General features: G+C 46.2%; 2 protein-coding genes across 2 annotated transcripts; both read right to left on the reverse strand.

Moving 5' to 3' along the window:
- Positions 1 to 17,858: 17,858 nt before the first annotated feature.
- Positions 17,859 to 49,262, reverse strand: LOC119433871 (uncharacterized). The gene is made up of 5 exons (XM_037701152.2): positions 48,817 to 49,262; positions 29,495 to 29,962; positions 29,006 to 29,432; positions 28,666 to 28,946; positions 17,859 to 18,651 (listed from the first exon to the last, which is right to left on the reverse strand). Exons 1-5 carry the CDS (start codon positions 48,881 to 48,883, stop codon positions 18,365 to 18,367), a joined length of 1,530 nt encoding a protein of 509 aa, XP_037557080.1. The 5' UTR covers positions 48,884 to 49,262; the 3' UTR covers positions 17,859 to 18,364.
- Positions 49,263 to 52,630: 3,368 nt separating this feature from the next.
- Positions 52,631 to 53,581, reverse strand: LOC119432863 (uncharacterized protein K02A2.6-like). Its single transcript, XM_037700013.1, has one exon. It carries the CDS (start codon positions 53,579 to 53,581, stop codon positions 52,631 to 52,633), a length of 951 nt encoding a protein of 316 aa, XP_037555941.1.
- Between the last annotated feature and the right edge of the window lie 7,367 nt (positions 53,582 to 60,948).

A 60,948-nucleotide genomic window follows, 5' to 3' on the forward strand; every position in this document is an offset into this window, starting at 1 on the left:
AGGTGAGGCATATGGTGACCTCGACTTGTGGATGATGCCCTTTTTCAGCCAGTCCTCGGTTTCTTCCCTTATGAACTTGCTCTTCACATCACTCGTCGTATATGGTTGCATACGAACTGGTTTCTCGTCGTTGAGGTCAATCGTTGAGGTTGAGGTGTGCTCGGCATGCGTGCATAGACCTAGTTCGTTGCCGGGATTTGTAAAAACATGAATGTTTGCATTCAGCACTGACCTCATCCTTCCCGTTTCATCCATGGTGAAGTCAGCCGGTTGCACTTGTGAGGTCGCGCGTCGCACTTCCTCCGGTGAAGGAAGCTTGGGACTCCTTTGCTTGTGGCAATTGTTCGCGGTGACAGTTCCGCACACTGCTGCTGCATCTTCTTCATTTTGATTCTTGAGCAGCGGATGTTGTGGGATGTCGTTTTTCTCGCATTGCATTTCTGGCTCTTGTGAACCGTTTTTCGCTATCCATTCAAGCGTATATGTTCCGTTCGTGTATCGTTCAATGTAATCAAATGTGATGCACTGTCGCCAGTCAGCCCCTATGACGGCATCGTGTGGCAAGTTGTTGACCACTTTTACATCGACGGTTACACTTGCATTCTCGATGGCGATGTGCCCTTGTGTTGCTCCAACGGGAGCTGTTGAGTGTCCGAATGGTCGCTTGAGTATGCACTCCGTGTCTGGCACAACATCGAAGTTATGCTGTTTTGCAAGCGCTGATGATATTAGAGTCGCTGTTGATCCCATGCCCCATAGTGCTAGCGTCTCTACGCCATTGATCTTCGTGGGTACGAGGATTACGTTATCCTCCAAGCGCGCCGTCACGATGTGGTTGGTGCGCTGCTTGCTCTTCCTTTTGTCGCGCGGCGGCTACCTTCTTTTCCTCGGTGTGTGTCGGGTCTCAGGCAATCCTTCGCGTGGTGGCCCCGCTGCAGGCAGCGAGTGCAAATGTCCGCGGGAAGTCTCGTGGGCTTGCCTTGCTGGTGATCATCTCTCACATCTTTTTTTTGTGGCTCGTTCCGTGGGGATGTTTTCGCGTATGTGCCGTCGCTTCTCATCGAAGTCATGCGCCTGTCGAATTGTCGTGCGTAGTTGATGAATTTCGACACACTCCCTTTCCTCAGGTCGTGGAAAACCGCGAGCACGGGTCTTGCACTTTCCAATCGCACACCCTGAATTAACCAGTTCACAATGTCGTCGTCACTTAGTGCGACTTGTCGCGTTTTATGCTTTGCAGTCGGCAGTGCATGTAGTCGGTGATGGTTTCGTCTTCCTTCTGTCGCCGTGCGTTTACGTTCTCCACTCATTCGCAAAATAGTGGTTGCTTGTCAAACTCCTTTCATAGTGCCGCTACCCAAGTCGTCCAACTCTTGAGGCTTACGCCGTCTGTGCGATGCCAAGCTGCTGCGTGTCCACGAAGTCTGGATATTCCGGCATTTAGCATAGCCATGTCTCTCCATGAACATCTCTCACGCATGCTCTCCACTGAAGTGATACATTCGCCTACGCTCTCATTGTCTGTTCCGAAGAACATTGGGAGAGTTGCTGTGAGCTCGGGCATTGTAGTGATCTGGATTGCAGCATTTTTGTTGGCCTGTTGTGTAGCGTCGTTGCCGTTTACCATGTTTACTGGGTTGCCTTGCGATTCCATTTGTCGTTCCAACAGTCGCACCATCATTTGCATCATCGTCGCGAGCATCGTGAGCTCCGTTGTGCCGCTCGCTTTTACAGTTCGTGTTGTCGTGGGCATTTCGGGAAAAATCTGCTTCTTTGCCCATCTCCGCGTAGCTCGTCACTCCCGTACTCATCGTACCACTCCCATCATCGTCGCCATGTCAATGGTTGACACAGATGATGGCACGATCGATGACCAAAAACAATTTGATTTATTAACGATGCATTCGGATTACATGATCAGCATCTCGGCAGGCGCGTCTTCACGCCTTGAACGCTCGTCGTCACATGCTCTCCTTTTCTCCCGTCCTCGCCCGCCAATCGCTCGAAGTATTTATCTTGCTTGCCGACAATAGTCCCTCAGCTAACACCTTGCCACCACGCGATCATGACGGAATTATCATTCACAATAATCTGGAGAAAGCCAAGTGCTTTAACGCGTTTTTCAGCTCGGTTTTTTCTGCTGCTGAAATAAACATTAGCCCTGCTGAATGTCGCCCTGAATTTATCAGTGCTGAACCCAAGGCGGACACTGTATTTGATCAGCGAGGAATTGTGTCGCTCTTAGAACGGTTGAAAGAAAACTGTGCCACTGGACCAGATTGAATACCCACGATCCTGCTCTCTTCTTGTGCGTTTTCTCTGTCAAAGTACCTGCAGATTCTTTTCACCTAGTCATTACAGGACGGATCTCTGCCTGATGAATGGAAACTTGCAAACGTTCTGCCTATACATAAACCTGGACCTAGAAATATTATTTCAAATTGTCGACTAGTGTCTTTGACCAGTGTGATATGTAAATTTTTAGAGCATGTGTTTTATACTATTATTATGAGCCATCTTAGTGCATACTCATTATTAAATACCCATCAGCATGGTTTTTGGAGTGGTTACTCGTGTGTCACCCAGCTTACCGAATTCGTTCATGATTTAACAAGAGCAGTGGATAAAGGCCATTCTGTTGACTGCTTATTTATTGACTTCCGCAAAGCATTTGATATTGTGTCACATATGTTATTAATAGAAAACTTGTCTTGGTACAACATAAATGAGAACATTATTAGATGGATAAAGGATTATTTGAGCCCGAGGCATCAGAGAGTTGTTATCAACAGGAAACAGTTGCATGACATTGATGTGACCTCAGTGGTGCCACAAGGATCCGTCCTGGGTCCTTTACTGTTCATAATTTACATGAACATTGTTACAGGTATTTCTTCACACATGCGACTTTTCGCGGATGATTGTGTTTTGTATAGAATTATGAACGATCGAGGTGACTGCAAAGCATTACAACAGGGCTTGTGTACAGTAGCCAAATAGTGTGAGGATAGGGGAATGCATATTAATTTACAAAAGTCTGTACATATGTTTCACTAAAAAAAAAAAGACTCCTCATGATTTCACATATAACATTAACAGTACCAAATTGCTGTCAGTCTTGGAATTTAAATATCTTGGTTTATATGCATTTGACCAGTGTGATTTCTTGGCACTGCCATGTTGATTTTGTTACTGCCAAAGCCTGCCACGTTTTGGGCTTCCTGCATTGTAACGCCCAACATTTTCCTGTAAGAACCAAAGAACTGTTATATATATCAAATGTTAGAAGCATACTTGAGTATGCTTGCACAGTCTGGGACATGAAATCTCTACTTTACATACAAAAGCTAGAAAGAGTTCAGAGTTTGGCCGTTCGTTTCATTTTTAATGACTATATGGTAGGTTTTTCAGCGTATTGAGTGTGAAAAACACTTTGCGCTGGGACACACTTCAAAAACGTAGGGAAGTTCTTCGGTTAAAATTTTTTCATAAAATATTTCATTCAAGAACTGGAATTGACCGAACCCAATATATATTTAGCCCTGATTATGTGTCCGTACGAAGAGACCATTCGCTCAAAGTTAAAAAATACAGGTGCCGGACTGACCTCTTCAAAATGTCTTTTTTCCCCAAAACAATTTCTGACTGGAACAAATTGCCTGCAGAGATAGTGTCCATAATATCAAATGGTTCATTTTCTTCCTTGTTGTGAATTTTTTATGTATAACAATTTTTTTTTCTATCTCAATGTTTTTTTGTTTTTTTTTTTTCGCTGCCAGAGTGCGGTGGTATTTTGTGTATCATTTCCTTTTTCAACACTGTAATGCCAGAAATGGCACTGTGGGTACTATGATAAATAAGTACGTCTTATATATGCATAAAGTTTCATGCGGACATACTTAAATTCGATTTCAGAAGGTTTGTTTTGGCTGATCGTTCTTCTCTTAATTCTGCCCTGTGCTGAAGGAACTGGGGTGCCGGCAGGCGCATGAAAATACATGCCGCTTGTGACCAGCGAAAATTTTCACAGGAAAAATGGCATTGGTTGATGATGAGAGCAATGATTAGGATAATGTACGTGTGGCCATTACTCATGTCAACCAGTGCATTCCTTTAAAACATTGGTTTCGAGCTGCTGCCCAAGCATACGACAGAGAGATGGCCAGAGCGAACACGGGCTAGCTGCGACACCTTCGCTAACTGCAGAAAAAGAAGATATCGCCGCATATATGCGAGAGATGTGGAAAGGGATACCACCAGAGAAAGATAGGATCCGAAAAGGCACTGCAATGTGTTGGAATGAGCGTCTACAACTTCGCGGACAACTTGCATGGAACACGATGAAGATAACATGCAAGCATGCATCGAGAGCGCGGCAGTTCACGGCTGGAAAGAAGCATTCATGGCACACACACGCACGCCGCTCATATGGCACCACCTTGCAAGGGGGAACAGTGCATTAGAACCCTAGTAAGATAACACTCAGAGTAATGCTATCAGAAGGTGACGGTAGCCAGTTGGCTGAGCGAGGTAACAGTCCTCAAGCGCCCTTGTTGCAATTCGTCATGTCCACACAAAGATGGCAGCAAGCGCTCATTGCCCGCGGGTAGCCAGAAGCGTTTTGGGCTTGACTAAAACTAACACACGGAGAAAGTGCGTCGCGCAGTGGTCGGAGCAACCCCAGAAAAACGAACGTGCTCTGGCTGGCTCTGGCAGCCCGCGGGTAGCCAGAAGTGGAAAAACTAAGAGGCCCAGTCCCGACTTGGCACCAGCAGACTATTTCCTATTCCCAAAAGTTAAATCCACCCTCAAAGGACACCACTATGGGACCCTAAGTGCCGTCAAAGAAGCTTGTTCCGGAAGGTCCTGTAAGGACCTTCCAGAACAAGCTTAACAGTTTAATACAGTATAGACCACTTATAACGTAACCGCTTATAGTGCAGGACCGGATATAATACGGTCTTTTCAGACTCCCGTTAATTTTCCCATAGCACTCCATGTATACGCATACCGCTTACAGTGCAGCCACGTGAGACGAAGTACCGGTTATAATGCGGCTTCCGCGGGAAAATCTTGCCGACAAGGGCGGTAGCGAGCACGCTTCTCAACGAGGGCGATGCAGAGGAGGAGCATGAAATGTGGAGCATGAGTCCAAGGGCGATAAAATCGTCGCCGCACGCCGTTTTTGCAAGTGAAAGTGCACGGGGGACGTGCGCCTTAATGGAGAGCGAACGCACAGTGGAGAGCGAACGCGACTTCCATCGCTCGAAAGGCCATGGGGGTATGGGAGGGAGGGAGGGAGGGGGGCGACGCTGTGCTGTGGCACCAAATGCGTATCTTGCAACCGGGCGCAAGGAGAACTGGCGACACAATCTCCCACGCGAAAGGAGCAAAGCGGGAAGGCAGCGTGGGAGAGAGGGGGGGCAGCTTGTACTCTGCCAACAAATGTGTTCGCGCCTGTACCGGCTGTCGGTGTTGTCGCGCGCACCATATCTTGAAAGCGATCTCTGCACGGCTCTGACCTTTGTATGCGCTGTGCTTACGCCGCTCAGTTTCCGTTGAAGCGATAGACTGCACGAACCTTCGCTCGCTATGGTGGCCGCGTTTCCCCATGCCCGCGTTTTGACAGTGGTTGTCTGCGGTCATTGAGTCTATTCATGCTTGCTTGTGCGCGTTGACACCACGCTTGTTAATTCAGTTACTAAGCGAATGTGTTAAGTTTATGCAGCCAATAAAACTACTGTCCCTACTCCTTATAGCTCTCTACTAATTTGCTATCACAATTGATGCGTCGCCTTTCGGGCAAAACTGAGACATTTTTGTCTGCTTCATGCGAAGATCATGGGTACTTGGACATTAACCTTTCAAAGTTCGTAAATTTAAACGGATGCAAAACTCCCAGTCGCACGCTTCGATTCTCGGATACGTGCGGCTGCTTGGTCTACATGTTTTGCATACGTGCAGGGCTTGAAAATCGTTGTTTTGGTTATATTGCGGTACTGCTTATAGTGCAAATATTCACGACCCCGGCGACTTACGTTATAAGCGGTCTACACTGTATTTTATTACAGTTTATCACGAATAATGAAAGCAACACGGGAATAAAACAGCGTATAAAAATAAACTTACTGCTGCATTTGTGCCCTGTTTGCTCCCTGACAATCCCCGAGTTCCCTTACAATCCATGCAGGGCAACAGGGAGAGGTGATGAGTGGACTTCGCTTTGTTTATATTTAATTGACAAAGGCTCATCATACATTTGAGGTACGGGCTAGGTAGTTCTTTCATTTTTGTAGAAACACGTACACGAGACAATTTATATGTCACACACAGATTGCGTAACAACATGGTATTAAATTTTTGGTGTGAAACTGGCTAGAACTCGCGTGAAGCAAGAAAAATCATGAGCCATTCCACTCTGTGAAAGTGGATGGCAAGTGAAGCTGTTTAGCACACGACACAGCGGCCTCCCCATTACTACGACAGAAGAGAAGTGAAATTCAAAATGGAGAACGGCAACATGAATTTTAGTTTTTTTATATACATTCACGGGGACTTAATTAAGCAAACAGAAAACCCGTAAAACAAAGAGCGTAGCTATGCGTCTTTCTTTTTTTTTTGTACGCATATTTACCTTTGCTGCCTTCAGTGTCTTGAAACGAATGCTTGGACACAGGAGAAAATATATATATGGGGGGATGCTTAGAACTTTCTAAGAATGTGAAGGCGAAAGCCTAGTTGGACCCATAGTGATGTGGAATGAAACTTTGAGCCCACGCGGCGACGTATCCAAGGAGTGTGAGCGCGCTGCGAGTGTGCTGCCGCAGTTTCCAGAATGTTCTACGAGCGCTGCTGCTGACATTTCCCTCCTCCCCAGCACAGCTGTTGTCCTTTCCGTCAACGCCCTCCCGCCCCAACGCTGGCATTTCCCTCCTCCTCCCCAGCGCCGCTGTTGCTCTTTCCCTCAGCGCGAGGGGCATTATGCGAATGCTGACCTGATGAGCGGCGTCGGAGTCAGCTGTGGAGTACGATGAACGTGCGAGTAGTGGCACGAGCGCGAGGTGAGCTCGCTCACTTTTTCTGTACCTTAAAGCGACCTTGAAACATAGAGAATTACGGCTTTCGCCTTATAAATGTTGATATCCTTTTCTGTGACATTGTAGCACCAAATTCCGCGCAGTCGCTACATGGCATTGAAGGGCAGACAGACAAACTCCGAAGGACAGGGGGACATATTAAGTTGATCTATTTACTGTTTAAGTTGATCAAGATTAGATTGTACACTGGGGTACTCTGACAGGAGTCAACATAAAACTTCAAGAAAGACGGTGTCGTCTTGGCTTGGTCCGGCCCTGCGCGCCTCTGCTTGGTCCAGCTACAGTGTACTAGAAGATTTTGTGGTGGGTTCAAAGGAGGGTGCCGGCTGATGTGTTGCATGGTACCACTGAGAGGAAGCACGGGAAGACGTTCCTCCTGAAGTTTCTCTGGTGTGAGCGACTGCAGATGGTGACGTTCTTCTTCGGACTCATGGTCCTTCAGCGCATTCTCGGCTTTTGCATGGCCCGCTTTCGCCATCTATGTCTGTATTCACGGTGCTGCTGTCGATGCTTCTCCGCTTTGTTAGCTTTTCTCTCCGACGTGAAAGTGCTACGCCGCACGCCTGGCGTTTCCAGGTAACGGTAAGAGGCAACTGATGACACTCTGAGGGGGAACTAAGTTAATCAGGCGCAAAGGCGCTCGCACGGACATCGGCGTGCTTCATAAAAGGGACGTCCCCTCGTTTGCTCGCCGCCGCCGCCGCCAGGACGAGTAAGGCACGGCCGGCGCCAGGAGATCCCAGGTATTCATGAGAAAAAATAACTACGGCAACTTCGCGACACCACACCCCTACGAAAAACAGCTATGCTTGTGAGCGAGCTAGCTTTACTTCTACATGGCCGCTACCACTGCTACTCGCCAAAAATACTTTTGAAGAAAGCTGATGGCCATATTTTTTTTGCGACAGGGCCATCACTCTGTCAGCGAGGGGCAATGCAGAAATCTGAGGGGGGGGGGGGGGTCAGGACATCCGGACATCCCCCCTGGATCCGCCCCTAACGCTGGTGGCCGCTGATGATCGCAAAAGGTGCGGCTTGTGGAGGCGGGATGGTTAGGGTAGAAGCGCCAGGCTGCTCATCCTGCGACATGCTGGCGGACAGTGGGCACAAGCGGCAACCCGAACAAAGCTCCAGGGAGTAGGCTAGGGGTGTAGAGGACGGGGTACCGAGAAGCACCTCCACCACTTGTGACGTCATAGTAAGGGCGGACCTTTATTGATCCCGAGAGACGACACGACGTAGAAGGGCGGCGTCCACAACCGGCATGAACAGCCTTCGGCACAGTCCACGCTGATGATGCGCCCGCACGCGCGATGAAGGGCACACGCATGATGATGATAATGTGCAGATGATGAAGAAGTGCAGAATAAATGCCTGCAATATATATAAACTGTTGCGAGGCAGAAACAATCCCAAGTTCTGTTCATGAGCCCAGGCATGAACGCAGAGGGCTCAAGTCGACATCTTGATACATGGCGACCGAAGCGGTAGCAGCAGCAACAACACACACTTTGTCCTCATCATCTTTGGTTTGCCCATCCTATTCTTTTCCATTGCAACACTATCCTGCCGGTGATGGAGCGGGCATGCTGGAGCAAGCTAATGTGGCACAGGAACAGCTCGCACAAAGGGCTTCAAGCGGCTGACGGGAATGACATCAATTCTTGGTTGTGCAGATGATGGGCCTAAGTCTTCAGGAGCTGTCTCATAAGTGACATCTGAAAACTGTCGTAGAATTCGATGACCTGAATAATGTGACAGAAGTTTTTCTGATAGGCCAACACAATGAGATGGTGACCACAAGAGTATGAGGGAGCCAAGTAAAAACTTGAGGTCCCTATGGTGCCTATCGTAACGGAACTTCTGGGAAGCTTGGGATAGAGTGAGGTGAGCACGGGCGATCTGAGGGGCCTGTGCTGACACGGTAGTAGCATCGCGAGTGTACGCAGTGAGCATCTGTGTTCCATTGGGAAGCATGGTGTCAAGGGGCAGAACAGAATCATGGTCAAATAGTAGGTAAAACGGCGAGTAGCCAGCGGTATCATGTCAGGATGAATTACATGCGAAGGAGATATTAGACAGAACAACGTCCCAGATCCGATGTCTTGCAGAAACATACATGGCTAGCATGTCAGTAAGCATTGTGTCAAGTCGTTCTGTAAGGCCGTTTGTCTTTGGATGATAAGCTGTGGTGACTTGATGGTCAGTAGAGTACGGAGTGTTTTGTCAATGACCTTACACAAGAAGTAATTTATTTTTATTTATTTATTAGTGTACCCTCAAGACCCAGAGGACGTTACAGAGGGGGTGGGCACAATGTAAATAAAAAATAAAACAATAAAAGGAATTCACAGGAAAAAACAACGACATTAGTTTGCAGCTACACCATTAAGTGTTCAGTAACTTGTAACTGCTTGGTCCTCAGTGGCAGCGATGGAGGGGGGAAGGTGATTCCACTTTCTACTTGCCTTCGGAAGAAAAGAATGTAAAAAGAGATTAGTGCGGCATAAAGGAACGGCTACTTTATTTGGGAGGTCAACACGTGATGAAAAGTAAGCAGGTTCTGAGATGAATTCCTGTCGAAGTATTTGATTATGAAAGAAAATTTTATGAAAAAGCAAGAGACAGGAAATCCGTCTTCTCATTACCAGGTCTGGAAGGTGAAGAGTGGATTTCATCAAGGTGACACTGGCAGTACGAGCATAATTATTGAGTATAAATGGAGCTGAACGGTTCTGGACCGATTCTAAGGTGTCAATTAGTGTTGATTAAGGTGGATCCCATACGGCTGAAGCATACTCGAGCTTTGGACGGATTAATGTTTGATATAGCTGGTAGCGTAAGGTGCGCTGGCGCTTGGCGAAAGTTTTGGTGAAGGTAACCAAGAGTACGACAAGCATTGTTAGTAATGTAGTTAATGTGAGAGTGCCATGATAAATCATTCGATATGTGAACACCAAGGTATTTGTAAGTACTAACCTGCTCTAATTTAGTTTCATTCAAGGTGTAGATAAAGGTTCAGAAGTGGTAGAAAAACGCGAGATTGCTATACTTTTACATTTATTTATGTTAAGGGTCATTAGCCATGTACTACACCAGTCAGAGACGCGATTAAGGTCGGCTTGAAGAAGGTAGTTGTCGTTTGCGTTAGTTATTCTACGGTACATGAGACAGTCATCTGCGAACAGTTTTACGGATGATTGATGTTACGTGGAAGGTCATTGGTATATATTAAAAAGAGCAAAGGACCTAAACCTGATCCTTGCAGAATGCCAGATTTAACTGCGCAGGGATGTGGGAACAATCATTAGCTGTTACGTACCGAGTGCGATTGGTCAGAAAGCATTCTATCCATTTGAGGATATTGGGGTTGATGTTCAGCGTGCTGAGCTTAAGTAGTAATAGTTGGTGCGGCACTTTATCAAAGGCTTTTGCGAAGTCTAAAAACATACAATCAACCAGTATTCTATTATCTAGCGCTAAGATGACATCATGCGTAAAAGACAGAAGCTGAGTTTCGCACGAGTGGTGCTTACAAAAGCCGTGTTGGAACCTGCTGAAGAATGAGTTGGTTTCAAGAAATGTTGTAAGGTTAGAATAGATTACATGCTCAAGCATCTTCCAGGGGATACTTGTTAACGAAATTGGTCGGTAGTTTAAGGCAGAGTGTTGGTTACCGGATTTAAAGACGGGGATCACCTTCCCCACCTTCCAATCAGATGGCAAAGTGGAGCACTGAAGAGACTGCATGAAAATGTGTGACAAAATTATGGAAGAGTACACTTCAGTGTTTTTCAGAAATTTCACGTTTATCTCATCGGTGCCACAGGCAGACAACGTCTTAAGTTTCCGGATTAAGTTAATGACTCCTTCAAGTTCAATCACGAGAAAATCCATTGGAAAAAACCCTCGGTCGCATAGCTGCAGCACCGAAATTGCTCGTGAATCGAAAAAACATTGCAAAAATCGTTAAGAACGGAACAGCATTCTTCGTTGCGCAGTGCACGCCCATCGGAATCGGTAAGTGTTATTACAGTGTCTTTCATTGGCTTAACGCTTTTCCAAAACTTGGATGGGTCAGTAGACAATAGACAATGTATGCGATCCGGGAGGAGCTTCCGTGGAGCACTGGTGTAGGATGACGTTGTGCAGAAGAAAATCCACGACCTCTGTCGCGCAACTGGTGGGCGACAGCAATCCATCTGTTGCTGGTAGTTGACATCGGGAGAGGGCCAAACAGGTCGACACCCACACGAAAGAAAGGTTCTGTGGGAATATCGATGGGTTGTAGAAGCCTTTCTGGAAGCATGGGAGGGGGCTTTTCGTGTTGGCACAGGCCGCAAGCAGTAACATACCAGCACACCGAGCGGTAAAGATCGGGCAAAAAAAAATGGGGCCGAACATTGTCGTAGGTGCAAGTAATGCCGAGATGCCCAGCAGTAGGTGCGTCGTAAAGTTGTTGAAGCACAGTGGATTGAAGGTGCCCCAGAACTGCCAGCCAGCGCCATCAGGACGCAAGTTTTTTCTATGAAGGGCTCCATCAAGAATACAGAAGAGAAGTATTGGGAGTCGCCAAGCCTAAACGATCCATGATGGTGTGCAGAACAGCAATTTCGACGAAATTGGAGATGGACGCGATGCAGAGGTCGGAGTCAATGGCTGTGACATCTGGAGAGTCCACAGTATGGCGAGTCTCGCAGTCAGTCCTGACGTAAAGGTCCGGATTCGTACATGACGGAGAAGGTACGCGCAACAGCCAAGGCGCCCTTTAGGGTCTTTCAACAAAGGCAGCCAACAGAGGGCGTGGTGGTCAGCAATTACTCTGAAATGGTGGCCATATAGGTACAGGCGAAACTTTGCTATTGCCCAAACCAACGCCAGGCATTCCAATTCTGTGATAGAGTAGTTGCGCTCGGCCATAGAGAGAAGGCAGCTAGTGTAAGCGAAAATGCACTCTTGACCACGCTCAACTGGGGCAAGAACAGCGTCGATGCTGTAACCACGAGCATCTGTGCGTATGTTGGTAGGTGCGGAAGGGTCAAAATGAGCTAAAATTTAGGGGGTTGTCAGGAGTTTGACGAGTGTTGAAAAGGCTACAGCCTGCCATTGTCTCCATGAGAAAGCTACATTGTTCTTCAAAAGCTCGATGAGAGGGTAAGCAATGTCCGCAATATTTTGAACAAAGCGACGGAAATAAGAACACAAGCCTAAGAAGCTTTAAACTTCATTAACCAAGCAGCAGACGAGAAGTTTTGCTCAGAGCGAATTTTGTCCAGGTCAGGGCAAACACCTTCAGCATTCACAAGGTGCCCAAGAACAGTAATTTCACGGCAAGCGAAGCGGCATTTCGATAAGTTGAGCTCAAGTTTGGCAGCCCGAAACACAGCAAGCACATTCGCGAGGCGCTGAAGGTGGCTCTCAGATGTTCGGGCGAAAACGATTACGTCATCAAGATAACAAGGACATCATGACCAGTTCATACCTCACAGAAGTGTCCATGAATGTCGCTGGCGCATTGCAGAGCTTGAAGGGTATAACTGTGAACTGGTAAAGGACATCGGGCGTAAAAAAATTCATCGGTCTCTTATGTTATCCCCAAGATGAAGGCGAAAGCCAAAGTGCCGATGGATTAAAGACGTACACATGACGTACAATTCACTTAGTCTACTTTGCTTAGTCATCCCTCTTAATTCGCTTCCTCATCATCTTGTTGAGGTGGAGCTAGCCAGCACAAAACCTCCAGGTGTTGCCCTTGTTCTTTAAGAGGACAATTGGCGAGGCCCACGGACTAGCTGAAGGCTCAATGGTGTTCTTTTTCACTACTTTGTGACTTCACTCTGAACGATGTTTCACTCGGCAGCAGACAAATTATAGGGACGTCGGTGGACGAAACTAGCATTCCCTGTGTGAATGCAATGAGAGACGACGGTTGTCTGGCTGAGAGGGCGGTCGTCGAAATAAAAAAAATATTGCAGTAATGGAGCAGTAGGTAATGAGGATCATCAGCTTGGGCTGGAACAAGGCCGGTAACAATCATCTTTTCAACTTCGTAGTAGGGCAAGGAAGGAGTCAATGTGGAGCACTCGGGGACAGAGCTGATAGAGGTACAAGCAGCAGGTGTGGGTGATGATATCTGGCACTCGTGCACAGGTGTTAGACTGGCCACTGCGATGTCAAATGGAAGAACATGTGTAGAGCATCCAAATTTGAAGCCAAGTAGAATTATCCACATTGGTGACGATCGTACTTGGGAGCGCGACACTATGCTTCAGAATGCCGTCGACAAGCGGAGAGACGATGTAGCCACCGTCAGGAAACAAATGGCCGAGGGGTCAAAAAATTGTAGAGGCTTGAGGTGGCAACTGGCTGAAGTTAGCGAAGCACAAGGAGGGAAGTGCATTAGAAACATAATTGCTGTCAGAGGGAAGTTCCAACTGAACAACACCTGTGGAGCAGTCAATCAGCGTAGAAAGGGCCAAAAGAAAGTCTAGACCCAAGATCAGGTCATGCGGACACTGCTCCAGCACAATAAACAAAACAATCGTTTGATGGCCGGAAATCGTCGTTTCCATCACTCGGTAGCCCACCATCCAATAAATATATATATATATATATATATATATATATATATATATTTGAAAGAAAGTGCAGGCATGTGTAGAAAAGCAAAACAAACATTGAATTTCTATGTTTTGGACCCCGGCCAATACATCGAAAATAAACATTTGTTTTTGCGTTCTTGCTTTTCTATGTGTGCCTGCACTTTTTTCGAACACCAGATCCAAAGAACTACTTCCTTTATATATCGAGTGGCTGAGAGGTAAAGCCTTTGACTTTGTGGGAACGAAGTTCAAATCCACACGAAGCACCACAAATTTTTTGGTTTCTTTTCATCTTTCTTTATAAAGTACTTGCAAAGTACTGTGGGATTTCTACGATGAACACCAGTGCCAGCAGCAGACATCAAAACAATTGGGGGAGTGAGCCCAAGCAGCTATTGCTGTGAAGAATTAAGTTTCACAACAACATAACCTCGCATGGTTCAGCAACAGTACATCTTCAGTGCATCGCACAGTGGAACTTGATGCAGCAGGACAATTGTCATTTCCTATACTATTGCTGGTGCACTGCCTTGCATCTTGTTTTATGGTTCCAAAGCAACAAAGTGAAGTAGCAAGGCACAAGCATTAGCTTCATTAAGGAAGAAACGCAACCCAAAAGACATGATGGGTCACTTTACAGAATCCAGCATGAAGTAAGCAAATTCAAAATAACATAGCTGAACTGTATTGCTGTGAAACTTTGAGGAAAGGTATAATGAAGAACCTTTATAAATAGGCCTGTGCGAATACTCGAATATCACCAAAAAAATGACACTGAACCGACAATGAAAAAGCGTCTGCTCTTTACTGACGGCACCGACTGCGGTTGACCCACACAGCACCAACGATGGTTATCTGTGGAGCAGGGATTTAGTCACGTGATGCAGAGTCTGCACTTTCGCCTGTCGTGCACATTAGTCTTACAATAACCCACCTGCTGTAAAGTTGGGAATGCCTTTCTGCATTTTGGAGAAAAACTTGAATGCAAAACTTTTTATGAAATAAAGGATTGCTATAAAACACAGATACGCTATTAAACCAAGAATATCATTGGTATTCAGTACAACATAATATCACTAATTATTTAGCTTTATTCTATTCAACATTTTATTGATAAAACAATTTTCCCCAGGCCTTCATATACTAGAATTGAGCTGTAATCAGTGCTGGTATACTAATTTGAAGCTCCCTTTAATAAGAGAAGACCATACTGTACGTATATCTTGATTTCTTTGCACTTAAGTTGCTGATAGGTTGCTACATTCTTGTTATGCAATGCTAGGAGACTCTCGAGCATGTGCAGTACTGTGTTTACTTGCCCGGAATTTGCGATCATTAAACTTTGAGATAAATTTTCTGATGTTTGATATTCAATTTGATATTTGATTCTAAATCTACAATTCGGTATTTGCACACCCCTACTTATAAAGGATCAAATGGAGCTCATTTATATTTTCGTATTGTCACAGTCCTCAAACTTAAATAAGCACCAAATGCACAAAGGCCATGAACATTCAACATTTTTCTCATATACTTATGCTTTACTCCAGAAAGTTATTTTCTGCCTTCTTCCTGCATGCATTTCAATATTACTACTAAATGCTTTGTACAAAGGCCATGACTATTCAACATTCATACATAGTTGCACTTTATTCCAGAAAGTTATTTTCTACCCTCTTCCTGGGTCCAAAACACTGCCACAAAGTCACTGCCATCAGTGTACTAACCACCAGCAAATGATGAACATGCAGGGAACAGTCCTGTGGGCACAACTTTGAGGTGTGCGATAAGTACACTGTGCTTATGTCCTCATTGTTCTTGTCTCCGAGAACATGCCTTGGCTCCTTTGTCATGATGACTAATTTTGTGGTTCATTTTACAGCGAAGTTGTATACCTCTACCGGCCGAGGAAATTTTCATGTTGTTGGCATAAGCAAAAAACGCCAGGCTAAAAATTGAATACAATCAGCATATCTCCTTTGAAATCAGGCATACAGCTCAGCACTCGTTTTCAGAAGAAAAACCACAAAATAAACATCAAAACCACATGATGGATGATAAGGCGCAAGTGAACAATAGGAACACCCTCCAACGCGTGCCGGTAAAGATTAGGTTTGCAGGTGCTTCGAAAGGGGGTTGACGTCATTCAAAACTCTCGTGTGATCATATAATGTATGCTAATGACGTCTGTGAATAATGGGAAGCACATTCCTTCTCCCGCGTGTGTTTCCCGGTAAAAATTACGGTTGTGTAAGCGACTCCGAGTGGAAAAGTACCCAACAGCATAGAAATCGCATAGCGACGTCACCACGTTTTCATATAGAAGAACGCTTTCACGCTTTCATTCAGAAGAACAGTGTGAATATTATGCTCGACGAAAAGAACAAAACCGAGACTTGCTCAACAGCGTCGTAGGCAAAACCCAGCAGCTCTCACACAAGATGCCGAGCGCAAGAGACAGGCTAGGCAGGACCCAGCATATGCCGCCAGAGAAGCCGAGCGCAAGCGACAAGCCCGCCGAGACGACGAGGAGCGACGTGAAGCAGAGAACGCTGCGAAACGACACAAGTACCATGCTGATCAGTTGACCAATTTCGAGGGGGATAATTCTAAATTTAAAAAGAAATTTCTCTACATAGAATTTGGATTTACTTGCTCCGTGTGTGATCGGCTGTGGTTTCAAGACCATCTAATGTGCATTTCAAATGTCATGAATACAGAAAAGAAGCAAAGCGCACTCGACGTGGTGTCGTGTTCCTTTCCTGGGGAGGACGTTGTGAGCTCTAAAGTGTGTGGTGCCTGCAAGGATTTCTTACTCGAAGGTAAAGTGCCTCTACTTTCCAAGACTCATGGAAACGATGTTGAGTGTGCGTGAGTGAGCCACGTGTGTGAATTCAAGTGATGTCACAATGGGTAATCATTGTGGGTGTTGTTTACAGCTTCGCTGTCCAACCACATTCACAGCATGGATTGGAGCCACAGTTTTTTTTATTAGGAAACCGATTCCAGGAAATCGACTCTGCCGCTTTGCCGAGTTGCACCAGCCTTTCGTACGTACTCTTGAGTGGTCCATAACTCACACCAAACTCCTCTTTCGCTTCATCCACTTCTTTTTATTTCTGTTATTAAAATTTTTCAATGCTCACTGCTAGAACAATGGCTCACTTCCATCTCTGCCCTTTACCAAGTGCTAGAATACACTAATGAAACGAACATACGTGCATAGTTGAGCATGCTGCCGATTCTAGGTTGGCCCAAAGTCTGAGATCACTCAGTTAATCATTTCGTAGGGTTTAATGTCGCTAAGCAACAGCTGGGCTCTAGATTATTTTTGACCATCTGGGATTCTTTGTACTGAAGTCCACGTACACTAGCATTTCTGCATTGCACTCCCATTGGAATGTGGTCACAAATCAGGCCCATGGCCTCGTCCTTAGCAGCAGAGAACCGTAACCACTGCAGAAAGTAATTGCATACCGAGGTGACGTTGGTTGCCTAGTTTATGCTCAATAAGCAGAGGTGACTAAGAATGTGTATCTTGGTCTTGCTGGGATAAATACTAGATTCTTAGATCCGTTCACCAATGACAGTGTTTGCAAAGAGTGCTTACACTTAGTCTGAATGTCTACAGCAGCCTTATCTGCCAATCCAATAAATTTTTACGCAACTGTAGATGGTTCTTTTAGGAGAGTGCAAGAACAAGCGACAGCTTGTTCTTGCACTCTCCTAAGATCAGGCTGCTGTAGAATGTCTACAGCAGCCTTATCTGCCAATCCAATAAATTTTTACGCAACTGTAGATGGTTCTTTTAGGAGAGTGCAAGAACAAGCGACAGCACACATAAACGTAACGAATGGGCACTTTTCAGGGGCAAGCCTCAATGGCCTTGGTGCCTTGGTAGTGCGGTAAGTTCTATGTCTCGTACAGAGCCTTTACTACAGCTGCTGTTCCATGATTTGCATTTAATGATAAGCTTTTAAGCTAAGTCTGTACATAGCATTTACATATGGCAAACGATGCCTGCACAAGAGTAGCCTCCTATGCCTTAAAAGCATGCTCGTGCAACATGTCACCATAAAAACATGTTTAGAAATTGAATACTGCATAGCAAAACTTTGAGCATTGAACTGACTGCTGCAGCAGTCAAATATGGGCACCCTTTTGAAACTGCTTTGGACTTTATTTCTCATCTAATTAAAATCGTCAAACATGTTCTACAGGTTCTGGCATTGGATAAAGAATGCAAGGACTTGGTGTATTAACAAAGCATTTGTGCGACTGCTGTTTCTGCTCAACCATACTGTATACACAGAGGTCCATTACAAATGCAAGTGCTCGTCTCTCAGCAGTTTGCTTGAGTCACTGCACCACATTCCACTGTGCTGGCTGGTCTGTAGGCAGGCTGGAAGAAGGTGTAATGGTTTGACAGAGGGTCCTGTGCCTCTGGAATGCATGTGAACAATGAATTACACAGCATCTGCCTCCCTTCCAAGGTACCACTTGGCAGCTGCCCAAATGAAGGCCTCTGTTTAGATGTGCACGCAGAGGCACTGTCTTCTAGCTCCAACGACGTGGTCAGACTCTTGGTCACAGCACATCAAGACACATTAAGAATGCCAGCACCAACACTGTTATGCAGTCTCTTGAGCCTGTCCACAACAGCACCTAGGAAAGCGTTTGGGCTGCAAGCAGCAACATCGGAAGTACGGCCACTGGTAATAAAGGCCACTGGCCAGCAGCTGCTCCCGTTTCATGCGAGTCGCAGCTGTCGGTGTGTGTCAGCTCAAAGGACAACCATGGCCAGGGCAGGCCCTGGGTGCATGCAGGGGGGCTCTCAGCAAACTGCACACGCTGCGCCAACACAGCAATGCAGTAGTGGCGCTGGCTGGACACTGCACTGGCTACCAGCAGACGTGTGCCATTCTCCTCCCAGCTGCCATGGCACTCAAATCCTGCAGGTGAGCAAAATGAACAGGTGAGCTTTTTGGACAGTGTTCGGTAATTCCCTTCCACTGCTGCGCACACAGCTATAAATGCTTTTTCACCAACGGGCAAAATACAATTAAGAAGATGTGCACCAACATGTATCAAATTATTGGAGCTGCATCTGTGCCTTCTGTTCACTGAAAACACTGTGATAATTGTTTCTGTATTATTATATGCTCTCTTTGACATAGCTTTTGTATACTCTGATGCATGATGTTCCAAACGACCACTGTGACACTTGTGCTTGTTACAAGAAGCGGACTATTTCTGGAATGTGGAAGAAGAGGGGTTGGCGGAGAATAAGATCAAATGGCGGACAACACCTGTCTTACTGAAGTTATGTCTGGTGGTTAGGTAATCTACCCGGACCGCTACATATTTTGGCACAGCCGACGACGAACATGCGGGTTACGTTCTGCATCGATCGGACGTCGTCGCAGCATGTTGTCTTCAAGAGTTATGAAGTGCAAGGTGAGCGATCAACAGACATTCCACGTCATGTTAGTTCAGCAGACCTTATCGAGACAGTTATGAAAGAAGCCTACATAGGACGTGACTAACTTCTTCAAATGCGTAGTCATGCACTACCACAGCATTTAAGATTTTGTTATTTAAGCGCAATTTAATCATCCTTTATATTGCTAACACCCCTACTGTAATAACCTCGGACAAATGTAGATATCAAAATAAGTAAACAAATAAAATGAAAACAGGTGCCAACACAGCTGATGTTACACACTGGGTGCTGTTCTTAGCACGTTAAAGCAGGCGTGGAAGGAGGCTCAACGTTTTGGAGCAGGGCTGGGAGCAGCAAATAACTATTTTGGAGCAGCATCGGGGCAATAAATTTGTGGTTTGGTAGCAGAGAAAGTGAGTTTTGGAGCGGGTCGCCATCCTGAGAACATTCAAATTAGCAAAGTTTTTCTTTCAACAAATACGAATGCTAAGACAGGAAACTTTATGTGCAAAAGTGAAATTGCTGTGGAACATTCTATGCTCTTCTTGCCAAGCAACTTGAAAAATAAATCTGATCAATCTGCAACTGTAACGGTAGTACAAGTTCTAGTAACAATCGGGACGAAAGCAAAACACAATAGCAATAAAAATATATCTATGTATGAGCATAAAGAGCATGAAATAGATAGCAAAAGCCAGTACTTGCACGAGCATAGAGAAACAAGTACAAAGTAGCTCTAAAAGTAGCACAAGTAAATCACATGGGATGTAATGCTAATTTGTATCGTATCAACAAATAACTGGGAAAAAAAGGAACACCACCACACATCACTAGCACTGTGTCCACGTTAAAGAACCCCAGGTGGTCAAAATTATTCCGGAGTCCTCCACTACGACGTGCCTCATAATCAGAACTGGTTTTGGCACGTAAAACCCCAGAAAGAAGAAGCACTGTGTCCACAGTGCTTTGTCTGTCATACTTTATATGTCAGCTATGTGTCAGATTAAAGAGCAAGTCTTACTCAAAATATATTCTCTAAGCAAGACAAATACGTCACTGAGTGAAATATAACGCATCTGATTAACTACAGAAATATTGCAAGTTGAAAATTGTACTTTCAGGTACAAGGCACTATAAGTAGCCAATTAATTAAAATGCAAATATAAGATGTGGCCAAGCACAGCTGGCTACTGAGTCCCACGATCATTGTGGCACCAAACTGCACCCATATTTTAAACATCACAGCTGACAACACAACAAAAAGTGCTTTCCGCGACTCCCTAGAGCCCGCAAAACCATCTGGAAAATGAGGCAGTCCGAAACAATGAATGCATGCCTTTTACTGCTGCTAAGAGCTCAAATCGCTACAGGCACGTCTGAAAAAGCTCTGAAAGCCTGCCAGGACACCTATGAGGCACATCGGTGCTCGTACTGTGACAGGAGATGGCGGGTGCAAGCGTGTGTAATTAAGCAATACATACTGTGTCCCATGACAATTATCCCTTCCCACTCTTGTTATGCTGCATCGCGTAACACTTGTATTGAGGCGAAGCTGACTTTCAGAAATTGGTATTATGCAACTCGTCGTGCTTTCCGAGCTGCGAAGCCAATCGCGAGGATTACAAAGGCGGAGTCGGCACCAGTGCTGACAACGGCGAATTATTTCAATTAAAAAATGGCACCGAACGGCAAGAAGCTTGGTAGCTAACGTCGAAGCAACTAGACCTAGCGTTGCCGCGGTGGTGGCTACGGCTGCCAGCAGATCTGCGAGTGAGAGAGCGTCGGTTCAAGGCGGCAAGATAATCAAAATGGCAGTGGTGGTGGCTTCCGGAAATTCAGACTGCGAAGGGTTCTTTCATTCGAAATTTGAGACGTTCTTATACATTTTCTCTAAGGGGTACGTGGTGGTGCCACGAAGCCGTCCGAATTATTGGGTATGTCAGATATGGAGGCATCGCTTGGGCGCCGTTTCGACGCAATAATGCGTTTTGGAGCACGATGGCGCAGGAAAATTGGACTGGTGCAGTGTGGCGCAAATAGCGCAGCACATTCCACACATGCTTTGTTAAAGTAACGTTTAGCTTCACATTTGCCTTCCTGACATAGATTAATTTTTACTAACATTGGCCATTCTCGATGCATTCCTCACTAACAGACCCGTATGCTAATTTATTTACTTATTCAGTATTGTCAACCCTCTAACAAAGAATAGAATACAATATACGTGCACATTTATAGATAATAACAATGTTCTTACAAATACAGACCTAAAGTGTGTTAGAGCACAATTCAGTTTGCCAGCTTTTTCCAGAGTGTAAAGAAAAATGGAACACCTGATGTGTAAAAAGAAGCATATTTATGACAACTCTAGCACAGAATTGCTTGTATCTTCCAGAATGTTTTGTTCAACCATCCTGGATTATTGCTACAAAAATCATGGGTGTTTATTGTGGCATGTAGTGTATTCTCCCAAAATATTCTTGCCATGATTTCACCACATCGGCTTCATGTAAAATTTTCATTTAAGGGCAACACCACAGAAAAAAATTTGTTTTACAATATTGCTGTCACAGGTTGACGAAGAAGACATTCAAGAGTAGCCTGAAGACAATGCTCATGAACTTCACTAGCTAACTGCTAAGTCATTGTAAGTATATCTTATGCTCCTTTTCTCCCCATAATATGTTTGCTTTACCTACAACTAAAAAATTGTTTCTTAATGTGGAGGCACCACTCTATATAAAAAATCGCTTGTGATTTTTATGACACCCTAAATTTTAGAAAACTTTCTGTTATTGAGTTAAAAAGAAGACTAGGTGTGTTAGTAGAATAATAATGCCTTATATGTTGTTGTTGTGGCTTCATCTGACCTACTAAATGTGCACTCTTAGCAACAGAACTGTCTCCAAGTTTTTTCCTCCCTTACTTTGTGGTTCTCGGCCTTTGGTTCTGGTACAATCGAACATCAGTATAGTGAATTATCATGTACAGTCGAGCCCAAGTATAACAAACACCTTCGTTGCATAAATGTGTTCACTATATCGGAAGTTCGTTATATTTAGACATGTAAAACTACTGATAAAGAACAGAATGAGGTGCACAACAACTTCTTTATCCCCCAAAATGATGCACACTGTGCTTATACACTAGCTCAAATCGCTCTTGCATCTCTGGCAGAAGTCACAAGCTGCAACGTACAGTTGCACAGAACGGTAGAGACCAGGCCAAAAGAAGCACCTACAGATGCGATCATACGTGCGAGATACACCTAGGTGTCCGGCAGTCAGAGCATCGTGAAGCTGGCCCAAAACAGCAGAGCGAAGATGTGCAGGAACAACAAGCAAAAGCTCAACGCCGTCAGGCCAGGCGTTGCAGCGCTGTAAAGTGTCGTGAAGCACAAACATCCGTAGGGAAGAGTCAGGGTGTGGAGAGTTGAGACCGTCTATAATAGGCCGCAAAGATGAGATTTGTGCGCCAGTATCAACAAGAGCTGTAACTGCCACACCATCAACCAGAACTTCAAGAAGGTTGCATCATGTATGAGGGACACAGGCCGGGTACTAAATGCAGCGTCACCTCTGGGGGCTGCACTGGCTAGTTTTCCGAGAGGCGGTCAAAGGGAGATCGAGAGCAGCAAGGTTGGGGTGAGCAGAACTGACGGCACTGGGGCGATGGTGAGCGGCTGGTCCGATTTCACCTCGGAGGACGTTCAGCACTTGAGGCCTCAGAACTGAACGATGGAGCATATGGTGCGCATTCCGGGCGCCACCAATTGTAAGGGTTTGGTCGGTAGAACGTGGGCTAGCGGCTGCGGCAATGGCAGGCGATATGTCCAATCCTAGAGCATGTGAAGCAGATGGGCCAGTCATCAGGCGTGCGCCAATCGGCTGGATTTCGATAACATGGCCTGAAGGTCGTGTTCAGTGTAGCAGCAGTGACGACTGGGGATACTGGGTTGGTAGCAGCATTACCGTTATCAAAGGCGGGTAAAATGCCCATATTCATGACCTCTTGGCGAACCACAGCCTGAATTAGCAAAATAGTAGCCAGGTTGTTGTCTTCAGTACCGTCATGAGGAGTAACGGGTACCATGGCCTTGAGTTTTCGACGGACAATCCCGGTGACGTTTTCTGGAGTTTGCGCTTGACGGAGCATGGCTAAACCTTCGCATGAGGACATGGCAGCCGTATTGGGAAATTGGTCGAAGCGGTGAGTGATACGCTGACTTTTTGCCTGCTCAAAATGATGACATTCTGCTATGACCAACTCCACTGTAGAGCAGTTCCAACTCCACTGTAGAGCAGTTCTTACATAGTAGCACATTGAAGGTGTCAAGGCTATGCCTTTCCGTATGTGTCCGACTTTGTCTGCTTCAGGCATGTCCTTGTTGACCTTGCAGCACAGAGACAACACGTCCTGAATATAGCAGATGTATGGCTCTGTGGACATCTGTGCACGAAATTCGAGTTCTTTCTTGGCCGCTAGTTGTCGTCCGATAAGTTTCCCAAATGGATCGCATAATTTCTGCTTACAGACGTCCCAACTTGTTAGAGCTTCCTCATGCATCACGAACCAGAATCGTGCAGTGTCCCACAAATAGAAGATGACATTCGCAAGCATTATCGTCTGGTCCCACTTGTTATTGTTGCTGACGCACTCATACATAGCCAGCCACTCATCGACGTCCATGCCGTTTGTGCCGTTGAATGTCCCGGGATCATGAGGGTGCAAGAGAATGACCAGTGACTGGGTCGCTTGGTCGGTCATTGTGGTGGCAGCAACATGCTGTCCGCTGCGAAGATCCAGTTCCCGGTGTTGTCGCGAGCTTACCTCGCACCTACACCAAAGATGTTACGGGGATAATCTATATACAATGGATATATTTACAAGGCAAGGCACACCAGATAGCCGCACCATCATCATCGTCGTCAACGTCCAAGCACCGCCCACAGGATCGCCGCTAGTGACAATATCAATGACACAGCATGGAACCACATCTTTGGTCGCCGAGTCTCAAAGTGAACAAAATGAAATTTTTGTATCACTAAAATTAGTTTTTTTACGATTGCCCGATAACTCAGAAAATTTTTCAGCCCCTTCCATATAAGAAAAATCCGTCTATGACCATACTGATATTATTAGTATTAATAGCCTAAAGGGTCGAATTTCAACATAATGAAATTTTGATATAACGAAGTAAATTGCCGACTTTACCGACTTCATTATATCGAGGTTTAAGTGTATTTCGCTATCTCCTTCGAGTTCGATATATCTGGATTCAACTGTAACTGGTACTGGCTTTTGAACACGAAGGTTTTCTGTGTTGATACTCAGCAGCTCCTGGAGGAGCTCAATTGTGATGAGCAACTGGCCGAAATTGGAGCTTCTCTGAAACTGCACCTCTTATAAACAATGTTAAAACACTCAGTTATAGGTACTGGAGATACAGCAGACCTTGTTGAAATGCGCTGAAAAGAATGAAACTGATCATAGTGTCATGACGTGACGACGAAAATTAGACCGTGGCACATCCAAGAGTCACGAAACTAATTTGGGTGAACTTGTGCCCGAAAAGAAGTTACACTCAGACAGAATGATAATGACAAGCACATGCGTCGATTGTCGAAGATTCCAGCATAATTGCTGGTGCTCGCGTGCCTTCCAGAATGTACTACACTATTCCCATCGTGCCTGCAATCCAATTGCACAAGGTTTGGCAACAACATGGACAACAATCAAGAAAGTTCTGATATGTGCAGGCATGCCTTGCATCGAGTGATAACTTTAAAAGTTGTTAGCAGGTGAAAGAGTAATCACCGAAAAAAGGATAAACAATGTACGCGAGTCAGTAGTCGATACCCAAACTTGCCAACAGGCAGTTGCTAACATTTGCTACCAATTATTACCTTCGAGCGCAGTCAGATCGTAAGTCTGAGTGTGGATTGAGTATGAGCCCGAGGATGAGGGGGATGCTTGTGAGTGAGTATGCCAACCTATCATTTACTTGCTGCCATAGGTTGGCATACTCACTCATAAGCATCCCCCTCATCCTCGGGCTCATACTCAATCCACACTCATTTCACGAGCTTGAGACAGAGCATCAGTGAGTGAGTGAAGAAAAAAGTGAGTGGATGCAAGTATAAATGAGAGTAGGTGCAGGAGTGAGTGCCAGTTAACATTAGTACGAATGAAAGTCACTGACGATGATTATAAATCGATGTGAGTATATGAACGCGAGTTACTGTCAGCGAGTGTGAGTGGACATGAGTATGTACGTCAGTGAAAGCCAGTAAGCAGGAGTAGACGTGAGTTTGAGCGTTGCGGGGTGCAGGTAAGTGTGCATAGAAGAGGTTCTGAGCGTGAATGAGTGCTGGTAACTATACGTGTGAGTGAGTAGGAATGTGAGTGAGTACCGACGAGTCTGAGCAAGCGTGAGTGTGAGTGAGTAGAGAGGGTTGAAAATTTAGCTTGTTGTACATTGTGAAACTTTCCACAACCTTGGGGTGGAGGGTCGTCTTGCTCCGGCGGTGGCCGCGTGGGCGTCGTATCTCGAAAGCGATCTGCGATGTGGAAAAAGTGTGTGCCCGCGCGGGCCTCCTCTTCAACGCGATTTGCAACGTGAACAATGTTCAACTAGAGCTGGTAACTTCATATGCGCTGTGTTTTCGATGTTTAGTTCGCTTTGAAGCGAGAGGCTTCACTTTGAAGCGAGAGGCAATTCGCTCACGGCTATAGCTGCGCCTCGTTATTCCAGCGTTCTGACAGCGAGTTCCCGCGGTCATCGAGTGAGATGCATTCATGTTTACCTGTGCACGCGTGACACCGTGCTTGTCTATTTAGTTAGTAGGCGAATGTTCACTATACAGCCCATTAAACTACTATCCTTGCTTCGTATAGCTATTTACTAATTTGCTATCACAATCGAAGCTTCGCCTTTCGGGCAAAACAGCGACATTTTCTTTAATACGCCAGGGAATATGTATGGGCTGGAGCGCCGATGGCAGACATATCCAAATCATGACCGGCAAATTTTGCCATGACTTCGACTGAGTGAAGACGCTTAATACCGTGTGATTTGCTACAGCTTCGCTGCTCATCAGCCTTCAGAGGGTGGAATGGCTCCTCATTTTCTTCCTGCTGCCCTCTTAAACGTACACGTACAGGCTCCTTATATAAACAGGCAGAGCGGAAGAGGGACTAGCCAAGTTAGCACATAGTAACAGACACGCACGCTGGCATACATGGTGAAAAAGCGAAGATGCAATGATAGATACCACTTTGTTCTCCCTTTTGTGTTTGTTTCGGCGTTAAGTGGTTGACTAAGTATACGGACAGTCAATCTCTCCCTCTATTTCCCGCTCTCTTGGCTCAATCTGACCGAAGGGGAGCTTAGCGAGCATGGGCGGCAAGCATGCACACGTCTAATGTCAATGCCAGAGAGATGGACAGAGAGAGGTTGGGGCTGACGTCAATGTTTATGCCACCATGAATAAATTGAAACGAAAACTTTAGTCGTGCTAGTTTTGCTCTACTTTGCAGTGTTAATAAACCAGCTCTCTTTAATAATTCAATCAATGAATCCGTTAACTTGTATTTATTAAAACAGAACCTTATTGCCTTCCTCTGCACCCCTTCCATTCTTGCAATGAGTTCTTTTGTGTATGGAAACCAAACAATATTGACGTGCTTCAGCACTGTTCGAACAAGCATTTTGTAGGCCAGCAAGTTTTATCTGGGGGCGCAAGACGAACGTGTATTCTCAGAAAGAAGAGTCGCTTTAGTGCTCAGCATGTACATTGATTTCCACTTGAGGCTATTTTGTTAACATGGCTTTCCCATCGGAGAGCGTATGTTAAAGTGACACCTAAATATTTACGCTGAAATGCACAAGTGAAAGGTGTGTCATTATTAATTTAAGTAAACTCAGATATCTGTTTCTTTCTTACTGTTAGCGTTACAGATTTTTGGGCATTTAGAGTCATCTGCCACTCCCGACACCAAGAAAAGGCAGAATTTTCTATATGGTGATTATCACTGTGATTAATTTCGCGGTACGAAATACAATAGTCAGCGAATAGACGGATGTTACCATGTAATCGGGAAGGCAAATCATTTATGCATATTAAAAATAAAAATGGGTCCAAAACATTGCCTTGGCGCACTCCCGATGCAACAGGCTAAATTGGAAGCTTCGTTATGCATATACACGAATTGTGAACGGTATAGATCGGCACAGTGACTCATGAGTGCACTCACTCACACTCGCATTCATTTCAAACGGGTGAGTGCGAGTGAGTGCCAGTGAGTGTGAATGGAGGTGAATGCCAGTCAGTGTGAGTGGAGATGAGTGCGAGTGCGAATGAGTGTCTGTGATTGTGAGTGGAGGTGAGTGGGAGTGCGAGTGAGTGTGAGTGGAAGTGAGCGCGAGTGCGAGTGAGTGCTGTCAGTGTGAGTGGAGGTGAGTGTGAACGTGAGTGAGTGCGGGGCCTGGAAAAAAATATGGTGAGTGAGTGAGTGTGAGTGAGTATCCTCCCACACTGCCGACCTATGATTTGGATACACGAATTAGTTGTCTACAACTTTATAATGTGGCATTATAAGCTAGAACATTGCGTATGACAACAAACAAAAAATAATTCTCAATCCCTGAAAAATCATAATTTTCCCACGGTAATAAAAGAATTTAAACGTCTTCAGGCTGCTGATGAGGCAAAATGCAATGAAATTGTTATTGCGAAGCTTTCTTTGACTTTTTCCGGGCACTTTGCGGTAGGTAGGTAGGGAGATTCTTCTCTAGCCTCATTTCAGGCCTCTGTGATCAAAACAATTGCACGACCGACAATGGAATCGAACCTCTGCCTTTGAGCACAGCAGCGCAATGCTCTAATCACTAGGCCACGATTGCACGCATACGTCTCACGCCAAATCCAACTAGCTCTCGAGATGTTTCGCGCATGCGTCACAAGCCATCAAATGCCAGACGCCTTGTTAGACTACACAGTCTTCGGCTCGGCCCACATTCCCCAGTACTTTCTCATAGCAGCTAACGCTACATAAAGCTGTACAAATACCATCGTCAATTTAACATAGACCACATGACAGTGGCATAGCTAGTACATTTACATAACACTTAATCGCAGATCACACGACAATCTGTGTATCTTTTGCTTACACTTGTTAAATACCTATGCAGAACCCAGCAATTGGCATGTCACATAAATTTGCATCGAACGGACGCAGTAGGAGCCATGCCGTTGCCATCATATGATTGTCATCATCGTCATTGCTGTCATCACACACACATATGCTCACGTCACATACACAACTGCTCGAATTATACAAATTGGTGTTCCCTTGGTAACGCTTTTCAGAACACCAAACAACACTGGACAGCCAGATTTCAGCAAAATAGTTTGCATAACATCGATTCCCTCAGTGCATGAGATCTGCGCAGTTTATTTTTTCTCATGCTCCTCAGATCCTTTTATGATTTCGTTCAGGTGAGACTCGCAAGAGCACTGACGGTGTATGTCAGAGCCGCATCCGAGCAGCAGCTGCAGCTGTTCCTGGTGGTAGCCACAGCCCCAGCTGAGCACCGAGTGGCCGCCACAGCCCTGGAGCAGTCCTGCTGTGGCGCCCGCTTGGGGCAGGAGGAAGAGGCGGCCCAGAAGGGGGCCACAGCTGCCTGCCTGGCGCTGCTGCACCAATGTAAGTGGCCGCGACAGCTGCTCGCAGTCGCCCAGCCGCAGCTCCACCACGTGTGCTGCTCTCCTCAGGAGCCCCAGGCAGCGCCGCTGGCTTGCACTGCACAGGGCATGCCTCGTCAGCCAGGGTTGCCACAACACATGCACGGTACCACCCACCACTGATGCATGGCCTGGACCTTAAAGCGTGCTTCTGCGGGGTCACTAAGAGCTGGCAGTGGCTCGAGGCAGCGCAGCCGTGTGGCACCCATGAGCAATGCATCAGGCGACAACACCTGGAGCGGGGTGCCAGCCTCGCCCAATGGCTGCCAGGCGCCTCGTGCGAACCAGTCTGGCCAGCTGCACACGTGCCCCACCGGCATGGGGGGCGGCCACAGGCGCAGCGTGCGTGACCCCTCGGTGGCACCGCTCAGGGCATCGCACGTGGCGTCTCCCGACTGGGCCAGTTGCCAGCCACCATCGGTCTGCTCGTAAGCGAAGCAGCGCAGCCGATCAGCATCCGTCTTGGCTGCTGCATGCACCAGCCGGCCAACCAGGTAGCGCACCGAGCCCTCTTTCCACGACGCCAGGCATGTCAGCTGCTCCTCTGCACAAGGTGACAGCCTACAGTATAGCAAAGCCCAGCTCACCTCTGCCAAACCAACTCACCTCTGCTCTCGGAGCCAAGCACGCTGGCGCAGGCCTGGAAGCGCAACAGCAGCCGGCTGGGTTCGGTGCACGACTCCAGGTTTGAGGGGGGATTAGCACAATCGCCACCGCCTTGGTTGTAGCTGAACAGGAGTGGGCCCTGCATGGGGCACTCCTGCTCACTGCCATTGAGCCGGAAGAGTGAGTACAGGCTGGCGTCACCCGCAAACTCTGCACACACGGCCGCGTGTGAGGTCTGGTGCGAGCAAGGCGTTTCTTTGTACTGCAGCACATTCGCGTGCTTCGCACTGATGCCCAAGCAGCGCACGCAGCCAGTCTCAGACAGAAGAAACTTGCTTTCGCGGCCCTCCAGGCACCGACCCCGCGTAGATATGTGGGTGCGGTTGATGCGCACAGGCTCCCGTGCTCCCTGCAAGAACCACTCACCCCACCAGGCCGCTGGAAAGTCACAGCCATCTGCTCGGCGCACTGCAAGTCGTGGAACACGCGCACCTCTTAATGTGTTGATCTCGTAGTGTGGGGACAGTGCCTACACACCCTGCACTTTTCAACTCCATCAACATGCAGGCCCCCTGCACTAAAAAGCCCCTGGTGCTTTAGCAAGTATGCAACACAGTCACTGCACTGCCAGGTACTGCACAAGACAGTTATACTGCACTGCACGAAGAGACACGTACGCACAAGTGTTTATTTTTCAGGTGCGCTCATTTGATATTTCAAGGCCTCTGTACTTACTGTTTATTTAGAGAAAGGTTGCAGGGCATTTGTCATTAAAGAACATTTTTTAAAACCTTTTCGATGAGCGCACGTGAAATCAGTTTTCCAGCTCATTACTTTCACTACCTTTGTGATTCCCGAATGGAAACTGCATGTGACAGCTTACATGACAAGATTAAATACAGTGACATAACCCTGCAGCAGTCTCTCTGCATTGATCAGCTATGGGAGTGTATCCTGCATTCAAAATGTTTCGAGATATTTATACCAAGACAAAGGTAAAAATACTCGCCGTGGTGGCATAGTGGCTACAACGTTGCCCTTAAGCCCAAGGGCACAGGATCGAATCCGAGCCGCGGCAGCCGCATTTAGATGGGGGCGAAATGCAAGAATGCCCATGTACCATACATTGAGTGCACTTTAAAGAACCCCAGGTGGTCAAAATTAATCTGGAATATCCCACTATGGCATGCCTCATAATCATATTGTGATTTTGGTACACAAAACAACATAATTTTTTAACAAAGGTAAAATTACAAAGCTTGCCGAATAGCTGTTAGTGCTATGACTTTCTATAAAAAGCATAGTGTAATATATTTTAGAATAAAAGTAGATGAGCCAAGAAATTATGCACTTCATTAGGGCCTGTCAGGGCAACTCAAATGAACTAAGATAACACGACCTTAATTCAAATGTGTGCTAGAGAAGAGGCAAGCTTTAGTACACATATTGACAGGAAGCTGATGAGAACCTTGCATATATATTCAACATTTTTGCATTAAAAGGGCCCTGCAGAACAAAGTACCTTGGGCATCACTTCGGGAACATCCTGTGACAAGAATTTTTCAAAATTGCTGGAATAGCAGTACGCTGCTACTTTCTTTCCCGTTTGTTTTTCCAAGCACAGTGGAAACTATGATACACAGCCGGTGATGACAGTGCTTCACCCAGTGTTGCATCACGTTGCATCGTGGTTGGCAGAATTGTACTGTGAGTACCATAATTTGATTTCAGTGTTTATTTTACCTTCGAGAGTGATAATGACAGTTCTGGAGACGGTGTTCCTGGACGGTCACTTTCAGAGCATGCTTATTGGCTGGTTGAGCAGAACCGGATGAGCCAATTGGCTGGCTGAACACTACGTCACATGAAAGCCATAGTATCGCCGAAAATGTTTGTCCAAGAATACGTCCCCTGTGAATTACGTGTATTTTGTTTTCGTTCTCTCTGTATCTTGTTTTTACTACCTCTGTGCACAAAATTAGAAGGCAGGTACTCTGTTTTGACCACAGTAATAAACAATCTTAATTCAATGGTCTTGTGACATTGATTGTCACTCACTCATTGCTTTACACTCATGACAAGCACCGTACTTCATACTTATCTTTAATTCACATAAGTGTACAATGTATGCAAAGTATACAGAGCTATTACTTCACCTAGAATCAAGACAAAAAAGAAAGAAAACATCACTCACACATGGAACATTCACGCATGTTAGTAATATGAACGCCAAGTTTAGCAAACCACTGTTGCCATATGCCAGGACTTTCGAAGTTAGCCATGACATGCATAACCAATCTTGCATTCCTAAACAAATCCTGTCACCTTCACTTGGCTTGTAGCTTCGTAGAGCAAGTTAATCGCCTCAAGAATGCCAGATTCCCACAATACATTATTACATCTGTTGAAGAATGTCGTCTTAAGCTTGTGACAAAAGGTAGTAAACATAAGAAGGGCCCAACGATGACCGACATAATTCCATATGCATATGCATGCTATTTTCCCAAGACTAAAAGAATCGGTGAAAATGTACCATGTCCACATCATATTCTCCACACTAGAGAAGTCAGTGCACCTTAGCAAATCCAGCTACAGTGCCTCGCACAAGAAAACCTGCCAGGTCATCAATCACAGGAACAAGTTTGCTTCATTTGCAAATGCAGTCACTTATGCCATCCTGCTGACCTGGGACAATAAGTATACCAGGCAAACAGGCCGATGCCTGAATGACAGCCTGCAGGAGCATAATAATAATGGAAATAAATGTCTCATCTGGGTTTTTAGTAATTCATTGCAATGATGAGCATGAATGCCAACTCCCGTTTGATCAGACTAGTGTAATGAGCAGGGGCAAAAATCAAGCAACTCGCAGAATCATGGACACAGCCGAGATAATAAGGTTACGTGATGGCTGTGTTAGCATGCCTTTGCTACTCTTGTATGGCAAAAAAAATTAAATTTTTCTCACGTGAGCTGATGTGGTTTCTCGATGTTTTCTCTACATCACACTTTTTGTTTTCTCTGTGTTTTTGTGTTTACCACTGTGGCTTTCTTTTTTGCCTGCTTCAGTGCGTTTTGAATAGGGCACCTAGTGATGTCATTTTATGTGACTCCTGTGTTTATTTGGTCTTTATTCTAGGTGGGATCAAGTTGTGAGATAGATTTCGTGATTCATTTTTGTGTAGGTTGCACACATTGTCTTGATTGAAACTGCTACATACGATTTGCTCCAAAGGTGTTTCGTATGTGCGCGCGCATCCAGTGATATCTACGCCTGGCCCAGGTCATGTTGAAATCTCTGAATGTCTCTGAATGCAACAGCGTGATGAAGGCAAAACAAACAAAAGCCATACTGCTGCATCGATGCACTACACCCCATCCACTTTCCTGGGTATCTGTGTACGCACTTCTTATAGATACTGGAAGCCAGACCATTCCTAGCTGATGTCCTTTAAACTATGAACACTACATGCAGCAAGGCAGCATATTGCAAGGCTAAAAAGATAGTCTGCAATATGTTGGTAATGGCCGCCAGCATTGCAAACGCATTGCAAGATCTTGCAGATCATGTGTAGTACACTTTAAAGACAGTCTTCCATCCGCCAGAACTCCCTCTTCTTTGTTTCCTGCTCTGTGCACTTGATCCTTACATTACATATACAACCGACTTCCGTTCATTTGAACCTGATTGATTGAATTATCTAGCGGATCAAATTAAACAAGAAATATTTAATAAACATTGGTAGCACATCCAACTTTTGGAGATTTTTTAACAGCGAAGCTTTTAAAGCTGGAGGACAAATGTCACAAGTCCGCAGAGAACTCCGCGCTGTTGCCTGGCAACAAACAAGCCACAGCTGCGCACCACCTGACCCAACCTCGCCTACTCACGCATGCGCCGAAGCAGTAGCGATGATGTCACCTCGCGTTGCCTAGTAACCACCGGCGCAGGTGCGCGCTCGCTTCACCCGACACAGACACAGCTCCGCCAAGCTCCCGCCAGCTGCGTGCTACTGCGCATGCACCGTGACGTCTGCTGCGCGCCACCCATGCACTGTGCTTAGCTTTCGCCCCACTTCTCCTACGTGTGCTCGGAGTGCAAGTGCTCCGCGAGGCGTTCCCCGATGCCACGGACCACGAGGAAATGCTTATACACTTCGTATAACTTACCATCACTTCGTATAGCCACGACCAGCTAGGAACCGATCAGCTCCGCTGTGTCTTTAGCCTTGCGCCACTAGTGCAAGCTACCCCGAATTTTTTAAAAGGACCTGGGTTATTATTTTAATATAGTTACACCTAACCAGTCACATATACGTTGAATGTTCACCATTTAATCCTTTAGAGATAATTGGCGACCTTAATGCAATTGGCAATCTATCTTATGATGGGTGTGTAATATGTGATATGTTTTATATGATGATTATATTGAAAAATGGCATATACCCAGTGTTATACCCAGTGACCCAAGTTGGCATGAAAAGGTTAGATGCGGACATATATTATCACATTTTTATACGAATCAAGTACTAAGTATTGAATATCTAACCGAATATAAATGCAGATGTATATATGTATTTACTGCTGGAATATTTATTTCCATATAGTTAGGTACCACGTCTGTATTGACTAGCCCAAAAAAGATGGCCAACTATCAGAGACAAAGAACAAGTTTTGAACAAAATATCACTAATTGTCATTAAAAAGCTGCACGAATAGTCTCTCAACATCCTTATAGCTTGGTTGCAAACAAGCCCTCCAAGAATGAATGGCTGCTGCATGGAATGAAGCGTTACAAAAATGTTAAATAAATTGATGCCGAGAGAGACAAATTCATTTACAGAAAGGCAGAGAGGTTGGCCTGAGCTGTAACTTGCTTTGGCCTATTACTCTACACTGTGGAAAAGGGACAGGGAGGAAAAGGGCTGATGAATGATGATGATGAGAGGAGGTGCGTATATACAAGTTCACAACATTGTGGCATCTCTAAAGCCGTGCGTCCAGCCCAGTGGCTTGTAGAAAGGCTATAGCGGCAATTGTTATCACAGCTGCGCTGGTTACATTAGGCCAAGGACCTCAGAGAAACTCGTCTGATAGTGGCTTCTTATTGACATGTGTAATGGAAGAGACCAGTTTGTGTCCTTCTTGCGCATATACAGGACAAACACAAAATATATGATCAAGTGTTTCTGGTACCTGACAGTATTCAGAATTTGGGCTAGTAGCACTGCAACCTATCAGATGTCTATAAGGCTTGGTGAATGCAACACCAAGGCGAATCCGGTGCACCATGCTTCTTTGGCTTCTTTTGAGCTTGTGAGGCATATGGAATTTCATTTCAGAAGTTGTGGGGAAAGAAAAAAAGATTAGGTGCACTTAAAGACCACAAGGTGGTCAATATTAATCCGGAGTCCCCCACTACGGCGTGCCTCATAATCAGATTTCAGTGTTTCAGATCAGAAATTTAATTTTAATATTAAGCAACAATCGTTGGCATTTACACTTCCAGGGCTCTTAGTAAATACTTTCATTAGGCAGCTAGGGACTTCGTCGCCGACACAGACATATGATAGCTCTTCGCAACAATCTAATATTTCTCTGAATCCTTCAGTTTCTCATTCTTTATCTCAGCTAAAAACCACAGCGTGCTAAGGCTCACATGGTGTTGATAACCTCCGTTCTCAGAGCGCTCCTCTACTTCCCACACGGCCAACGTAGCAGCTGTGCTAACGTGGTCCCTCATGCCACATCACGCCGATTGCAGCGCCAGTCTTTTCAGTGGTCAGACTCGCCCCCAATAATGGAGCGGAGGGCGCACAATCTTCGACTACCTTTCCTCTTCGGGTTGTTTAGCGCAGAGGGAACAAATACAAAAAGGACAAGATGCTCAAAGCGCTTTGTGTGTCGCCTTGTCCTTCTTTTTGTGGTCTTTCCATCAGCGCTTGACCCGAATATCATGAACCAACAAGCCCAAATTTCTACTACCTTTCCTCTCGTTCTGCACATCGCTTTACCGGGGGCATTTTTGTATTGTTTGAGTTGCTGCTCGTGGTTCATGTGCAGCAGGGCTTTCACGTGTGACCCTGTCTCTACTGATGGGGAGACTGACTCCTCTGAGAAAAAGCAAGCAGCATTTGAATTCTCACCTGTCCTTGCAGCTTACATTAATACACAGTCATCACTGAACAATATACAGACTGCAGTTATCTACTTGCAAAGCCCAAACCAGGTAAGGGGTACTGTAAGTGACAGAGCTTGTCAATAGTGTACCGAGAGAGTGAGGCCTTAGATGTCTTTTAAGGTTGACAAAAATTAATAAATATTTCCCTCTTGCACTTATGCAGTGTGCAAGATAAATTATTTTAAGGAAACGCAGCAGGGCAGCAAGGTTCCACCAGCACATGCATTGTGCTCACAGTATGCAATTCCTCAGGGCAGGGTGGCAAACCATAACAGTAGCTGAACTGCTTATTTCTACCGAACCAGAAGTGAACCTAAACCAGTGCAAGACAATGGAATTCCAACTACCAGTTGTTCAGAACAGTGTGGAACAAAACAATTGTTCCAGACCAATTTGGCAGGCAGTTCTGAAAGTTTTGAAGGAAATTGTATTTTGCCGGGCAACTTGTTGTTTCACCTGCTGAACTGAGCATTCCACTGGCCATGCCAAAAACATCAGAAGGTTTGTGCTGCCAAGCGTGCTATATTTTTTCAAGGAAAAGTTCAAGAATAGTGCTCTAGAAACAACCTGTGATTTTTTAAATCAAGTGCAACATATGCATGTAGAGCATTGGACCATAATGTTAAAAATGTAAATACAATTACATGCCTTATACCAAAGTGGTCAGGACCTCCAAAATCCTTTTTTAAGCAGGCCACTTCATTGGGACAGGTTGCACACAGCATCGCTCACAATAGAGCAGGCTAAGCATGTTCAACAAAAGAAAAACCTATAATTTAACTTGAATTCAAGAAAGACTTAGTGAAATAAGTCCCTAAATTTTTTCCATGCTCTTTGACAGAATGTGCAAATTTTGCCAACCTTATTGCACCGAGGTTTACAGCATGCTGAGCACCGAAATGCAGGAGCTATGCAAAGTAAAGCTTCACATGATTGAATGCTGCTATTGCCTTTTCGCTGTAAAAATTACTGGTTTGTATACAGGATCTTCATTACTGTTCCCTTCGTTGACGTTGTCAGTTGCATTTACAATTACATCATGACATTATCACCAACTGCGACGTATTCGTAAGCCGTCTCTCCCACGCCCAACAAACAGCGTACGACTTAAGTGATTCCTGGAGCAGTGCAGCATGACTACTTCTGATATTGGCACAATCTCATCAAGTGTGTTGCTAGTGCCACAGTTAGTGCTAGCTCAGAGTGCACCTTGGCGACTTCTGCAGAAATTTTTGTCCTCCTCAGTACATAATTAAACTGAAAATGCCGAATCAGAGCATCTGCAATGGGCAGTGCGTGTATCTTCAACACACGCACGCCAATCCTTGGCTCCATGGAGAGTTGCCACCGAACTATCAGCGTCGGAAAACCTATTTGTGGTGCACCGTCGACCGTCGACCAGTTCGCCACAATTGTAATTGTGGCGAAGCTGGACACGTCTATCGAGTTTGTCACAAATGGAACAACTATCGCACCGCCCAATACCCAAGCTTTCCTGCCAACTACGCCTATTCTCCGTATGACGGTCGACGCGCCTACGACGCTCCTGTGAATGTCCAGCCGCAAAATACGACGACTCCCCGATGACGTTCTCCTTCGCCATCACCTGCGCACTACAATTCACCTGCGCGCTACAATTCACCGACTCGTCGCAGTTTTGCCGAAGTCACTAGGGGCAGGTCCCCTAGCTTGCGACGGGGGAAACTAGACGCAGCGACCTCCGGGGGTGAGGTTGCCAGTACTCGACGTTCTCCATATCCCCCATTATCGACGTACGACGATGTAAAGACTCCGACGAATGCAACGATGAATATGGCGAAGACGGCGAATGCAACGACAAATACGACGGACTCAACGACGAAAGACGTAACTGACGTCGTCAGCGCCGACCTCATCGTACGCATTGACGGCCACCAAGTAGCCACTCTTGTTGACACTGGCTCCCATTTTTCAATCATAAGCTTACAGCTCGCCGACAAACTGAGGAAGGTGAAGACGCCATGGCACGGACCCAACATAAGAACCGCCGGAGGTCAGTTGATGACACCTGTCGGGAAATGTACAGCCCGACTCTTAATCGCTGTTTCAACCTTCGTCGCCACCCTCGTCATTCTTTCTGAGTGTTGCAAGGAACTTATATTGGGGATGGATTTCCTGCGTGAGTACGGTGCCGTGATTAACATCCGCGACAGAAGCGTCACGTTTGCCACAAACTCGGATAATGTCACCTATGAGAAGCATCCACAACGTCGCTTACGTATAGCTGCAGATGACGTGATACTTTTGCCGCGGAGTTGCTCTCTCGTACCTGTGCACTGTGACAGCCTGCAGAATGGGACTGGAGTCACTGAACACATCAATGCGCTAGCACTGAATCGCGGCATATCCATTGCCAGAGCACTTATCAATGTAATCGATGGAAGCGCCGAACTCTTGCTGACGAATTTTAGTAAGGAGTGCGACACATCGTGAGAGGCACTGCTGTTGCTTATTTCGACGAAGTAATGCCGATACAAGACTGCCACTTAGCGCAGGAGACGACATCTACGATCCCCACAGCTGCGCCTATTGTAGACGTTAGATCGACGTTAACGGCCGTTGAGCGAGACCGTCTTCTTGAACTCATCAACCAGTACCAGGGCTGTTTTTCATCTGCGTCAAGAGTTGGTCAAACGCCACTTACCAAACATCGCATCATTACTGATGTCGACGCCCGACCTATTCGACAAAACCCTTACAGCGTGGCCCCAAAGGAACGCGAGGCAATCCAAAGACAAGTGAAGACGATGCTGGAAGATGGCGTTATTCGACCATCTAATAGTCCTTGGGTGTCACCAGTAGTTTTAGTGAAAAAGAAGGACGGTAGCCTGCGCTTCTGCATAGACTATCGGAAGCTCAATCAGGTCACAAAGAAGGACGTTTATCCACTGCCACGTATTGATGATTCCTTGGACAGGTTGCGAAACGCATGCTACTTTTCCTCAATGGACTTGAAAAGCGGTTATTGGCAGATTGAAGTGGATGAGAGAGACCGTGAAAAAAAACGCCTTTGTGACGCCTGATGGACTTTACGAATTTCAGGTCCTTCCCTTCGGTTTGTATTCAGCGCCAGCAACATTTCAGCGTCTAATGGACACTGTGCTCTCTGGACTCAAATGGCAAACATGCCTGGTGTACCTAGATGACGTGATTGTCTTTTCCGCAACGTCCGACGAACACTTACGAAGGCTGAAAACTGTTTTTGAAGCAATACAATCTGCCGGTCTCACGTTGAAGCCTGAAAAGTGCCATTTTGGTTTTCAGTTCCTCGTTCACGTTGTCAGTAACCAAGGAGTCTGACCTGATCCGGATAAAATTGCTGCCGTCGCTAATTTCCCGACCCCATCAGACAAAAAGGGATGTGCAACGTTTTCTGGGACTATGTGCATATTACCGGCGATTTATTGCGAATTTCTCACGCATCGCGTGGCCGTTCACACAGCTCACCAGAGAAGATATTCCTTTGCGGGCATTTCACGAGCTCCGGCAACGCTTGCAAGCGCCTCCCGTGCTTGCACACTTCGATGAAGACGCCTCGACGATATTGCACACAGACGCTAGTAATGTCGGTCTAGGGGCGGTGCTCGTACAATGGCAGGACGACAGCGAAAAGGTGATCGCTTACGCCAGCAGGACACTGTCCCGAGCGGAGGCTAACTACTCCACCACTGAAAAAGAATGCCTCACAATGGTATGCGCAGTTCTGAAATTTCGTCCGTATTTGTACGGTCAGTCTTTCACTGTTATTAGTGATCACCATTCGCTCTGCTAGCTCATTAATTTGAAAGATCCTTCCGGACGGGTCGCACGTTGGAGTCTTCAACTCCAAGATTTTGACTTTACTGTTGCATACAAGTCAGGAAAACGGCACGCAGATGCGGACTGCCTTTCTCGGTCTCCTGTTGAGACGGCAGCACAAGACGATGACGACATGGTCTTTCTGGGACTCGTGGACATTGCCGATCTTTCACGCCAGCAACGGGATGATATTGAATTGCTGCCGCTGATTGATCACCTGGAAGGACGAACCAACAGCGTACCGAGGCTATTTGCAAGAGGGCTGGCGTCATACTGCTTACGCCGCAACGTACTCTACAAGAAGAACTTCTCCCATAGCGGCAGCAACTACTTACTCATTGTTCTCTCATCGCTTCGACGTGAAATCTTACATGCCTGCCACAACAAGCCGACCGCTGGGCACTTGGGCTACACTCGCACATTGGCACGGATTCGGCAGAATTACTACTGGCCGAGACTTGCTGCGGTCGTTAAGCACTATGTTCAGACATGTCTGGATTGCCAGCGCCGCAAACCGCCTTCCGTCAAGCCAGCCGGCCTTCTGCACCCTGTTCAAGTACCTGCCACACCATTTGCACAAGTAGGCATGGATTTTCTGGGCCCCTTCCCAACATCTACCACCGGCAACAGGTGGATAATCGTCACCACGGATTATCTCACTAGATATGCCGAGACAGGTGCTCTGCGACGGGGAAACAGCAGATGAAGCGGCGAAATTTTTTCTTGAATCCATCGTTTTAAGACATGGCGTTTCGGCAGTAGTCATCACGGACAGAGGTACTGCGTTCATGGCCAAGTTTTTGGACATCGTTCTACGTTTAAGTGGTACCGCCCACCGGAAGACCACGGCCATCACCCTCAAACAAATGGGCTGACGGAACGACTCCACAGGACACTGGCTGACATGATAAGCACGTACGTCGATGTAGAGCACAAGAACTGGGACGAGGTTTTACCCTATGTCACCTTCGCGTACAATACGGCTCGTCAAGTGACCACTCGCAAGACACCCTTCAGCCTTGTGTACGGCCGTGAAGTTACGACAACATTAGACGCAATGCTCCTACATGAATTTGATGACAACGAGACGGGTGCTGAAGAGATAACAGAGCGAGCAGAAGCAGCTAGGCAGCTTGCGCGTTGGTGAATCCACGAACAACAGGACTGTGATGCCAGACGCTACAATCTTCGGCACAAACCTGTAACATACAACATCGGCAACAAAGTGTGGGTCTGGACACCTATTCGTCGGCGTGGGCTCTCTGAAAAGCTCTTGCGCAGATACTCTGGGCCCTACATAGTTCTTCGACGCATCAGTGACGTCACCTACGAAGTCATTCCGGACGGCTCTCACTGTTCAAAGCGTCGACGGAATTTACCCGAGGTCGTTCACGTGCTTCGTATGAAGCCGTACTATGAAGACTGACAAGACTGCGCAGTTTTTCTTTTTTTTTTCTTTATCGCAGTTTGCCAAGCCTCTGTCATCGGGACGATGATTTCTTTTCTACGGGGGGAGCCAATGGAACAACTATATTGCCGCGGGTATGTGCCAGTGGGGACAAGGTTGAAGTAGCGCGGACTTTTAGGTTAAGCGTGGAGACGAAGAAGACGTTTTTGGTTTTCTTGGCGACTGATAAAGTGTCTTTGTTGGTGCTGCTCCGCATCCTCGTCGATCCCACGTCGTTACAATATGCTCAAATCAAAAAGAAAGAAATGGGCTTCAAGCACAAGTTCTATAAAATAAAATTTGGGATAAGAATTGAGATTTTTGTCACAAATTAATGTTGTCATTTCTATAAACTTAAAAATGTTGCTGCTGTATGGCAATGTGCACACTGTCTTACATTTTTAAACATAAAATAATGTACACATGACAATATTACATCATCGCGGGGAGGGGGGGCTCAATACATGTGCGGAGGTGTGAGTTGTGGCTGGCTTCCCTGTGGCATGCAAGTTCGCATCTCATTGACCTCTTTTTACCAGTGCACTAGGCCTGGAAACGGAAGGAAACAAAACATAAAAAGATCAAAACAATGATTCAGCAGAAACAAAAACATGACCTTACTAGTGAATGTAATTTGGAAGGAAAACATGGAACATGGATTCAGAAAGAAAAATGGGTCCTTCTGGGAACTTGATTTTTAAAATTATAGAATTCGACATAAAGAATAGATGCACATTCACACTCTTAATGCCCTTTATTACCGCATTTGTTGGACGACCACTTGACATCTCCTGGAGTGAGATTGCCTGTGTAATCACAACTTAATGAAAGTTGACAGTCGCTTTAGAATACACTAAAGAGGATGAAGGCGAAAGCCTGTGCGCTCGAGACATTCATTAATTACTTGACATTCTCATTCGAATGCGCTGTTACTTCCTATTACTTGTTTTCCCCTATCAAAGGCCATGGGTTCAAGGGCCTTAACTCTACCTTGATTAACTGTGTCTTTGCCCTAAGTAACCCCAAAGGTCTTAGGTTTATCTCCCACCAAAGGTCGTGGGTTCAAGTGACTTAACTCTATCTTAATTAACTGTGCCTTAAATAAGCACCAAAGGTCGCGGGTTTGATTCCCATCAATTTTGGTGCCATTGAATTTTGGGGCCCAAGTGTCTTAATTAAATCTACCTTAATTGTGCCTTAATTACTTTCACATCAATTAACACCAAAGGTTGTGGGTTATAGTGCCTTATTTAAATCTATCTTAACTGCGCCTTAATTAACTTCTCCTTAATTAACACCAAAGGTCATGTGGGTTCCACTCCAACCAATAGTTGTGGGTTTTGGTGGCACACAATTTTGGTGCCATAACACCAGACATCAGATTTTTTTACCCACGAGGGATCTAAGGCTTTCGCCTTATTTATTTTTATTATTTATTTATACAATACTGCAGGCCTTGGCGTGGCCCAAACAGGAGCGGCATACAAATGATAATAAAAGATAACAACATTAACAGACATAAATTAACAGTGCACAGGATACCAACCCAGTCCATCAGCTGCAAGAACAAAGTATGGAAAAGGAACAGTTGCTCATGTAATGGAGGAATTCTCAAAACAAATAAAGTGAAGAACATGTGTAGAAATAAATCATCAATACAGTTTAAGCAAAGTAAAAGAACAATAATGCAAAAATCTACTTGGGTAATCAATTCACAAAAGAGCAATGATGTCAATAATTCAGATGGTCAATGGAATTAATACTGCTTAGTAACGACTGAGGTGAATTGTTTTAATCCGTAAAGGTGCGTGGGGAAAAAAGAATATTTAAAGACGTTAGTTCTGGAATTATAGGGAGTTAAAGAGTCAGCGTGACGATTCCGTGTTCGGCGTGCCACCATTGGCGTTACATAAAGCTCTGGAGTGAGGGAAAAGAGGTTATTTTTAAGAAGAAAAAGAAATTTTAACTGCCGGATTTTTCTTCTCCTTTCCAGTGTTTGGATACCATGTTGTTTTATTAGTGCTGTCAGGGAATCAGTCATGCAGTACTTTGAGAAAATAAATCTGATTGCTTTAAACTGAATTCTTTCTAGTGCATCAATGTTAGTTTTGGTGTAAGGGTCCCATACTATGCATGCATACTCAAGTTCTGGTCTTATTAGTGATGTGTAGGCTAAATATTTAGTTTCAGCGGGAGCTTGTTTTAGTTTATTACATAGAAGACAATGTTTACGAAAGGTTGAGTCACATACGTTAGTAATGTGAGTGTTCCAGTTTAGGCTATTTGTTATGACGCCAAGATATTTGTATTCCCTCACCTCGGTTAGCGGTTCAGATCCTAGGGCATAAGGAAAAGATAGACTACTGAATTTTTTAGTTATTTTCATGTACACTGACTTGTTAGCATTTAGTTCCATATTCCAGCGACTGCACCAAGAAAGAAGATTTTGAAAGTCATTGTTCAGGGTTACCTGATCACAGTGGCCGGTAACTTCGCCAAACAACACACAATCATCAGCAAATAATTTTATTTGAACGGGTTCAGTGATTACGCTAGTAATGTCATTAATATATTTTTAAAAAGAATAAAGGCCCTAGAACACTACCCTGAGGGACAGGACACCTGAGGTAACTGGGAGTTTACGGAAATCGTTAAAGTCAATACTTACAAACTGTTTCTCATTTCCTTAATAGCATTTTCTCCGAAAGCGAAGATAACAAATTATCTGTACACATATACAGTCAAGAACAGCTTAGTCCCGTTTATGTAGAACTAATATTTACTGCATGTAGAAGGCAGTAAAAGTAAGAAGATAGGTTTAGAAATAAAAGCAGCAACTGTAATATAAAATCTCTAATATTTAAAAGAAGACGTAAAACATGCTCTTATTTGAAGTTCATATGATGGCGGGCTTACAAACATGAAAGATCCTCTTTGGAACTGTCAGTAGAAAGAAAAGAATGTTGTAGTTTCGCCCGAAAGGTGAAGTATCAATTGCAATAGCAAATTATTAGACAGTTATTTGCCGCGAGATCGAACTAAAGGTGGCAGCGCTGTCGCCGCGTTAGTGTGGATAGGCAGTCGACAGCGTGCATAGGAATCTATGCAGCAGCGTTTCGCTATGAATGCTTTGGCTTATACAGTAATAAAACATGCTGACTGCAGTGATCTGATCTTATATTGCCCTATAAATACCAAATTTTTGCACGATAGTCTCTCAACGTTTCTATTTAGTTGAAAGAATCGCAAACTGTCATTCAACGAGGGACTAGCACTGCAGCCACACAGTCTCCGTTTCAGCACTTTCTCAGGGATTTTTGTGTATATTTCGCTTGTGTTCCACCTACTCTGTTAGTATTGTTGTGCTAGTTATTAATACCGCGTTCTCTGTGAACCTTGCGCTGGTTTAAAGAAGTCTGTATTCCTCTGTAAGTAGAAATTTAATGCACACTCTGCATTACCAATTGATGTGCTCATTTTATTTTATTTTTATTCGCTGAGAATGGCAAACAGTTAATGAGTTAAATTGGGCAAGCTAGAAGACTGTGAGTGACAGTACGCTAGTAGAATTATCAGGTTGCTTCAGAGCAGATTATTTTTATCGCCCTTGCACGATTACGCGCACGACTACGGTGACAAAGTTATAATTATTTGAGGAGCTCAAATCATTAGGTAGCTTTATTTCAGCTAATAGCGACCACTGTCTTGCATCAAGCTAACAACGTTAGAATGAAGAGCAAAAGGAAATTATAATAGCCGCCTTTCAACTCGGTGTTATGACGTGCTCTGTCTAGAGACTGCCATGTCAGACAATATCTTCGTATAATGCTCATTGTAGCTTTCCCTTTGCAGCAGCGAATCAAAAGTATAAAAGAATACAATTTATTTGTGAGGCAAAATTAATTCACCGTAGTGGCATCAGAACCACATATTACAAGAACATTGCTGGTCATGTAACCACTAAGCGAGTCACACAGTTTTCACAATTATCATAATAGTTATCGTAATATAAAGTGTACGACGAGATATGATATCAGTGCACACTTATGACTATTTCTTCTACTGCTGAGTGATGTTCACACCACCCCGTTCATGTTTTGCGGTATCACATAGCTTGCGGAGTGATCAACACATTGTTACAAGTCACTGAAGCGCGATATTCAAGTCTTGTTGCTACCACTTCATTTATTTACAAGGTAAAATGCTTTTTGGGATGTTGTCGAAATACAAAGCGATAATAAAATTGATATGATTGTGGCGAGCGGAAGACTCGACAATCGCACATAGCACACTCAACACGGGCATTCACTGATCTTACTACAGTGCAAAAGACAACAACGTAACACTAAATGCTTTTGTACAATGCCCAAAAATGCAGACCAGCATTTGACTGTGCTACAGTCACGGAAGAAGCGGCCTTTAAAAATATTCATTCCGTACACGCACACGTAAACACACAGTGCCTAGCAGAAGATGCGCGGCGCAATCCACACTATCCGTGATTCAGCCAGTGCCCACCATGCGGTGACTCTACTCGATGTCGCGGCCAATACGAAGTAAGGATAGTATATTGAACAACCATATAAACTTGTAAACATTTGCTTACTAACTAAAGTAACAAGCATGGTGACATGCGCACACAGGTAAACATGAACGCATCTCACTCGATGACCGCGGACACTCGCTGTCAAAATGCTGGCGTGAGGAAGAGCGGCAGCAGCAGTGAGCGAATCGCCCTTTACTCTGCCTCTCGCTTCAATGCAATCTAAGCAGCAAGAACACAGCACGCATCAGCCCACGGCGCGCCTAGACTCTGTACCTACCGCAGATAGCTTTCAAGATAGGGCCCACGCGACCACGCTAACCGCACCATACGCAGCCACTGCCGAAGTGGAATGCTCCTCCTCCCCACAGCTGCCTTGCGCACGATGGACGGCGGCGCACTTTCTCCCGTGAGATCAAGCCACCATCCTTCTCAGCTCACCATTGCATGCTTTCACTCGCATCCACAGGTTACGGCGCGTGGCTGCGATGTTATCACAATTTGACTTCATGCGAAACATGATGGTGATGCCGACGGTGAAAATGCGCCTGGAGTGTCTATATAATTGCAATTTAAAAAAATTAATATATCAGTGTCATGATCTAGCGTAAGCAGTAAGTTGCTGTGCGTTCTGGCACTAAATTTTTTTATAATGCTTCTCAAACACAAGTTTCCGACTCTCTGTCGGTGAGCAAATTCTGAGTATGCAGCTGCAGATCTTTAACATGGATCTGTGTCATTTGGCTGCTAAGTAGATCTTATTTACTCGCCTCAGCATGCTTAAAGAGCACTCCCCAAGTCTGTTGCTGCAGGTATTGTTAAGATCCACATTCCTGATGACCTGTTTTAAGAAATTTATTAACTGCTCTAAAAAATTATTACGGTTTGGCACTCGGTCTTTAGCGCTGCCATGACGCCTTCTAGAGAAGTCACGTTCCTGCTGGAGAAAACCTTTATTAGAAGCGCAAGTTGTATCATTAAATTGTTCAGGTCAACATCGCTGTTGTGGATACCAAGTGCATCTATTAGCTCCTCCACTGTGAATCGCCATCCACTGGCACTATCAATAAGCACTGATTCCAGTTTCACCAGCATGTCCATCCCAGGTTGGTCAAAGTGGTGCTTTAATTCAGGTGACACCGAGTCAGTTGCTGCGAAAAATTCTTTTCTGAAGTTGGCCTTTTCATCAAGCACTACAGGAGCAGTAAGAGTTCTCGTCTACTCTAATAAGACAGGTGTTACAATTCTTGTCCTAGGTGTACTTTGTTCCAGTCCCAGCTTGACAGCAGCATCTTTCAAATGTTCTCAAATTCGGTTGGAATTTTGTTCTGTGCTCCAACATTCCATGACGTAGCATTGCAGCTGCTTGCTTTGTTCCAGGTGCACTGTGCTTAACCTTCTGAAGCAACCTGTCAAGTAGGTCACAAGGCCTGAACAGCTTGACTGATATGGAGACATTGCTATCACACAGTCAACAAATATGCACAACTTTCAAGTGCTACATATATTCTTAGCACAGTGCAATCTCTTTGCCCGATTCCACTGATTCCAGTTTCACGATCATGTCCATCCCAGGTTGGTCAAACTGGTACTTTAATTTAGGTGACACCCTGGAGCAGCCTTGAAACAACCTTAAAGGTTGTTTTCCAGGCTGCTGTTCAATTTGCCCAATCAACCATCAATGTTCACTGATCATCTGAAGACATGATCAGTAAGCATTACGCACATCCATTAGACATTTGCAATTATTTAGTTAACACTGAATATTTGTACTGCAATGTACAAAATCACTTTAAGAGGATGGTTTACTGGGTGAGTTGGTATTCCTTCTTGAAGAAAATAATCACCCTAAAAACATTCGACGCACAGCACACTACAAGTGTTGTTCATGTACATTTTGGCTGTCTTGTGGGCCCCTGTGGCAGTCATGGTTTGGTATTCTTTCTGGTATGGTGCGAATGAGCAGTGCTGGACAAGTCCAGACAATGATGAGGGGGCAGTTTTTAGACTGATAAAAGCTACTACCATGTTACATAGCACAATGGTAGGTTCATGCCATAAAGAGTTGCACTCATTGCTCAGCAAGCCACGTTTAGTGACGGGTTTTTTTAGCAGAGGCAAAGAAAACGAAAAATAAAGTGCTTTAATGGCACACAAATGCAGTATTCTCAGAAGGCTTGATGTCGCCACTGTTTCATAGTCAAAACAGCACCATGCAGTGATAAAGGGCACTTAATTGCTGGTGTGTTAACTCCACACAGTACACGTCCCACCAAGCCAACATTACAATGTGGTATCACACAATACACACTGTACAGGAAGATTCCATCAACACTTAGAGCAGTCATTTGCAGTATATGTTGCATTTGTCAAAGCTGTCATTTGCCTGCATATATTCTAGGGAGCAACATTCAAAAAAATTAATTCATTTCCACATTGATGTGCTGTGCCTTAGTATGGTGGATCACAGCTGTAATGTAACTCTTGTGTAGCTCTCAGCATGCAGTCTCATGCTAATAATAAGCACACATGAAACTATTGATAGTAAGTGGAAACAGCCAATGAAGCTTTCATGTCCTGTGCAGTTATTGTCCATGCACTGTTAATTATGATCCATGCAGTGTACTTTTAATGTGAGCCAACTTAAACTCGAACGCAGACCAACATTGTCTTATAAGAGTGCTGGGTCTAATGCATGCCTCTAATTAATATTGGTGGTTAATTGTGCCATCTAGAGTCCACTGCTTAAAAATGTCTCTTATCTGCACTGCTTTACCTTGTGCCTTGTATTTTTTGAGGGGCCATTTTCCCACTCCCCAAGTTTAGCTGCTTTAATACAAGGCTGAAGTGATAATGCAATAGGCGAATATGCAGGCCAAGTGTATAAGCACTAACTACCAGACGATATTGACGGTATAATTGGAATATGCTTTAACTTAATATATATGCAGCCAGCACAGCAACAAAACAATATTATTTTCAGAGATTGGTAAGCAACTGAATGTTATTCACAATTAATCAGTTCTCATAAAGTTTGGTTTGTGGTCGATTCTGTTTCCCACGACGCACTCCAGCTGCAGTGATACTTTGTTCTCTCTTTGTGGCATGCTGGCTCCAGTAAAAGCGGCACGATCGCCTGCCCTCAGTATTCATTTAGTTCCTCTACGACGCGCACAAATACTCGTGATTAGGACAGGCACTGTAAGCGTCGATCCGGACAAGGCGAAGAAAATCTAAGTAGCTGCTTTGAACACGCGTCCCCTTCCAGTGCAACCAAAAAGCGGCCACTGCGCGAGTCCACCTCGGAGACCCACCGATGTGCACCGCCAGCAGCAGGAGCAGCAGCGGGAGCCGAGCTCGGGCACACCCGGCTGCAGCCATGCCGCGGCCGGTCGATGACGGGGACGTCGGTCGTCAGCACCGCCACCGTGGCGCCATGGCTCACCGCCGCCCCGCTGCCGCCGACTGCCCGGAACAACGCTGCGCCGCCGCCAGCATGAGCTTCTCGCACGCACGGACCGCCGTAGTGTAGTAGTATCTGCAGTGCAGCAGCAGCACGAGCCGATCGGCTGCATCAATCAGCCGTTCACCGCCATGGCCGCCGCTGTGCACTGCCCCTTTTGATTGTTATTGCTCCCCCTTGTTGCCTTTGTCCAGCGTTTTGCGGACGGCTCCGCCCCCGACGAACGCGCGCACCGCGGAGCCCCGTCTGGCTTTCTAAAGCCGCATGACCGCATTCACTGCTCGCAGGTTTTGAAATGTGGGCTCGCGTGGTTTGAGGAGTGGCAGGACAAATTCGTTAAATTGTGCAGTTGCGACCGTATACTCTAACGTGAGGGCGAAGCTGCTGCTGCTGCAATTCACGTTTCTTGAAACAATGAGTAAAATTATGTGTCACGTTTTGTCTAAATGTGCTCTGTTTGACGCATGCCACATATATAGTTGCGTGACACGACGCCGCCAATTTTAAATGCGTAAGCATTTCTATGCCCAAAGAGAAAAACCGTTCGTCCGTCTCGTAAGATGATCGCTTTCAAGATGGGGCCCGTAGTTTCTCGCCTCAGCGCGAACTAAACGGCGAAAACAAAGCGCACGAAGCTATCAGCAAACGGCGCAATATGTGGCCCCATCGCAGATCGCTTTCAAGATAGAGCCCGCGCAGCCGTAACCGGAATACGGTTGATCACGGTTCACAATGGTTCAACGCGGATGGACAAGGCCATATCCTCCTCGATAATAGTTATCAAGGAGGCTATGACAAGGCGTTAAAGAGCTATAACGGCTTATAATGACCGAAAAGTCATCAGCGCACCTCGCGCCGCAACGCCGGAACCTGCAGTAGTTAGCTTGTGTCATATCAATTCACTTGGCGCCGCCGTCCGTTGGCGCTGAGCCGTGCTCCCTCAAGGGCTGCAGAAGATAGCGCCAACCTTTCCCTTTCCCTCAAGAACCACTTACCGCCGTCCGCAGTAGTTCGTGTCGCCGCTCGCTGCAGCGCCGTCTGCATGGTAGGATAACAAGTTTCATAAAATCAGTGGCGTACCAACTACTTCTGGAGTGGTGGTGGGGGGCTATCCGCAAATAATTTTACTCTCTCTCTCTCTCTCTCTCTCTATATATATATATATATATATATATATATATATATATATATATATATATATACTGTCAGTTATATATACTGACGTTTCGGCCGGAGGACCGGCCTTCGTCGGAGTGAATCCTTCATTCACTCCGACGAAGGCCGGTCCTCCGGCCGAAACGTCAGTCAGTAAATATGCCACAAACGTTCGTCTTTTTTTTTCTTTTTTGAATATACGTTTGGGTCTGGCGCGAAACCCTTCATCTTGTATGCATATATATATATATATATATATATATATATATATATATATATATATATATATATATATATATATATACAGTGAAAGCTCGATGATACGAATCTCACGGGGTCACGAAAAATATTCGTATTAGCCGAAATTCGTATCATCGAAACACAATTAAAACTACAGTCGAATCTCGATAATTCGAACTCGAAGGGGGCCGAAAATTTGTTTGAATTAAACGGACGTATTTTTGAAGTATTCGTGAAGGAGGAGGGCGGCAGGAAAGCGGATTTGGCCGCGTCAACTCCGCCGCTTCGGTGGCTCCCCTCGCCCTCCCTCTCAACTCCCTCGTAGCTCTCTCACCTTTGACTCCGTGCGCACATCTCCGTGCGCGCCCGCCGCCGTGCTGGCGCCAGATTATTTTAGCCGCTCCCTGAAGTTTCGTTTTCTGCCGTTATCGGGAAGCGAGCGTTTGCGGGCGTGAGCAGTTTCGTTGGCCCGACTGCGCCTCCGCCGCTGCTTCCCTCTGCGCTGCTGCCGCTTCCCTCTGCGCTGCTGCCGCATCGTGCAAGGTCAACATGTGACTAGAAAATAGAGAAGGGTTCACTGCCATTTTATCCGCGTGGCTGAGACGTCGGCACTAGTGTGTGCTAGAATACGGTTGTCTAGAACACTCTAGTCGGCGCGTACACGCTTGTTCCGGCGCGATGCAGATACGGTGACCTTGCAATTTGAGAGAGAAGGAAATTTCCGCCGCGGGTTCTTTTTTTTCCCCCGTTCCTTCGCGCGCGGCATTGAGGGGTCTCTCCTGAGCTTTTGTTCTATGGCGATGTCGGAGCAATGCCGGTCGGAGGCGCCGCCGCGTGATTTGGCGCGCTGCTAAGAGCATTGTCGGTGCGCGGTATGTTCGAAATAAGCGTGTTCGAATTAACAAGATTCGACTGTAGATAAATTAAAGAGTCAGAGGTGAACTCACTCACTAGAAGGACATTAGAGACTTTTTTCTTCAAGAAATAAATGCTTTTTACGTACATGTGCCTGAGTGAGTTCACCTCTGACTTTTATTTATTGCCCAAAGCACAGCAGCCACTCCGTCCTATGGGCGGCCGCCGAAAAGGATGAAAAGTACAAAAGCGCCACCGCTTCAAACTCTTCGCGCCCAGTCGCGGAGTCCACGTTGTCCGGCGCCGCGTCCGCGCCTCCGCACCAAAACGGGAGAAAGCGCGTGACTGCGCGCTGTTCTCTTTCGCGGCCGTCAGTGGGGTGGCGTTTATTCGTATCAACCGACGCAGGCCGAAAATCGATTCGTAACAACCGTTCTCTAGCACGTTGTAAAGTAATGGGGCTCGGCCGGGACCACAGAAAAATTCGTATCATCCGGAAATTCGTATTAGCCGTGATCGTATCATCGAGCTTTTAATGTGTGTGTGTATATATATATATATATATATATATATATATATATATATATATATATATTGTAACCAACAGTTTCGACAGCCGTTTCTATAAACACTAATTTATTCTGGGCGAACTTGTGCCCGTGAACTGAAGGTTGTCACTCAACAAAAGCGTCCCTCAAGCTTCACTTCTTCGAACCTCGTTTTCCTCTTTGTCGCCTCCTGTCGCGTGCCAGTCGTACGATTCTCGCGCACGAGCCACCGGTCTGTCGGCACCGGCCCAGCGTTGTCTTGCGGTGCTTTGCTTGACGCTTGCGGTGTGGCGGCTCTTTGACACACGGTTAGGATGTGGCGGTCGTCTTTGGTCTCGCAATGCTGGCGGCATTAGCCCCCTCCGAAGAAGCATCGCCCCGATGCGTCGAACGGGCCTAGAGAGGCGAACTGCTTTAAAGGGACAGTAGTCAGAGGATGGCCGGTGCTAGGCTTGATCGCATGTGCAAATTCTGTTATTCAATGCCTTTCATGGTAAGGCTTCATTCGTACTACGTGTACGACCTCTGGGCGAGTCCTGCGTCGTGTGGAGCAGACTTGGCCTTCAGGAGTTACCTCGTAGTTTAAGGGACTTAGCCGGCGAAGTACTCTGTAGGGCCCAAAGTAACGGCGCAGTAACTTCTCCGAAAGATCGGGCGTACGTATAGGCGTCCATACCCACACTTTGTCTCCGGGGTTGTACTGCACCTCTCTTCGCCCTAGGTTGTACCGGTTTGCGTCGACGCACTGCTGTTGTAAGATACGGTGCCTTGCCAACTGCCGTGCTTCTTCTGCCCTTTCTATGTACTCACTAACGTTAGGTTCGTCTTCGCTGCTGTTTACAGGTAACATCGCGTCTAGTGTCGTTGTTACTGTCCGACCGTAAACAAGTTCAAATGGCATGAACTGTGTCGTCTCTTGTACTGCAGTATATAGTCTTTCAGGCGCTCAAGTCGTTGCCTGGTTCGTTGGGGGTACCGCTGTGAGGCGTTCTTGGTAGTTGCTGGTGGAGCTTCACTAGGGGTAGCTGTGCTGTGGCTTGGAAGGTCACTGTTACTTGGCACAGCTGCATCGTCCAGATCTGGCATGTCGGTCTGGTCCTGGTGTCGTTCCATTTGAACTATGCTCGCATCTTTGAAGAAACTCGAGTTGTGACAAATCGACACTCCATCTCTGGACGCTGTGATTTTGGAGCCAGTGACTTTGGTGATTGTGTATGGGTGGGGGTCATAGTAAGACGAGAACTTGTTTGACCTGTCTTGTTTGCAGAGGACTTGTTGTCCAACATGCAACTGGTTGTGACTGGTGTGTCTCCGAGAGTCGATGTACTGCTTGTTGTATGCTTTTCTTTGGGTGTCATTCTGTCTCGCCTCAGAGTGAGCCGAGTTCTGAGTATCAGCAGCAAGCGTCGGTAGAAGATTCCTCATGGGTCTCCCAAATAGAAGTTCAAACGGAGACTTTCCTGTGGAACCATGGGGTGTGGACCTGTAAGCCAGCAGGAACGACTGAAGCTCATTGGTCCAATCCAAGTGGCTGGCATGACTTGCAAGTATTGACTTCTTGAGGGTGCGCATAAATCGTTCGGCTTCCCCGTTAGCCTCTGGCCACCGTGGAGTGATGCGGTGATGCTTGAATCCGAGCTCGCTAGCGAACTCCGCAAAACCCTCACTCTGAAAGGGTGGGCCATTGTCTGACTTTACAATTTCTGGACAGCCGAACTGAGCGAATATGGTGCGCAGTTGCTTGATGACTGTAGGTGCTGCAAGAGTGTGCAAGATGCTAACGACTGGGTACTTGGAGAAATCATCCACAACTGCCATGGCATACTTGCCATCAGGGAAAGGGCCAGCAAAACCTAACGACAGTTCTGTCCACGGGCCTCGAGGAAGCTCCTGAATTGGCAAAGGGTCTCAATGGTGTACCAGTGTGTTAGCTTGGCATGCCAGGCAGCTCTTAACTGTCTGGTCCATTAGAGAGTCTATCCCTGGGAACCACACCTTCTCACGCAACAGCTGTTTTGTCTTGACAATGCCTTGGTGGCCTCGATGTGCAAGGTGCACCGCCTTTGTGCGAAGTTGTGCTGGCAGTACTATCCGCGTGCCTCTTAGCACAAGGCCTTCTTTGGAGACTGACAGTTCTGTCGCAACGCGAGAGAAAGGCTGTAGAGTTGTGCTCTTCCAATGTTTGCCTTTCTGGGGTTGCTTTAGGGCTTGCTTGAGCGAGTTGATCACCGGGTCAGCTAACGTCGCTTCGGTTACCTCCTTTACGGTCATGGCACGAGGTAGGCTGTGAGACACGATGAAGTTGACATACTGTTCAGCGACAGACTCCATGCGCTGTAACGGTTTCGTGGAGTTTACTGGGTGGCGGGACAAGTAGTCAGATGGGTTGCTTGGACTCTAGTGTGTTGCACTTCAAAGGTGTATTGTAGAATTCGAAGTGCCAAACGCTCTAGCCGTGCTGAAGGCAGGAAGCGGGGGTTGCTGAGAATACTGACCAATGGCTTGTGGTCCGTCAGTAGGTGGAATGCTGTCCCATACAGGTAGATGTGAAAGTGCTCAATTCCCCACCCTACAGCGAGCATTTCCCTTTCAATTTGAGAGTAGCGTGCCTCCACAGGAGAAAGGGCACGACTCCCATATGCTACCACCCTGGTTTCGCTTCCGGATGTCTGCGTGAGAATGGCACCTAGGCCATGAGAAGCAGCATCTACAATGAGTGTGATGTTCTTTCCTGGGTCAAAGTAGGCAAGAGCTGTGGCCTCGGAAAGCTTTCTCTTCAGTTCGTCCAGGGCATCTTGCTGTATGTCTGTCCAACACCAGTCCTCTCCTTTGGCTGTGAGTTTCCTGAGTGGTTGGGTGAGGTGGGCCAGGTTCAAGTTCAAGTTCAAGTTTATTGCTTCATTAGTGGTACATATATGCAGTAGAAAATATACAGAAAGAGGTCCCACAGTTAGAAACTGCAGCAGGACCTCTTGTTCTTAGTTACATAACATTATATAAAAAAGGCGTCAATTGCGGTTATGAAAAAAGAACGAATTACACAATTTCTACAGTGTTAAAGCAATACAAGTTATGGCAACACATCACCACATAAAAAAATGTGCATAATAAGCAGCATAAAAATACATCAAAGAAGGAATGCAGTTTACAAGGAACTAATATAAGCTCTCAGTGAACGTTGGTATGACGATAATGTAGGTGAGGATTTCACGTGAGCAGGTAAGTTATTCCACATTTTCACACTAGCAAAACCAACAGTTAGTTGGCCATAGTTGCTGCGTGATTTTGGAAGTAAAAGGTTATTTTGTAAAGAGAACCTGGTAGTGTTAGGATTAGCAAGACTATTCCTGCCAATGATATAATGTAATTGTGGATTTTTAAGTAGGCGGTAAATAACAATGCTGTGGTTGTAACAGATAATTTTATTTATTGTGAGGAGACTTAACTCAGTGAAAATTGGGGTAACATGAGCATTATATGGAGCCGAAGCAATGATACGGACAGCGTTATTTTGGATGTGTTGTAAGGGAGCTATATGACAGTGATATGTGAGGCCCCAAGAACTGATACAGTAATTAAAATGGCTATAAATAAAGGCATAATACAATGTCAGGAGAGTGTGCTTTCGAAAGTAGTGTCTGGCCTTTAAAATCACCCTGATACCATAAGTGGCTTTTCTTTTCAGCTTCATAAAAAAGAAAGCCGCTTATGATATCAGGGTGCTTTTAAAGGCCAGACACTACTTTCGAAAGCACACTCTCCTGACATTGTATTATGCCTTTATTTATAGCCATTTTAATTACTGTATCAGTTCTTGGGGCCTCACAGGTTCGGTATGAACCGACCACAGTAGTTAACAAGACAAGGAGAGACTTCACTTCACTGGCACTGGTGGGTGGCGAGGCACCGGTTACTGCAGACACCTTAGTGGGGTCTGGTTGCACACCTTTGCTTGAGAACACATTCCCGAAAAAGGTAAGTTCCTGTTGGTAGAATTTGCATTTCTTGACATTCAATATGAGGCCACTTGCAAGTAGACATTCCAGTGTCGCCTTCAAAGCTTCATCATGCTCTTCCTCAGTCTTTCCATACACCAATGTGTCATCGCTTACGTTGAGCACGTTGGGGATGTTGGTTAGAACCTGACGGATGGTGTACTGGAACACTTCGGCTGCTGAGTTGATTCCGAAGTTGAGTCTCTTGTGTTGGAAGATCGAGTCCAGCATGTGTAGAGAATGTGGTGATCACACGAGATGATGCATGAAGCTCTAGTTGGTGGTATCCATCTTTCAGATCAAGTTTAGAGAATAAGATGGATCCATTCAAAACAACAAGGATGTCGTCCACTGTCGGTGTGACATGTCTCTCACGCTGGATGGCTTGGTTAGTACAGCGCATGTCGACACACATTCGATTATGCTCGGGGTCATGTGGTTTTGGTACTGCCACGATTGGAGATACCCAGGGGGTTGGTCCTTCAGTCTTTTCAATTATGCCAAGGGACTGTAGCCTTTCAAGTTCTTCTTCCAGTGGCTTTCGTATGGAGAAGGGGATACGTCTGTGAGGCTGTGCTACTGGTTGAACAAGGGGGTCAACATGGTGGTGTACTTGGAAGTCCTTTAGACAGCCCATTCCCTTGAAAAGGTCTGAGTAGGCCACTCTCGGATCCAGTCTGTTTGGCACCTCTCCCACACTGCACGTGATCTGAACTAGTCCTAGACGGGAAGCTGCAGAGAAACTAAGTAGTGGGGTACAGTCTCCAGACACAACATAGAGAGTTTCATGGCTGCTGCTCTCCTTGTAGGTGATGAGAACGTCAAACTTTCCGAGTAGCGGTAAAGGAGAATTTGCGCCATAAGCAAATAACTTTTTAGACGTCTTGGACAGCGTTTCCGTGCTAAAACGCTTATTTAAGCTATTCGAACCGATGACAGACATTGTAGCGCCAGTGTCAATGGTAAAACGGACGGTCTCGCGGTGACCCATAGGCGCCGACTACGGGGGGGCTCTGGGGCTCGAGCCCCCTCCGGAATTTTCCCGGGGGGGGGGGGGTGGGGGGGGGGGGGGCTGAGCCCCCCCCCCCCCCCCTAATATGTCATTACCGGAGTCCTGTTGCCCACACAATTTGACGATTCTCTGGCGTTGCCTCCACATTTTCATTTTGTTGTGGCTAAAAGCTTACGGCACCAGTGTTGGCACGGACCGTGCACGGCTTTTAATTTATATTATCGCTTTATTTCGGCAAATCCTGACAATCGGAGGACAAGCGCATTAGAAGCACTAGCGGCGGCTACCTCATCCGTGTTTCCTCACTTTAACATTTTTTTTTTAAATTTCCGCTGAGAACACCACACACACACACAATTTATTTGTGAAGCAGGTCACTGACCAAGGTCAAAATGAAAATAAAATGACGTTTCGGGACCCGTACGGATCCCGAAACGTCATTTTATTTTCATTTTGACCTTGGTCAGTGACCTGCTTCACAAATAACTATGCTTTTACCTGACCAGACGGTATTCCGTCGAACTCTTGACTACACACACACAATATATTTAAATATATAGAAAGGACAAAGTTTATTCTATTTTTTAAAGAGAAGGAGATAGTCAACTAAATGGACAGCCTAGAGAATGAATATTGTCGCAACGTCAGAAACAGAGGTCGCACAGCCCTGATCAAGAGGAATAGCAGGAGGTCGCCTTTTTTAATACAGCGCGCTGCCGCGACTTCTTCTTCTTCACCGCGCCTTGATAGAAACGCGCGTGCCTGCTCGCATATTCCTCCTCTTCATCAGAGTACAGGCGCGGCATTTGCTTCCCTCCGAAGGAAGCATCGTCCCGATGCGTAACTTAAGCATATGAGGGCGGCGTACAAATGGCACAGAGTAAGACACGCAAAACAAAACCACAAAAAAACAACAGAAAAGAACAAACGAAACTTAGTTCGACAGATACGGCTTCATCCGCACCACATGCACCACTTCGGGTAAGTGCTTGCGGCGACTGGAGTTACTCTCACTGTCAGGAACGACCTCGTAGGTCACGTCGCTCAGGCGTCGAATCACTCTGTATGGCCCAAAGTACCGTCTTAGCAGTTTTTCAGAAAGTCCACGACGGCGTATGGGTATCCAAACCCATACTTTATCGCCGGGAGTGTAGATAACGGACCTGTGTCGAAGATCGTACCGTTTTGCATCTTGGCCTTGCTGATAGCAGATACGTACGCGGGCAAGCTGTCTAGCTTCTTCGGCGCGCTGAGTAAATTCGACAACGTCGGTAGGTATGTCGTCACACTCGTGAGGCAGCATGGCATCCAACGTCGTCGTGGCTTCGCGACCGTGGACCAAGCTGAAGGGCGTCATTCGAGTAGTTTCTTGTCGAGCGGTATTGTATGCGAAAGTTACGTAAGGCAAAATCTGATCCCAGTTCTTGTGTTCCACGTCGACGTACATGCATAGCATGTCTGCGAGGGTCTTATTAAGCCGCTCGGTCAGTCCGTTGGTCTGGGGATGATATGCGGTTGTTTTCCGGTGGTTTGTACCACTTAGTGTGAGAACCGAGTCAAGAAGTTCTGCAGTGAAGGCAGTTCCCCTGTCTGTGATGACTACTTTTGGGGCACCGTGCCGAAGGACGACGTTCTCGATGAAAAAATGAGCCGCTTCGGCTGCTGTGCCCCGCTGCGTAGCTTTAGTCTCCGCGTAGCGCGTCAGGTAATCGGTTGCGACAATGATCCATTTGTTGCCGGCTGTAGAAGTTGGAAATGGGCCCAGGAAATCCATTCCAACTTGGGTGAAAGGCTGTCCTGGTACCTCGACTGGATGTAAGAGACCTGCAGGCTTGCCGGGAGGTGCTTTGCGTCTTTGGCAGTCAGCGCATGTTTGTACATGATGTTTCACAGCAGCGGGTAGCTTTGGCCAATAGTACTTGCGTCGGAGTCGGGACAGTGTTCTCGTGTAGCCTAGATGACCTGAGGTGGCTTCATTGTGGCATGCTGTTAGTATTTCTTTGCGAAGTGATATCGGTACGACAAGCAGGTACGTGCTGCCGCTGGCAGAAAAGTTCTTTTTATAGAGAACATCATTTCGCAGACAAAACGACGGCAGTCCCCTGGCATAGAGTCGCGGGACGTCTGTACTTCGGCCTTCCAAGAAATTAATGAGTGGGAGCAGCTCTGGGTCGTGGCGCTGCTCCTGTGAAATGGTGACGGCGTCGACGACTCCCAAAAATGCAGCGTCAACGTCCGCGTCATCGGTACCTGCGGGCTCTACGGGTGACCGCGAAAGGCAGTCGGCGTCGGTGTGCCTTTTCCCTGATTTGTAAATTATGGTCATGTCGAACTCCTGAAGCCTAAGACTCCAGCGCGCCAAACGGCCAGATGGATCTTTCAAGTTAGTCAACCAACAAAGAGAATGATGATCGCTGACAACCTTGAATGAACGGCCGTACAAATATGGGCGAAATTTGGTAACCGCCCACACCACGGCGAGGCATTCCTTCTCGGTAGTCGAGTAGTTTTCCTCCGTACGAGAGAGTGTTCGACTGGCGTAAGCGATTACTTTTTCGAAGCCGTCTTGCCACTGCACCAGTACGGCCCCCAGACCAACATTGCTCGCATCGGTGTGAAGTTCTGTAGGGGCTTCCAGGTCAAAGTGCGCAAGAACTGGAGGCGTTTGCAGGCGCTGGCGTAGTTCGTCAAATGCTATTTGCTCATTTTCACCCCACAGAAAGGGAACATCGTCTCGTGTAAGGCGTGTTAACGGGGCAGCAATACGAGAGAAGTTCGCAATGAACCGCCGGTAATAAGCGCACAGCCCCAGGAAGCGCCTCACTGCCTTCTTGTCGGGTGGTGTGGGGAACTTTGCCACAGCGTCTATTTTTTCTGGGTCCGGTCGTACACCCTCGTGACTGACGACGTGGCCGAGGAAGCACAGTTCACTGAAGCCAAAATGACATTTCTCGGGCTTTAACGTCAGGCCAGCTGAGCGTATGGCTTGAAGAACAGTGAGTAACCGGCTTAGGTGCTCCTCGAATGTAGCCGAGAACACTATGACGTCGTCTAAATAGACCAAGCAAGTTTGCCACTTCAGGCCTGATAGTACGGTGTCCATTAAACGCTGAAAAGTGGCTGGCGCTGAGCACAGACCGAAAGGAAGTACCTTAAATTCGTAAAGACCGTCGGGGGTCACGAAGGCCGTTTTCTCACGATCTCTCTCATCGACCTCTATCTGCCAATACCCGCTTCGTAGGTCCATTGATGAAAAATAACGTGCATGCCGCAGCCTGTCCAGCGAATCGTCAATGCGTGGCAGCGGGTAGACGTCTTTCTTCGTGACTTGGTTTAATTTGCGGTAATCGATGCAGAAGCGCAAGCTGCCGTCTTTCTTTTTGACCAAGACCACGGGTGAAGCCCAGGGACTGTTCGAAGGCTGGATCACGTCATCCTCGAGCATCTTGGTCACTTGCTTTTGAATCTCTTCACGTTCCTTTGGAGCTACACGGTAGGGGTTTTGTCGAATCGGCCTCGTGGTATCATCCGTGATTATACGGTGCTTGGTCAGCGGTGTTTGTTTCACTTTTGACGTAGTCGAAAAGCAATCTTCGAACTGGTGTATCAGCTCCAAGAGGCGCTGTCTCTCAGAAGGCGACAGGGTGGAGCTGACGTCGAAAGACAAATGTGTCGAGGCCGGAACGGTCGTGTCTTGACGTTGTAAAGCCAAACAATCGTTTACTTGAATGACTTCGTCGCAGTAGGCAATTGCGGTGCCCTTTTGAATGTGACGGCGTTCGTCGCTGAAGTTCGTCAGAAGGACTTCCGCTTGCCCATGAGTCATGTCGAGTAGGCCTCTAGCAATCGAAATGCCGTGGGTTAGCAATAGTGCAACAATTTGCTCCGCGATCACATCCCCATGGTAGGGCTTCCGGCACGAGACAGATACAAGGCGGCACGAGCGCGGTTGAATGGTCACATCGTCGGCGAGTCGCAGACGCTCATGTTGCCCGTCATGAGTGGTGTCGGCATAGGGGCTTGCAGAGAACGTCACCATACGGCCCGGAATGTTTATGACGGCGCCGTGATCTCGCAGAAAATCCATCCCTAAGATGAGGCCTCTGCAGCAGTCGGGAATAATGACGAAAGTGGCAACGAAGCTGGAATCACCGATGTGAATTCGAGCGGTACATGTT

This window comes from Dermacentor silvarum, chromosome 11, assembly GCF_013339745.2.
Source record: "Dermacentor silvarum isolate Dsil-2018 chromosome 11, BIME_Dsil_1.4, whole genome shotgun sequence".
Classification (NCBI taxonomy): Eukaryota; Metazoa; Arthropoda; class Arachnida; order Ixodida; family Ixodidae; genus Dermacentor; species Dermacentor silvarum.

Excerpts from the sequence above, each read along its gene's own strand:
- LOC119433871 (XM_037701152.2), bottom strand. The coding sequence starts at position 48,883 with ATGGCTGCAGCCGGGTGTGCCCGAGCTCGGCTCCCGCTGCTGCTCCTG. Across the intron at positions 29,433-29,494 it reads GCTTGGCTCCGAGAGCAGAG|AGGAGCAGCTGACATGCCTG; the intron begins GTGAGTTGGTTT and ends CACCTTGTGCAG. Across the intron at positions 18,652-28,665 it reads ATGCGGCTCTGACATACACC|GATTTGAGTGCCATGGCAGC; the intron begins GTCAGTGCTCTT and ends GCTCACCTGCAG.
- LOC119432863 (XM_037700013.1), bottom strand. The coding sequence starts at position 53,581 with ATGGCAGTTGTGGATGATTTCTCCAAGTACCCAGTCGTTAGCATCTTG.